General features: G+C 42.5%; 3 protein-coding genes across 6 annotated transcripts in view; all 3 read right to left on the bottom strand.

Moving 5' to 3' along the window:
* BPHL (biphenyl hydrolase like) overlaps positions 1 to 7,599 on the bottom strand; it is a 14,057-nt gene extending 6,458 nt beyond the window's left edge. Inside the window, exons 1-4 of one of the 2 annotated variants that reach the window (XM_048938514.1) lie at positions 7,416 to 7,599; positions 6,087 to 6,190; positions 5,172 to 5,338; positions 131 to 284 (exon numbers count right to left, since the gene is read on the bottom strand). In XM_048938514.1, the coding sequence (XP_048794471.1) occupies positions 131 to 284; positions 5,172 to 5,338; positions 6,087 to 6,190; positions 7,416 to 7,504 (514 nt within the window). In that variant the 5' untranslated portion in view covers positions 7,505 to 7,599. The remainder of the gene's footprint in view (positions 1 to 130; positions 285 to 5,171; positions 5,339 to 6,086; positions 6,191 to 7,415) is intronic. The other variant, XM_048938513.1, reaches the window with a different exon arrangement.
* Positions 7,600 to 16,554: 8,955 nt separating this feature from the next.
* On the bottom strand, positions 16,555 to 35,867 carry RIPK1 (receptor interacting serine/threonine kinase 1). 3 transcript variants are annotated; one of them, XM_048939722.1, is made up of 13 exons: positions 35,668 to 35,867; positions 34,693 to 34,787; positions 32,206 to 32,403; positions 30,879 to 31,032; positions 30,267 to 30,404; positions 27,757 to 27,985; positions 26,760 to 26,909; positions 25,591 to 25,667; positions 22,460 to 22,550; positions 20,236 to 20,781; positions 18,759 to 18,830; positions 18,004 to 18,156; positions 16,555 to 17,441 (listed from the first exon to the last, which is right to left on the bottom strand). In XM_048939722.1, the coding sequence occupies exons 3-13, from the start codon at positions 32,355 to 32,357 to the stop codon at positions 17,155 to 17,157; spliced, it is 2,049 nt and encodes a 682-aa protein (XP_048795679.1). In that variant the 5' UTR covers positions 32,358 to 32,403; positions 34,693 to 34,787; positions 35,668 to 35,867; the 3' UTR covers positions 16,555 to 17,154. The 3 variants fall into 3 exon arrangements, with proteins under 3 accessions (XP_048795679.1, XP_048795677.1, XP_048795678.1); XM_048939720.1 differs by lacking the exon at positions 35,668 to 35,867 and adding an exon at positions 35,483 to 35,637; XM_048939721.1 differs by lacking the exon at positions 35,668 to 35,867 and adding an exon at positions 35,293 to 35,441.
* A 14,443-nt stretch (positions 35,868 to 50,310) lies between these two features.
* On the bottom strand, positions 50,311 to 58,989 carry NQO2 (N-ribosyldihydronicotinamide:quinone reductase 2). Its single transcript, XM_048938970.1, has 6 exons — positions 58,561 to 58,989; positions 57,162 to 57,326; positions 55,659 to 55,789; positions 53,513 to 53,626; positions 51,692 to 51,793; positions 50,311 to 50,796 (listed from the first exon to the last, which is right to left on the bottom strand). The coding sequence occupies exons 1-6, from the start codon at positions 58,565 to 58,567 to the stop codon at positions 50,623 to 50,625; spliced, it is 693 nt and encodes a 230-aa protein (XP_048794927.1). The 5' UTR covers positions 58,568 to 58,989; the 3' UTR covers positions 50,311 to 50,622.
* Between the last annotated feature and the right edge of the window lie 11,867 nt (positions 58,990 to 70,856).

The raw sequence follows: 70,856 nt of genomic DNA, 5'->3' as shown, positions 1-70,856 counted from the left end.
TGTTGCTTTAAATTTGTTGTGTCCTCAGCTCTGTCTCTCCTTCGCTGTAATGTGACTAAGATCCTTGGATGAAGATGAGACTAATTATTCTAGAATATGCTATTTCTCTAGCCATTCAGTTTATACATACCATTATAAATTCTCACATCCTCTTGAGTAACGCTAGCGTTTGCTCCCCAGACAACCATCTTGTGGATAAGAGCTGGATACTTTGCAGCTGCAATGAGTGCTGTAATGCCACCATCACTCCATCCCAGCAAAGAGAACTTCTTAAATTTCAGTGCCTTTGTTGATACAAGAAAGTTATATAAAACTGATATTTTTAGTAAGCGGACATGAAGCGTTTATCAGAAAGCAGCAGTACAGATCTAGACACAACACTGCATGGTTGAATGAGATAGGGTAGCTTCCAGGTAGATTTTCCTGCTAAAGGAAAGCTCATATACTTAAAAAACAAAAACAACACAAAAAAAACTCTACTCACACTTCTAATTTTTCATGACTATTTAATGAAATAATCAGTGATTATTATATTATATTAGATTCTTACAGCATTTAAGAAGCTGTCTTGACATTAAGAAATGTTTATTTAGAATGGATAGCAAAGACCTAGAGAAGTATTAGAGATTCACTGCGTCCTATGACAGTGAAGTCTTAGAGACCGATGGTACACAGAATGCATGGATTCTCTTCACATAAAGTTGACAAAGAGTACTGCAGTGTGGGATGGCATGTAACCCAAGATGAACTTAAGAAAAGTTTAAGACTTGGAAAATGAAATTGGGTGAATTAATTTATTGATGTTAGCTGACCTATTTAAAAAAAAATCTATAATGATAAAAAAAAATGCTTAAAGAGTGCTTGCTATAGGATTGTATCAAATTTAGGTGCCTAATCCACACTTTGTGAAGCATACATGACATTTTAAATATCAGTACCTCATGAATTCCAATTTAAAACATTAATATTGCAATATCTTTTTCTCAAAAAGGAAGGCTCAGAACAAAAAATACGTCAACCGGGACATAAATTAGCTCTGACTTGTACATTGCTTTCCTCTTAGAATCTGAAGCTAGTTTTCTCATATTCCAAGGCCTGTGGTAGAGGGTAAGATCAGTGACTGGAGAGAGGATTTTGTGTGTATGATGTTCAGTGAGCAAAAGGTGAGGAAGATAAAGATGCTAGGAAGCAAAGGAATAGACCTCACTGCAGCCTTCCAGCATTTAAAAGGGGATTATAAACAGGAGGGGAATCAACTTTTTACAAGGGTAGATAGTGATAGGACAAGGGGGAATGGTTTTAAGCTCAAAGAGAGAATTAAATGATTGGATGTCAGGGGGAAGTTTTTTACTGTGAGAGTGGTGAGGTGCTGGAACAGGCTGCCCAGAGAGGTTGTGCATGCTCTGTCACTGGAGGTGTTCAAGGCAAGGTTGGATGGGGCCCTGGGCAGCCTGGTCTAGTACCAGATCTGGAGGTTGGTGGCCTTGCATGCAGTAAGGGGTTGGAACTTGATGATCCCTAGGGTCCCTTCCAACCCAAGCTATTCTATGAAATAAATGTGAAGTTTGTACTGGAACAATATTCAATAGCAGTTTTGTATATAGGAGCCTGAGTTTGTGAACTCTTTAGCAAAAAAGGCATAATTTAAAGTTTTGAAGGTTTTTTTTGTTTGTTTGTTTGTGTTCTTTTTTCTTTTTAAAAATTTTTAGATAGCTTTAAAGAAGATGTGGTACTTTTGAAGGGAAAAAAAGAAGTTAGTTGAATGTGTTGTTTTGGCACTCAGTGTTCTGCTGTTGGAATACAAGTCCTGCTTTCTTTGGAGAGAAGAAAGCAGAAACAGGAAATAAGAGAAACAAAAGAACTACAGAGAAAGAAAAAAGTAGTTATAATCTGGAAGCTTGCTCCTGCTGCTTGTAAACATGATGCTCAAGTGAGGCACAGCCTTATCAGTCAAACTGATACCTGTTTTTTTCCTATTGCTATTGTACTTATCTGGTTTTGGCAGCTTCCTTGATACTAAGCTCACTGTAGTCTTGCTCAATCCCAGATTTCATCTGTCTAAGCCCTAATTAGCAAACAGAAAAGAAATAAGATAGGGGATAGAGGACATGTAAGGTAAGATCTGACAGCAAGAAAAAGGAGCCTTGAATTTTAGCAGCCAGTTACATGTAGGCCCCAGTCTGCAGAAAAAATTAGTTACAAATGATCAATTTTCAGTATCATTCTGCCAAAGTGTCACTGGCAAGTTTTAGGAGCTGGCAGCAGTGCTCATAAAGCTTATGGTTTTGGTGTTGCTGCTGTTCTCCTCGTGCCAGTAGCAAATTATGCATCTCAAAGTTGCCTGATGATTAAAATTTTTATTCTCCATCCTAGGCAATTTGCCAGTGCTTTAACTGAGATCCATTTGCCCCCAGTTATGTACTTCTCTCACTAACTAGCCACTATTTCGTTGCATTTCTGGGGGTTTTCTCAGGATGCCTTTTCAGAAGGAAGAATTTATTTTATCCTCTGTGGCCCTCCAAAAAAAACCCCACAAAAACAACCCCCAAAACCAATGCAATGTAACAGATGTCTTGGAAATGGTGTGCATGTTTGTTTGCTTTAGTTTTGAATGACTTACCCTGCAGGCCTCTAACTTATACTGGCAGTTACCTGTAAGCTAGGTTCCAGCTCCTCAGTTCTGTGGGTGATTTTGTGCTGTTTTTACCCAACCAGTGAACAAAATGAACTCTGTACTCTATATTATTTCTTTGGACCACAGCAAGTATGCCACAAGGTCTACAGTTGATCTACAAAAACTGGGAGAAGCCCAAAGCCACCTTTTTACTTCAACAGTAGATTTCCAGACTAAGAACCTCTTAAATATCAACTGACTGTTTCCACAGTAATAATTTTTAATGCTTTGGGCCTTCATTGCGGTTTTTGTTAGAGATTGGGATGGAGTATAGCAGAATGGACATACATGCATTAGACTCCTTCAATTTTATCTCAATTCCTTTGCAGAACATGTTCACTGATGCATAGCACTGTCATCTGCATCAAGGTGCTAAACACTTCAGAATTTATACTTCTGTTACTTCACTGAAACCCTGCAGCAGTCACAGCTCCAGGAGAGGCACCACAATCTGAAAGAGCCCAGAATAAAGGCACTGAAGGCTCACCCATACCAATGGGTTTTGTTTGTCTGAAGGCTGTTTGCATGCAAACCACATATCATTAGACAGCCCTCTGCAGGAGCTATGACTTTGTTTTATGCTGGAAATCCTAGTTGGGGTGATTACGTGGGATTTGTGCTATCCTTCACGTTGTGCTAAAATAGAATCAATTTACTTGCCCTTGGGAAGGTTTTAACAAATAGTTGTTACATGCTTACATCAGTGAACATCTTCAAAAAAAACAGGATGCCACATCTCATTTGTCTTGGCAGCTTCAGAAATCTGTGGACTGCTGCCCTCTTTGACTGCCTGCATTACGATTACATGCTCTTTAAGGACAGCTCTAGCTCTGTTTTCTATTTTGCAGCTATTAGTTTTTCAACAGAGGCAGGGAAAGGGAGTTCCAACCATTTAAACAGAAAGTTTGTCACCTACCCATGATAGCAGTTTTCTTTTCTTTGTTTGTGTAGCAGAAGAAATTGGTGACTTACTGTGCAGAGAGATTGCTTATATGGTTAGAGGGCACAACTGTATTTTAATCCTGATTCTGCTGTCAGACTTATTTTGTTTCACCACACAGAATACTCGAGGAAGACTGCATTTCCAGCTTCATATGGTTCTTTCTGTAAGGTTACTGCTCGTTACAGTTAAATACAGTTGGATTCACTGACTGAATCTTCTCTCATATTTTTGGAATTTTCATGCTCTGCCAACTTTCTTAACATGGCCAACGAAACTGTATAGCTTAACATAACAAGGCCAAAATATTAGTTAGAACTAAACCAGAAAACAGTGTTAGCACTTAGAGGATGGAATAAAAGCACAGCTTAGGAACATAGATTTGAAATAAAACCAAAAAATCTGTAAGATGGAGAGATAATAACAACTTTGAATCGTAGTCTTCATAATAACAATAACAGCGCTAGCTAAGATCTGATATGATTACAGGAATCCTTGGATTTCCTACAAAAATTATTGCAGTAACAGGCTGTAAAATGCAAAGCGCCAAGTCAGTTTTCAGATCAGATGTCTCTTGAACTGGATTGCTCGAGGTAAAATGTCAAGCTTGTATTAGCTAGAAAAATTTCTAAGAACTTTTCACTATTGTAACCTCTTCTAGTTAAATCACCTGGCTTAGTCCTTGTTTTTCATATATAGTTTACCTAAACCTACTGGTTTTCATCTGTAAATCTCTTAGGGCAAGGTTTTGGAATAAGAACTTATTGCTTTGTAATTCCCAAAGCTGAACTTCTCTATACACTGCAGAAGAAAATATTTTCCAGAACAGTGCATATCTGCCCAGTTTTAAGCCTTCATCTGTATGTTTAGCTTAACTTGTTTTCTGTTGGAAATAATGTATTGTCATGGTTTTCACTGGGATAGATTTAATTTCTCACAGAGGCTTGTATGATGATGTAGTTTGGATTTTTAATGAAAATAACAGTGATAACACACCAATATCTTCAGTTATTGCAGAGCAGTGCTTAGACAGTCAAGGATTTCTCTGTTTCTCATACTGATCTGCAGTGAGGAAGCTGGGGGTGCAAGAGAAGCTTGGAGGGGACAAAGCCAGGTCAGCTGACCCCAACTGACCATAGGGATGTCCCATACATGAGAGCATGCTTGGCAATACAAGCTAAGGGAAAAGAAGAAGGAAGGTGGTGGATGTTGAGAATGAAGGTGTTTGCCTTCTCAGGTAACAGTTATGTGTGATGAGCTGTGCTTTCCTGTGGCTGAACATCTGCCTGCCAATATGAAGTACTGAATGGATTCCTTATTTTGCCTTGCTTGAATGCACAGCTTTTGCTTTACCTAGTGAACTGTCTATCTCAACTCATGATTGCCATCTTTCTGATTCTTTCTCCCATCCCATCAGGGGAGAGTAAGCGATCAGTTGTGTGCTGCTGAGCTGCCTGCTGGGCTTAAACCACAACACATACTTCGCAGCACTCTTTCACCTGCAAAACTTAAGAAAAATAGTTTTATATTTACAGTAAAATCTGAGAATGGATTTACCTGCATAAGATCCACAGCATCCTTTGCATCTCTCTCAAAGAAATCTGGAGGGAAGTCTCGAGAGGGAGGGATGGACTGTCCGTATCCTCGTGGATCCCAAGCGACAACTGTGAATAGCTGCTTATTCATGGACTTAAGCTGTGGTCCAAAATCGGTTTGACCACTCCCTGGAAAACCATCATTCTTCAATTAAAGTAACCACCATAACACATATACAGCATATATACTCTTGATGGAAACTGGGGAAACTTGTATCTTAATTCTAAAAAAGAGGCTTTATACTTTATCTCTGACTAAGGGTTGCAATTCTCAGCCATGAAGTGCATAATACAAATCTTTAGAAGTATATGCAGTATGATGAGAGCAAACTTTCTAGTAGGAAGGCAAGCTTATAAAAAATGATGCTCTGCATGGAGCGTCTTAAACTGAGTTTCCTGGAATTATTATCTGAGATAGGGACTTATTAATAAACTGCATTGTTTATTAATTCAACTGAAATGCACCTAGTTCCTAAGACGGATGCGACAATCAGCTGCGTAACAAATACAGCTAACCTGATTTTTTTTTCGTCACATTACTTTGCACCTTGTTGTAGCTATTTGATGGACACCCTATTCCTTTTCCCACAGTCCAACCCAGAAGGTATGAGTGACTATGAGAGTTAAGAAATTGAGAACCAAGATCATTTTGTATAAAAGTTGCCCGGAGATATATTTAAAATCTTTAAAAACAGTTAACTGGTTGCTATACCTCTACATTTTCCTATCTTTTATATGTGTAATAATTCACCTTTTAATGAAAATGCTCTATAATTGGGTGCTGGATATATTACAAAATAGTTTGTGCACTGTAGCAAAAGAGCAGATGGTTAAAGAGGTGGTTGCACTACAAAGAAAAAAAACAGAATCTCCAGACCTAGCATTCCAGGAAGCAGAAGAACTGCATGGCTCCCTTCTCCTGTTTGCTGATAATGCAGATTGACTCCATTCACTTGGATTTTGGCAGACGTTATTGAAGTACTAGGGATGCAGCAAGGAAAACAAAAACATTGAGACAGGTAATTCTCATTACTACAAGGACATTCAAGGAATACAGAATACTTACTTTGTCTAGATATGGAGGATAATACAGGAAAATCTAAACTGTTTACTTGTCCTTTCACAGACACACAGAAGACTTGACAGGGGTGCAGGTGGGTTCATTATGTGACCACTAGAGAGGTGACGGAGTCTCCTATGGGAAAACTCAAGATCTGTCTGGACACCTCCCTGTGGAACCTACTGTATGAAACCTGCTTCAGCAGGGGAGTTGGACTCGATCTCCTGAGGTCCTTTTCTGCCATTTGTACTCCTATTTCACAAATGCAATTAAATGATTCAAATAAAGGAGGAAAAAAGTCTTGACCATCCAAGAAGGGGAATATAATTACAGCTTTATGTAGCTACAGAAATGTGTTGGAAAAATATGTACTACAGAGGAGAAACCTCCTTCTGCCACATAATTTTGAAGTAGCTAGGGTCGACCTTACTGCTTCTAAACGCGATTTCTCTGTCTGTGAAACACATTACAATCTCTTGTTAAGATGTATATATTGTTCTGCAATAGTAGCACATAGAGAAGGTAACCAACACCTAGTTCTTGTAGGCGAGGGATGTACGTTATGATGTTCAGATTCAGACAGTGTTTGACTTTTTCCACAGCTCTACCTTTCTCCTGATCAATTATTAACGTTGGGGGCTCAGGAATGTTGCTGAACTTGTGACATACAACTCCTGGATCTTGGCTCAGTGTAAAGTCCAATGGAATTCCAGAGTTTCGCATACAGTGTTTTTTTAACGCTTTTTGGACTAAAAAATGTGTATATATATATATATATATATGTATATATTTAACATGCTGAGTAACTGCCCTGGAGCCGGGTATTGCTAAAATAGATGTGGTCTCCTCCACACGAAACTTCTGTGTCTGAACTCAGTTCAGTATTGCTGCTGCCACTGTGACTTCGTTTTTGCAAAGCGTCCGTTAAAACACCGCATTTTTCATTGCCTGGCATAATCATACCTGCAAAAACCCACTTAAAACAGCAAGCAAACAGACGAACAAACACCGACAGCCCCACAGCCAGCAATGTAAAGGAGCGAGCAGCGTTAAGGCTTACAGCCGTGCAGAGCACACGCCTGCAAACACCGGGCTGCTCCAACGCAGAGCACGCAGCGAGCCTCTCAAGACTGTGCTTTTCATTACCCGTAGGAGGCGGCCGGTCCCCGGCTTGTGAGCAGCGCAGCACGAGGTTGTATCATCAGCAGCGCCGAGGCCCCGCTTCGCCACGCCATGATGCCAGCCGCCCCGCCCCGCCTCCTCCCACTTCCCTGTGAGGGCGTTCCGCCCTCAGGCCGTCATTCGCGTGCCCTGTGAAGGCCGTACAGCGCCAGCACCGTGAAGCACCGCCGCCACACGGCACGCCAGCAGCTCCTCCGCGCGACTCTGCGCACGCGCGGAACGCAACCCCTCCACACACCGCTCGGCGGGAACGCGCCTCTGCTGCCGCGCTCTGATTGGCGGCCGCTGCTGTCAGTCAGGGGAGGGAGAGGCGGTGCTGGACGTTGGCGTGCTGCGTGAGGGGGTTAAAATGAAGGGGGTTGCGATTTCTAGTCGCGTATCTGCTGTTCTTGCTAGCTGTGCGAGGGGAGTTGGGGGAAAAAAGAAGCCGTGGTGGTTATTTGGAAGTGCAGCTCTGCCTTGACCATGGATAGTGAGGAAAGCCCCCGGCTGGGTCTGTGCTGAGGACTGCAGCTTCTCTGGGGCAAGGCCTTCTGTGTGCCGAATGCGAATCGTAGAATCCTCACCAAGAATCGTTAACTATGCCACATGTGGAGGAGAAAAGCCAGTCTGAGCCATAGCCTGCCCGGGCTGATGGTGAAGAGAGCTGTGCAGGTAGTGGAGGCAACACAGAAAGCCTAGGGCTGGTACCAAGCTTGGAGAAGACCCAGGAAGTGCAGTGTTCTGCCCTAGTCCTGGGCAGGAAGGATGTATCCAAGCCAAATCAGTTGTGCCAGGGTAAGTTTAGGTTAGATATCAGGAAAAACAGAAAGGGTTGTTAAGCACTGGGGTAGGCTCCTCAGGGAGGTGGTTGAGTCACCATCCCTGGATGTGTTTAAAAAGTGTTCGGATGTGATTTAATGGAGGGTTGTTAGAGTTAAGATAGTATGGTTAGGTTGTGGTTGGACTCAATGATCTTTAAGGTCTTTTCCAACCTGAGTTTTTTTGCATGTTTCCCCCAGCCCAATGGGAGCTCAGTGGCTATCCTGAGAGTGAGAAGTTGTCAGCCTTCTTGCTCCACTACAGTTTGTTTGTATAGGACCAACAGTGCTTAGAGGTGAATGACAGACACAGCAAATGCCAGTGCGTAAAGAGATTAACACAGCTGTGTGAGCATACTGGTTTGGTTTATCCCCCAAGCAGATCAAACCATTTAAGATTAAGGTCTTTAGTACAGTTAATTACAAGTAATCCACCATCGAGACAAGCTGCCTTTACTGCTGCCCAATGGCATACATGAGAGCCTGCAGTTTCCTTCCACTTTCAGAGGCTCATTTTTGCTGTGCGTGTCACTGTTCTCACTTCCTTCTGGTGAAAGATGGTGACAGCTGACTGTTGTGAGTTCACAAAAACAAACAAACCAAAAAGACATGGCTTGCTCTTTGGCTACACAAACTGGTTTATTTCTTTTTTCTGAACTTTGGAACTCTCAAAAGGGTTCCTATCTCATGTTTCACTGAGGGAGGTGTCTCAGACTTTTTGTATCTAGTTTAATTCCTGTAAAAATGCCTTTCAACATCTAATCTTACACATCCTTCTCCTACTATGGCTGAAGATGTAGTAACTTGTAAGAAGGTGTGGTGAAAAAACTGAGGGATTAGATAAAAAGCATTGAACACAATGTAGAAGGAGAAAAGAGGTAATTAGAAAGATAAAATCCAGACCTTCACCAGATAAGAGAAAAGGGAGATGAGTGGATTTATGTATCACTTAAGAGTTAAGGTTTGGGTGGTTCAGGATCAGTTATCCACACTGTCATTGTGATGAAAACCAGGTGGATGTGCTGCACCATGCATTGTTTCCAGGCCTTTAATCACAGATCTGGGCCAAATGAGGCACAAAATCAACCATTCCTTTCCTATGTGCTTGGACTGTGCAACTCATCTCAAGGTTTTCTGCCTTCTTTGGCCTGAAGAAAGGAAAGCAGAAACGGTTCTGGCAAAAACTTTTTTTGTCCTATGTGTGTGGAGAAAATGAACTCCACAAAATATACTGAACGAGTGAAATGCCTGAGGGGAGAGAGATACCAGCTGGGTCCACAGAACAATGGCCTCAGCTGTGGAAGAAAGACCCTGCCAAGGTTGGATGCGTATGGAAGATAATCTGGGCCCAAAATGCACGGGCAGTTGTAGGGTGGCACCCTTCCTTGCCCTGCAAACTGCATTATTCTATTATAGAACTGCTGAGTTCCTGGCTCCCTGTCACATAATATCATGGAATCATAGAATTGCTCAGGTTGGAAAAGACCTTGAAGATCACGAAATCCAACTACAACCTAACCATACTACCCTGAATCTAACAACCCTCCTCTAAATCCCTGAGCACCACATCCAAATGGATTTTAAATACAGCCACAAATGGTGACTCAACCATAGGGAGCAATTGGCTCTGCACTTGTTGTGCACAGATGTATTTAATCTGGAAATAATACAGCTCCACCCTTTTGTCTCCAGTTCCACTAAGCAATTGCTATAGAGTTTCTTCCTGCTGCCGACTAGGTTCTTGAGCGTGTGTAATGTTAATAGGTTGTTTTTCCTTCTTTCTCTTGAGCTGCTTTTTATGAAGTTGAATGTCCTGCTGTTTTTTTGTTTGCTCTGACACTTGGATTCCTCTTATTTTCAGATGTTAAGCATAAGTCAGTGTATTCACCGTGGGAGAAAACCTTGTTGCTGCAGCTCCACAAAAAGGTACGGTTTGGATAGAGGTGAATTGCCTAATTCAGAGCAAAGATCACAGAATCATAGAATGGCCTGGGTTGAAAAGGACCACAATGATCATTGAGTTCCAACCTCCCTGCTGTGTGCAGGGCCACCAACCAGCAGACCAGGCTGCCCAGAGCCACATCCAGCCTGGCATTGAATGCCTCCAGGAATGGGGCGTCCACAACCTCCTTGGGCAACCTGTTCCAGTGCTTCACCACCCTCTGAGTGAAAACATTCTTCCTAACATCTAATCTAAATCTCCCCTGTCTCAATTTAAAACCATTCCCCTTGTCTGTCCTCCCATGGACAGACAAGGAGGCTGTCCACCCTCGTAAACAGCCGTTCCCCCTCCTGTTTATAAGCTCCCTTCAAGTACTGGAAGGCCACAGTGAGGTCTCCCCAGAGCCTTTTCTTCTCCAAGCTAAACAAGCCCAGTTCCCTCAACCTTTCTTCATAAGATGTGGAATAGTGATGTTTCTATGATTCTGTTTTGACCTTTCAAACAAGAAAGATTGAGCAAATGTGGAATTAATTTTGGAAATCTGTAGGTGTGAAGCATGCATAGAAGCAGCAGCATCTTGTATCAGGAGACCTGTTTAGTTAGTGTAGTAGCCACGTTCAAAGTGACTTCTATTGAAAGAATACGTAAGTGAGTAAATAGTGCTTTGTGATCAGCAGAACAGCTAGTAGAAAAAGATCCCAGATATCTTGGCTCAAAGAGCATTGCAGGTTGAAGAAATTGAAACACAGATGGGTATGTAAGAATTGCTCTTTTGTTTCTATTTGTCTATGTATTTGTTACGCTAGTAAAGGATAGTTGTCTGTTAGCTTAAGCAGAGTCTGTGTGCCTATAATGCCCTTATAAAGAGCTGCAGGAGAAAGACAAAGTGCCCAAGCGTGTCCGTGTGAGGGGGTCTCTTAATTTCAAAGCTGAATGTGATCTGCATCCTATAGTCCTAATAAAAGACTTAGTGCAATTTTTGTTTAGATTCAAGACATTTCCTAAGATGATTGCAAATAAAAATAAAAGCACAAAAGCAACAGTGGTTTCCCCCTTGGAGGGGGCAAAAGTAACATTCAGAAGATGGCTTTTGATTTGTTTGTGGAAGAGGTTGTATGAATCTCTTCGCATTTATAAGAGCTGAACTTGGTGACCCAGATGTTTCTTCTAGAAATATCTCCATTTAGCTCTTGTGACATGAGATATGTGTGGGACGCACAGGAATTGCAACCCATGGTTCAAACCTAAGCAGTATTACTGACTCACTAAGGTGATTAGGGTGGATTTTTGTCTCAAACAACTCTCATCAAGAATCTCTGAGTTCTATAAGCTTTAGTGCTTCTTATCTGACTGCATCCTAGTTCTGGTACAAGTTAGCATCGGTACCAAAGAAATAAGGAAACTGCTATAGAGAAAGGAAGTGACCTACTTACAGTTAGAAAGGAGTTGAAGATAGGAGGGAAACCCGGCGTAAGTCAGGAGTTCTCTGACTATTTCATTTCATTTGTGGGACAGCTTCCTCCAGCACAAAGGCAGTCAATGGAATCTGTATGCTAGACCCTGTTCTGATCATAAACTACCTGTGGGTGTTCAAGCTTTTGACTTGCCTGGGCCACACCGAGTGAAGAGGATTTCTCTTGGGCCACATATAGAATATATAATATAGTTAATGTATATAAGTAACAAAACTTATCATATATGTTTATTTTTCATTAAAATAAAAAATCAGCAACAAAAACATAAAACAAGTGGGATATTTGACTTTGTTTTTGTGAAATTAATGCATCGTTGTCTGGTTCAGTGGAAGTGGTTGCAGTTCTTAGTGAGCTCTCCAGGTGTTCATCAGGGATTTCTGTTGAAATGTTGCTCTTGTACTTCATCCTTGAAATCACTTGTTTACAAATGTATGTGCTGCCAAAAGTGATGATGTGAATGAGGTGTGGCTGTAAGGTGCTAAGACTGTCTTATAAAAGCTTAGAGAGAGACATGATCAGAATTTTCTTTGTGTTGGATGTCTGATTGCAGCCTTATACATCCTGTTTGAAAACTTGCAGGTATTGTATTCATGTTGACTGAAAACGGAGCTGCAAATATACAAAACAGTTGATGATATCTTGTGGAAATCTTGAAACCTATTCTCAATTTTTTTTTATCAACATAAGAAGCAAGGCTGCATCTTTTCTGCTGTTCACAGGACCTTGTTTAGCCAACACGTCAAAACGTATGAAATTATTGGTCATAACTTGAGCTTGCCATAATTTAAGTTTCATTTCAAATGCTGTTATGATTTGAAACACAGCACAGATAAACTGATTTTCACCTTGAAGGTGCATATTCAACTCATTTAAATGAGCAGCCAAATCCACCCAAAACCCTAAATCTGTGAGCCATTTTTAATCTTTGAATTCTGGCACAAATTTTCCTTTTGATTCCTTCAAGGACGTGATTTCATTTAGCAAATCATAAAATCTTTCTAGTATTTTAACCCCAACTTAGCCACCTTCCTTCAGAAAAGTAAATGCTGTCCCCATAATTGGCATCCAGACTTTAAGGAGCTCCTGGAATTGTCCAATGGATTGAATGATTGCCTTCATGGAAGTTACAGCTTTAATGATTTGCACAACGTTATCCACAGTGAAAGCTTTCACCCTTCAGTTTTCTTGATGTGTGATGCAGTGATATTTCATCAGTTGTGAGTTGCTGCTGGTAATTACATTGTCTTCTATTAATATTGCAAGTCCCTCTTTTTTACCAACCATTGGCAGGGACCAGCAGTAGCTATACCAGATATGTTGACAAAAGTTAAAGAAAATCACTTTAATGTAGCTTTTACTGTTTCATAGAGAGCAAGAGATTTAGTTGTGTCTTTTAATGACACCAAAGAAGCAATTTCTTCAGTGACATTTTATTAGTCATCAGTACCTCTAATGAAAATGGCAAGTGGGGCCGTATCTGTAGCATCTGTACTTTATCACCAAAGCATAACATGTGAAATTAGCAGCTTCATTCTCCAAATTTCATCTGATAGATGCTCCACTTTCTTCAGTTCACCTGGCTACAGGCAGATGAGACAAACTGATCACAGAAATATCTTTTTTTTTTTTTTTTTTTTTTTTTTTTTTAAATCAGGATACGTTATATCTGTCTTGCTTTCCATACATAGCTTAATAAACTCACCATGAGTAAATGGCTGTTTTTTTGCAGTCAGAATTGCTGCTGTGTATCTAACTTTTATAAAAGAGTCAGTTTATTTTTTTCCTCAAAGATTTTGCAGCTATGTTGAAACATGAATATCAGTGATCACTGCGTTTTTCTCACCAGGTGGCACAAGCACATGGCACATAATACATGTGGGCTTGGATGTGGCTGAGTGTCTGTGGTGAGTGCAAGAGGAAGAGTCAGCACTGCACTGCACCCTCCCAGTTTTCCATAACAGTGCTGACTGCACACGGCTGGTTTGATTGTTGCTGAGCAATGGGTGCACAGCTGGGGCTGGGCCAAGCTGAGCTGCTTGGCAGAGGAACCGGTAGGGCAGGGCTTGAACTGGTGGTTGATTGAGCACCTGCTGATGGAGGGTTGTTGGCCACGTGACCAGAGGGGTGGAATGAAGGTGGAGCCACCCTGGACTCATATAAAGGCCAGACACTGATGGGAGAGCATCTCCTGGACCTAGGCTGCTTCCTATAGTGCTGTGTAGCCAGAGATCTTTTTCAGCAGGTGGGTGAGTTCAGTTCTTTCTGTACGTGACTACTGGCCTACCTGCCAATACTCTGGTATTGCCAAGAACCTGTCAGAAGCAATTTTGCTTCTTTGTGAGCAGAACATATGACTAGATGGTACTAGAGCTAAGGAAGAAAGCCCTCTGTAGTGCTAGAGAGTTGGTAGTTGGCTCTGCTTGTACTGGATGATCTTTCCTACTTTGTTTGTAGATCCCTCTAGCCATATACAAGGCTGGGCATATTTCAGAAACTTGAAGATTCTTACTCTATTTTTCACATGCCTTCAAGGCTGAATTAAGGTCTTTGATGTAGTATGATGATAAAAAATTAATGCAGATAAAAGCAGAGCTGATTTAAAGCCACTTGATCAGGGGCCAAGTTCACGAGTATTGCCTCTGGTTGGCAGTGGCTGCAGGAAGAGGGAGCCAAGTGTTGTCAGCCCACTTTAAGTCCACATATCAAACAACAGTGTCTTCTCTGAGTTTTTCATTCTGTACTATTAATTGGTATTATTTAGCAGATATTTTAGAAGCAGTAAAGATTGCTGGAGATGCTTAGCTGTTTGTGTGCTGGTAATGAACATATAGTAACTGACTAAATTGCTGTGAATACACTGATTGTAATCCTCGAGGCATTTTAGAATTTCGGTACATTGGCTTCTTTGTAACAATCACTGTAGCTACAGGACTGAGGCTGCACTTCAATGAACCCTGTGCTATTAAACAGTTCTTACTCTCTGCTAAAAAGGCTTCTGGACAGGCTGCCTAGAATGAAAGAGAAAGGAAATACAAATTATTGCAAGGAACATAATCCTAAATTGGTCCTTCTGCCATAGCTCAAAAATTCCTTGCATTTCAGTCTGAGGATGGTGCTGACTCGCTTCCTTGGGCCTTGGAAGTCCTTCTTACATTTCACCCATTTAACCTTGCTTTGAGACCTCTAGCATTATTTTTTACTATCTGTGTCTAAAGAAAGATGTCCGGTACTAGTTTAAAGGCATCATGAAGATTCACAAATTCCATAGTTAGTCTATTCTAGCAGTTAATTGTCCAGTTTATTAAATATGTATTGACTTGCATTTCAGCATGCCTGGCTGCGGCTTCCAGCCATTGGGTGCTATTTTGTGTTTTTTCACAATACCTAAGAGCTTATAACACCTTGGGCTTTGCCCAGGACTCTGTCATTGAGTTCTGTCGATGGTGTGCTGAAAGATTTTCTGTAGCTATCCTCCTTTTCTGTACCATCCACAATGTGACCTGAATGCTGAGCACTAGTGTAGAATTGGACTTGCCAGTATCAAAGCTTAAGTGAACTTCTATTTCCGACATCCCAGTTCAAAGGTCTTTGACTACTCTGTGCCTGTTGTACTGAGGTGTTTCTACGTCTTTTGTTGTCATTGTTACTTCAGAACGTAAGGTCTTGGCTTGCTTTCATTAATAAAGAAAAAAACTGAATGTGCTCACCATTTATTCTGTGCATCAAATAAGACAAGGTTCTTATAAGGGAAAAATAGAATACTGTATGAATAAAGACTACAGGTGTGTGAGACTTGAATCAAATGGGATATGGAATGGATGCACTGCAGTGAAATCAATGCTTTGAGTACATGGGTGTTTTTAGATCTGTTCTGAAATCTGTTTCGTGAAGTAACACAGTAGGTGGTGGTATTAACACTCTGTGGACTAATAGCAGAAAAAGAAGAATGGGTTTAAGCATATGTGAACAGAAGTTGTGCAAGTCCTCCAGGATCTGGGTGGATGTCAGTCTGTGTTATAATTTCTGCTGAAGTCCTCATTTTGGGGACCCGCTTTCACTATAACTTATGCTAAATGCTTCTAAAGCTGAGAAATATGTTGGGATTTGCTGTGACTCCAGTTTAATTTTACTAAAATAGTGGCTGCTGAATCCTATGCTTCTATTGAATTGCTAACTTTCTGGCATCAATTAGAAGCTAATCAACGCTTACTGCTTCTTCTACAGCAAAGAGACCTGGTCCAAAAAATCTGTTTGGTTTGTAATAAACAAAGCAGAGGTATCATTCTTCATAGGAAGAGTGTGGCGTGATTATTTTAGTGCATAAGAACTTGCAGCTCAGTAATTCTGCTTTCTCAGTATGAAAGATCTATGATTGTGTCAATACATGTAAATTAAAGAATGATGAGGAACATTCCCAGGCAGTAGGACACTAAAATCTACGCTACAGAGCTCTTCCAACGTTCCCCAGTACGACTTACAACTTGGTGAGACAACCCTTGCTTTAATATTTCAAGCTTAAATGAATTTGTTATGCTGTCAGCAAGCTACTCTTTGCCAGCTGGCCTCAGCATCATGGAATGTTCCCAAGTGCATTTTAATTAACTAGTACAAATGCAGCCTAGGAGTTTTAGTAACTAGTAATACTCGTAGTCACACAGTGAGCAGAATGGGTCTTCTATCCTCTAATAAAGAAGCACTTTCCCCTTCCCAAAGCTCTTGTGTTTCCCAGGTCTTTATCCAAATTGCATAATGATTGTTTTTCCCATGTAATAAAGCAGAGCAGAGATTACTCCCATAAAATCTTCTCTACCAAGCAGCACAAAATCTAATGCAATGTTAACCCATGAAAGAAGACTATTTTACCAATTACACACTTTTTCAACCAAAAAAAAAAATCATTTCTGCTTTTATTCACACTTCTATTCAGCAGAGTTCTAGATATATAATGAACATTATAAAAAGATATAAAAATAATAGCACATTAACTTAAAGCAGTCTGGGATAGTAGTAGCCTTGTAAGTATTGGCAAGATCTAAGGGTTGATTTTGCTTTCTGTCCACGTCTTTCAAACAGTGAGACAGTCTTTCATGTTTGTGTTGATCCATTAGCATTGCTGAAATGACATACTTTCTGTTCAGAACCAAAGAAGAGTTCATCATACTTAAAGATAGACTAGGGATTCTGTATAATTTAATTTCCTCAAATCAGTAGTATTAATGCCTCTGTCTAATGTTTGGAAATTTTTTTGTTTTTAATCTTCCCTCCCAGAAGGAAAATACCACATTTTAACATCTGGAAGACCTCATTATCTTGACACAAACTTTTAGAGTTGCTGGAGGTATTCATTGAAAACTGCTTGGCAGAAAAATCCATTCCAAAGAGGAAAAGTGTGCAAAAAGCTCCAGAAAGTCTGTTCAGAATTATTTGTTATTGGAAGTCTTCAGGTAAAAACATCCTGTGTGCCTCCCTCTCCAGCTTCAGTCAATTTATTCCTCATTCATTTGCATCAAGCAAGTAAGGAGATCCAGTCTTTGGCAGCCAAAGAGGGCTCTGGCAATTTTTCCAACTGTAGCACCTTTGGAGCCTTCCCTCATTTCCCACTTGCGCAGCATTTGGTAAACTTTTTCTTTTAGTCCATCCCGTTCATAGTCGTGATCAATTTCATCAATTTCAGAGTTGCTGAAGCCTAGTTTACGGGCACAGTGCTTCCACTGCTTAGCTAACTTTTCTCTCACTAGATTCAGCTGTTTCTCAGTCAGGACAGTATTATTGTCTGAAGAAGAAAAAAAAAAGTATAAGAAAATAGCATTATTTAACATTCCTTCTGCTCCCCACGCTACTTCAGTCGTCCTTTCCAAAGTATTTACAATATCTTGAGGTAGAACTTCGGTGACAGGATCAAAAGTGGAGGCAATACTAGCTAATTACCACAAAAGAAACTCCATGTGGGAACACACGTGTTCACAAGCAGTTGGTGGACTTGCTTTTTTTTCTGAATCTACCTTAGTTTATTATTTAAACACCTGTGAAATTCAGAGCTCTTTCCTAAAGTCCTTGTATAGCTGACTGATGTCTATATGTGATGTCTTTTACATTCTGGGACTCTTTACTTTGTTTACTTAGGAATAAAAGGGTAGCTTAATCCAATATTGACAAGACAAATAAGGTACACAGTATTCCAGAACAGTATTGGCACAGACCTGTAAATATTTCAAGTACTGTGCAAAAAAGGAGTCACAGACTAAGTTGTATTGTTCTCACATTGTCCAAACCTAATGATTCTCAGAGATAACTGCGTGAGGATCACACACCAAAGCTAGGGAGGTACATCTTACCAAATATACCCGTTGATTCATAGTATAAGAAAGATGCTTCTGTAGCAACAGGAGAAGTGCTGATGTGTTGATTCTGCTCTTCAATCTTCATGTGATTGTGGGATCCAATTTGAATTCCGGAGCTGTTAGTTATGTTGTACATGACTGAATCTTCTGCATAAGGAAATTAATACAGTTTTATAAACATCTGTATATAAATCAAAAATTCAAGTACTGCATGAAGGGTAAGGATGAAGATTTTGATAATCAAGGGAGTGATTAAATTCTTGTATTGTATTTAACATAGAAATTGTGGAATTGTTTGAGTTGGAAGGGACCCTTAAAAGTCATCTAGTCAAGCTCCTCTGCAAAGTACTGGCAATCATGAACACATTTTCATGTATTGTGACACAGCTGTGCTTTACTGAAAGCCAGTGTTACTGTATCCCACAACAAAATGCCCTAGACAAAGGACAGGACAGGTTTAAGGCAGCTGAACTCTGGAGACCTGTGCTCCAAGGAAGGCTGATCAGCACAATCCTTATGTTTTACATTAAAGATGACGATGTCCTTGATCAAGCAAATATAAATGTGCAGATATGGAATTGTAGAGACAGGAATATTACATGGTAACATTGCTAACTTCTGCTACATTTAAGGATATAAAGCAATCACGTGAATTATTTCAAGATGCTGAAGCTTTTTTCCTCACTGATTGTGATGCAATGCATATATTGTTGGCTACCAAGACAGATAAAGGCTACAGCTACATTTACCTCTGGTTATTGGAGGTGCAGGAGGATAATATGTGAAAGTTCCCCTTGTGAAAGAGGCAGAAACCTTGATACCTAAACAGAGGGGAAATGCTACAAGTATTATGCAAATTTAAAAAAGAAAAATCTATAAGTACTGCAGTTATTTGTACTTAAATACGAAAAGACAAGAAGCTTTTAATTAACAGGACTTTATCTCCTTGAATAACTCTAGAGCAGTTACCCTTATCGTGGTTTTGCTTGGGAACAAATAGCCTTCATGATCCTTGGATCCCAGTGAGGAGAGCAGGATTCCATGTGGGTGTTGAACACCTGGCTAGCAGACAGCAGTGCAGGATCACAGTGTAGTCACAGATATTACTGCCACCCATCACATATTCAAATTTGAAAATTCCAGACCAAGAAAGCTGCCAAGCACACTGCTACTATTTACTGCTGAGACTGGTCGTGGTTTGTTAGTGTGTTAGCTGTAGCAAAAGCGTGGGATGCCACTGCATCTTCTGTTGGTAGCAGCAATGTCCTGCAGAGATGGAACTTCCTGTTGGGCACAGTAATGGATCTGGATGTGCTCAGATGAGCTCTAACAGCTTGTGATGGGGCAGTGAGATACTGGGTTACAGTCTCCAAATAAAACAATGGAAGAACTGCAGTTCAGGTCTTCTGCAGCTGTCTGATACCTGCCATGACATTGTATGTTGCCCCCCTACTATAACTGCTTTTACTTTTTTGGTCTCTTTATAATAGTGATACTGACAGTTCTAATTCCTGCCTTCTGACATGACAGCTCTTAGACTCATTTCAGTCCATAAACTCAAACAGTTCCAGCTTCTGCATAAATAATTGAGCAGAATAACAACTTTGTGGCATTCTGCCTGTAAGCAGCTGTGTGTCCTCAATTTATTATTATTATTTTTTTTCTGAGAAGATCTAAAATAGAATGCCACACTAAAAATCTTATGTAGCTAGTAGGAGAAGACTGTTGTGTACAATACTTCCTTTAGTTCCTGGAAGTTGTATCTTAACTGCTGCTGGTTACTGACAGCTTATTTCTGCTTGCTACTGACACTCACTGTTCTCTTTGTTTTCTCCATACCTTTCTATCCCACAGTTCACTACAAACAGTAAGAGAACCTCTCTGTTAGCACTGATCTCTGGAGAAACCAGTTAAGAGCTTTAGCTCCTTGTTAGCTCCCTGAACTCATGAATTTCTTAACTTGCTGCAAATCAAGCTTAAATACCTATTTTCTGAAATGCTACACATCATGAGAGAAGTTCCATTTTTGCACGCACAACCTGTGGTGTGAATGTTACATTCTGTGAGTCAAAAATACTCCTTAGCTTTCCAGGCGTGGTTACTAACAGCTCTTAGTTTTGTTAACTGCTGCGGTATATCCATTGTCTGCTATTATTAAGGCTGCTTTGTTTTTAGAGGAAAAAGCATTCTCAGAAACACAAGAGTTGGGAGGAGGAGGAATCTCACCTGTATCCATGTCTGCGTTCTTTTGTTGCTGGTTTATGCTGCTTTGTGCCCCCAGGTTTGGGCGAGATTCCGGCACAGGAGTTTTGCTTAGGCTAAAGGCACTGGTTGAGCAGGGATCATAGAGATCTTCCGTGTTTCCTGTTAGGAGGCTGTTAACATTCGGCCCATAAAAATTATTGAAATTTCCCCATGTTGGCATTGCAGCTCGTTTTGGCAAAAACCAAGGGTTAGTGTTTGACCCCATATTTTCAGCTTTGTGATAATGTTCACTCTGCTGAGAAACAGAAGGCAGCTTTGCAAATGGATCGTTGGCAACTTTTTGTCTCCTTTCTCTCTCTCTCATTTCAGGGGTGTATGGTGGAACTACTGATTTATCCATCCGGCTGCCAAATGCATGGTAGTCGTATTCGCGTTCCAGTTTTCTTTCTAGATTGTCAGAGGATGTAAACGAAGTCTCACAGCTCTCAACAGGCTGGTTCTCAGGGCAGGCAGCAAACAAGGCTTCGTTAATCTGACCCTGAGAGCTGTGTAGAGAATTAGGTTGATCTGAAAGAGAAAAAAATGAAGTATTTGAAATATATTCTATTGCAACAACATAGCTAGTGGTGGCATTAGATTCTGTTCATTTATTTTTAATATTATGGTAACTTATAAAAGTGTAGCATCACTTCCAGCATAAGCTGTTTTATATAATACTTCCCTTTCTGGGAAGTATCACAGAACTATGTCTAGGAAAGTGGTGTCTGAGCTTGCTGTTATTCTGCTGATATCAACACCACGTTCCTAGTCACTGAAACAACAGGTTCCCAGCAGCATGTGTAGGGTCTGATTTACTACTGAGTCTTGACTGCATTAACTGCATTCAATCATTTAATAAGAGCAGAGTATGACAAGATGGAAAATAGAACTCACTATGATTGGTGTTATTTAATTCAACACTTTGTCATTAAAATTCAGTAAAATTCTGTGACTTTAATGACAAAGTAATATCTGCAAAAAATTATGCAGAAATCCTGTCTGGATATTTCAGGATTAATCCTTTCTATTTTGTCTGGTTTATTCTTCATTGTCTCAAATACCTTTTTACAAGTAACACTTACAGATAGAACAGTCTGTCATCTTTGAAACTAGTTCTCTCTATCAAAGGAAGTACCAAATTAGACTGAATTATAGTTTAGATCATGCTGCAACATTCTGGGGAAACTGAACCAACCAACCAACCTGACTTTGTCAGGATGTCAAGATTGTATCTTTCTGCAGCCTAGTTTGACAATAAAACCTTTTTATCCTTAAAAGCACAAAAGCATCTGTAATCTCTAGTCTTACGTTATTCTTTTTGCTAGGGAAATGTAACTATACTAATGTAAAAATACAGCAATAGGCCTGCCTTACTAAGTCCAATAGTTCCACTAAAGAACTGTTACGGCTAACGTAGCTTTGGTGAGGGTTTATCAGTTGCCTGTTATAGTTCCAAGTCACTTGTTTAATACAATCTTTATAATGGTGTGGGCATAGTCAGCGGGATTTGATTTCTACTGAATTTTAGATTGTTTGTAAATCAGTGTTGGAAATAGGATCTCATTTCCTTTGCTGTTAAGATACTTTGGTAAAACAATTCCAGCTGTGCTACTACAAGAATAACTACATTGTAACATACTGATGTGACAGCTCCATAAAACATGCAACTCATCCAGGGTTTAAAATATGAGAGAAAGGGGAGAAGACTCATGTATTACTGCTCTTCTGGTAGATTATGGACAGCAAGATCCCAAAATACTGTAATGTGTTGTTGTTTTCTTATTAATAATTTTGCGTCCTGGTTTGTAACAAAGGCTGGAGTGGGGAAAAAGGAAAGTTTGTGGAGTTGAAGTTGACAGGACAAGCATTAAGTTTGTTGGTGTGACCAAAAAGGTGGGAAGGAATATCAACTATGGAAAGCAGTTATCAAATTGACTACTGAAAAATCTAGTATAGAAAAAACTGTTGGCATGGAAGAGGAAAGCGCAAGGCTGAAATAAAATGGGTTTGAACTGTAGATGCTGGAAATATTTAGTGAGCTTGGGAGCAAATTTAGTTTTTTCAGTGATTAAAATTCTCTGTGAAGTACTGAATAATTGAGTCTCTCCATAGCAACTTAATGGTAACATTACTCACTTTGTACATGGGCAACCTTTATCTGTAGCAGAGTCAATGCTGTGCTAGGTAAGTGACTTGGAACACTTACCTATTTGGCCATTACTGGTATCTACCACTACAGCATCTATTTGAAGGGATTTCATCCTCTGCAGCAACTCTTCTGACTCGGGCCACATTTCCTACATGTAAGAAAAGAACATACGATCAAGTTATAGGTAAAAGCTTAACAAAAGGAAGCGCCTGTAGAATAGGAAACATCCTCACAGTGATGTCACCTGGGCGAACAGATCCCATGAATCTGTTGGAAGAAATCCTCTTACAGAGGGCAGAGCCTTGCAGAAAATATCCACTGCTTTGCTACAGATGGGCAAAATCTTGTCTTCAGTGAAAGAAGGAAGAACTGTAATGCAACCGTAGTATGAAATACCAGCTTGGCCAGAGAACCTTTAACTAAATGAGTATAAGCTTAATCTTTACATAGTGATAGATTTCATAATTAATGTCTCCCCTGTGGTCCTCACAAAGAAGCTGATAACTGTGAGCTAGATGAGCATACGGTGACTTGAAAACTAGTTGAATAACTGGACCCAGCGGGTAGTGACCGATACTTAGAATTTTAGTTGGAGGCTGGTAACTATCAGTGTACCCCAAGGGCCATCACTGAGTCCAATCCTGTTCAACATCTCCATTAATGATACAGAGGGACATCAACGGGATGGAGAGATGAGCTAACAGGAACCTCACAAAGGTCAATGAAGGGGGATGTTAAGTTCTGCACCAGAGGAGGAATAACTCCGTGCACTAATATATGCTGGGGGCTGACTGGCTGGAAAGCAGCTCTGCAGAAAAGGACCTGGGAGACCTGATGGATGCCAAATTGAATGCGAACTTGCAATACACCCTTGCAGTGAAGAAGGCTGATGGTGTCCTGGTGCTTTTGGAGGACTGTAGGTCAAGGGAGGTGATCCCTCCCCTCTACTCAAGATTGGTGAGGCCACACCTGAAGTGCTGTGTTCAGTTCTGAGCCCCTGCAGTACAAGAGCCAACAAAAAGGGTGCAGATAAGACAACTAAGGGAGTGGAGCATCTTTCTTGTGAGAGAGGCTGAAAGAGCTGAGACTGTTTAGACTGGAGGTGAGGAGGATCAGAGGAGATCATGTCAGCATGTATAAGCATCTGATAGCATGGTGTAAAGAAGACACTCTTTCCAGAGGTGCCCAGTGACAGGACAAGAGGTGGTGGGAACAAATGGAACCACAGGAGGTTCTGAGAGTGGCAGTATAGGGTTTTTTGCTTTTTTTTTTTTTTTTTAATTTTTAAATTTTTAAAAAATATTTTTAAACTGTTCAGGTGACCAAGCAGTGGCAGTTTGCTCAAATGGACAAAAGCTGCCTGAATGTGGATCTGGGCAGCCTGCTGTAGGTGTTCTTGGCAAAGAAGAGGGTTGGAGCAGATGATCTCCTCACCTCCCTTCCAATCTCAACCATTCTGTGATCCTGAAGCCCTTTTAGTTAGGGGGCTGTAAACTCTTGCATCCACAATTGCTAGTGCTGAGGCAACAAAGGCTTTGCCTGAATCCTCTAACTCATGTTCCTAATGAAGCTGTCCTAGCAGTTCACCATCCTGACTTGCCTGGATGCTGTATTCACACTCTGTGCCCCTCACCTGTGTGGCCTGATATGAAGGGATGCTTTTCTTCCTGAGGAAGGAACAGACATATCCCATTTTCTAAATAGTTCTTTAGTCCCTATGATTATTTGGGGCTGCTATCATAACATGGACCTTTGGAGTTCATATCAGAAGTTAGTTCAGTTCTCACTGATAGCTGTCACGACAAATGAATAAATTAATACTACAAAAAGATTCTGTCATCAGCCAATACTCCAGAAGTTTTCATTCTCGTATTATTTTTCAGTCCTGAGATCATTCTTTGTATCATAAGCTGTAAACCTAAACCTCAAGTCAGAAAAGGAAGAGAAACCAACTTACGCAGTAGGAAAAAATAACTGATTTCAGATAAAAATGGGAACTATTCTTGCTGCTGTTGTGTAGCTCCTGCTCTCAAACATGCTGAGAATTTATAGGCATTAAAGAAAAAAGCAATGTAGCATGAATTCAGAGTTTTTTATACTTACTTTAAATCATATTCTGACACTTCTGAATCTCTGGAATAATATTTTATTATGTGAGTGAGACATTCTGGACACGATAGAAGCTTTTCTGAAGTACTGTGTTATCACAGTCATTCATATCAGGGTCATTCAGGTTACAGTGGGCCTTGGGATGTGTCTTGTCCCACATCCGGCCCAGAACAGGATTGTCCTTGGGGCTGGACCAGGTACCCCAGGGCTTTGTCTGTCTGCATCCTGGAACCTCTAAGGTAGGTGACCAGACAGCTGCCGTGGGCAGCTTGCTCCACTGCTGTCTGTCCTTGTGGGGCTATTCTTGTTTTACCTTATGCTCACTGTCTCTCATCTTCCTTTTTCTGTGTGCTGCTGTGAAAGAGTTTGGCTCCAACTTCTCAATAAACCTTTCAAAGGTAGGAACAGGCTGCTGCTTTTACGTCTTTCCCAAACCATCTCCTGTTCAGGCTGAGTAAGCCCCAGTCTTTGCAGCAGTGCTGCTCCCCAGCCAGCACTGAGGCCACATGCTGTTTCTCCCCTCATGCAGCATACTGCACTTGGGTTTTTTTGGAGTTCTGTAAGGTTTCTGTCATCCCAATCTCCCAGCCTGCTATAGGCACCCTTGACCATAATGGTACTTATTCATCCCCATAGTTTGTCATCTGCATGTCTTATGAGATCATACTCCATCACTCCTTTGGTCACTGATCAAGGTGTAAATCAGGGCATGTCCCAGCATAGCAGATCCCTGCATTATTCTAATCCAGGTGAAGTAGGGCCCATTAACCACTACCCTCTAAGGCCATTCAATCTGTTCTTAACCCATCTGGCTGTCTACCCATCCAGATGGTAACTTCTGAACCTGGACACAGGAATATTTTGGGAGACAGCATTGAAAAGCTTCCTGAAGCTGAGGTAAATGACGTACACTGCTTTCCCCTCATTCACAAATCCATCCATTTTTACATTGTAGGAAATCAGGTTGGTTGGGCATGATCAGAGTTGGGCAGAATCTGGCAGTACCTGGGGACGTGGCACGGCATGGTTGGGAAGCTGACACGTTAATATTAGGAAATAATAGTTAAGAAATTACTCACTTCCATCTTCTTCAGATCGTCTTCAATATTTTTTTCTAGATTTTGGTAGTAAAAGGGCATGTACTTATTACTAACTTCTGCAAAAAAAAAAAAAAAGAATTAGATGAAGATGGTTTTCAGTAGAAAATCAGTAGTACATGCTGTTAACAACCTTGATGCACAAGAATTCAATCAAGATTTTATATCGAGTCAGAAATAGTAATGAAAAAAATTAAACACGCATTGGAGTCTATGTTCACATGACTTGTTTAGCCTTAGTGTAGTTAAAAACAAGGTTATTTCTATGGATTTTTTTGGTCATCTTATTGCTTGTTAGGAGAAAAGTGATCGGTGGCTGAAGTAACTTCCCTTGGCTGCCAAAATAAGTAAGATGCATTTAACTGCATTCAGGTATTGGATAAACAGCTACCCTACTTCTACTAAAGATGGAATTACTCAAAGAATCTACAAACATCACTGCAGGTTAAATATAGAAATAGCAGATTTGTTTCTCCCTGTCTATTTGCTTCTCATGAATATTGATTCTGCTGTATATGAAGCTCTAGGTGCTTCTGCATAACTCCCTGAGCATGTAGTTTTTCTTTTTTGGGACTGCTGTTGTGACAGAGAGAAAAGGCAAAGGGAAATGAGGAATATTGGCTTATGTATGTTGTATATTTGATGATTGCTCTTATTTCCCCTCCCCTCCCCACCTTCTATCAGACCACTCAGTCGACTTTTTGTAACTTCAGTTGCTTTGGATTCTGACCACATAAAAGGATGATCAGTAACAAACTGCTGCATTGCTAATGGAAGGCTGATCAGCTTTTGATGCAGGTTTTGATAGGATATTATGTCAGTTGTACCCAAGATGTATTATGTTCCTTCACACCAGCTTTTCTGAAGCCTTTGGAGAAGGAGGATCACACAACATTGAAGAAAAAATTACAGCATGTACAAAGTGTCTTGTCTCCATCCGGTCTATTCTACTCCATCTGCTGTTCTTTCTCAAAGCTGTAACTGTTGGACGGGATGCTATTTGTAGTCAGTGTACGGAGAACAGGTTTTACTGGGCATCTGAGTTGGTCACTTTATTTTCTAATTGAGAATTAATAAGAAGGAATTCACGTTTGCTGCACTGCAAACTATTGATGGACACAGAACAAAAATAATCCCATGTAATGCCTTACCTGCGAAGGTCGGCCGATCCTCTGCCTTCTGCTCCCAGCATTGTTTCATTAAGTCAATAATTTCCTTTGGACATTCCTCAATGATTTCTTCTACATCTGGTCTGTTTCCACGAATGATTCCAAAGTAAATATGGGCTTCATTTATACAATCTGAAAAATTAAAATTTCACATCAGGTTCTGATCCCAGGTTTTTCTCTCTCCCAAAGTCACATCTTCGTAGGCCAAAAGGAACAGCTGAAGCAACAGCCTGTGTATTTGTGCATATATAAATGAAGATTTCGAAGAAAGAAGTCTGAGTTATAGATACAAACTTGAGAGATTTCTGAAGCTGAATCCAGTTCCCTAACTTCTGTATATTAGAGACTTCAGATAAATGAATGTTTTTATGCATGTGTGCCATGTGAGGGTGACATATCTAGATTTGTAGAACCTGAATCTCAGTTACGCTCTGTGCTAGCTCAGAACACAAAGACAGTCACATAGGCAGTGTGCAGACAGTTAGCAGAACAAAACAAACATGCAAAATGATAAACGTTGCTCTGGAATTCCACGGTCTGCTCCTACTTTTCTACATGTATGCATGTTAAGAGATCAGCATTACACAGCTGAGGAACAGTAACTGGCTGCATGAACAGTCCTGTCAAAAGAGAAATGCTGGTACGTTTAGCCCATGTTAGGAATCAGCATACATGAGAGATTCCATCCTGGCCTGCCCAAGGCTTGTCTAATTTCTGCCACTGAGTGCAGGTTTACATGTGTTCTGTATGTCCAAACTTGGCTTTATGCCTGTATTTCAAGTGCCACTGAAAAGTGCACTGTGTTCCTGACATTTCAAAGGAATGATGCAGTCAATGCCAATAAGTGGCCATGAGATGTAAAAACAGGGGCTATACTTGGGCACAGGCAGCATAACCCACTATTCTTAACTTTGTAACTTGAAATGCTTAGCGTTTATAACTTAACCTTGTAACCTAATGTTTTTTCCAAACAACTTACTCTCATATGGCTCTTTGTTAGCAAAAATTGCCCAAATTACAATGCCAAAGCTGTAAATATCTGATTTCTCCACAGGTTTTACGTTAACATCATCTAAGTGCTCTGGGGCCATATAGAAAAGGGTCCCGGCGTTGTTCTGGGAAGCGCTCTTGATTTTCTTCTGCCTGCTGGTCTCTTCTGTGGTCAGCCGGCTCCAGTTCTTAAAGGAAGCAACACCAAGATCTGCAATCTATTAAAAAAAAACCAAGAGAATGTCAGAGCTAGTGCTGTGGTGAAAAGGAGATAAGGAAGTAATTCATGCAGTGCTCGATGTTGTAACATTAGCTGGTACAAACTGCAAAAATGTAACTAAAGGAAAGGGGGGAAAATGTTTGCTATTTCATCTTTTCTTCCCCCCCCCCCCAATAAAATATTACTGCCAACTGGAAACCTAATTATTAGCTTAAGAGCAGGTGGAGCAATGGTACAGTGCAAGGGGAAAAACATTCAGTTTTGCTCATAGTGACAATCTTGCTTGAGATATACTTTGCTGTACTCACAGCACAACAGAAGATCCACAAAAGCAGTAGCTAAGATTCAGGAATAATGTATGAGAAGCATGTACATCACCACCTCCTCCTTTCCATTTAGAATCCATCTAACTCAACCCCCCCCTTACTCCTTTCTACAAAAAAGGAGAGGAATTAGATCCAAAGTGATGCAATGCATTTGCTGTAAGAGACATGGAAAAAGGACAGCATGAAAAAAGTAAAAGCCAGAGTGTCTGGGTACTGTGCACTGGACAATGTGACATTACTGAAAGCCTAGGGTGCTGTTTTACAACAACTAGACTAATGGCTGATGGTGAACAAAGTAATTTTACCCTCCTTTTCTCACAGACTCCTCCTGTGTGCTCTCTTGGCTTATTCTGGTCCTGTACTGGCAGGGCACGTAGTGCTGGGCACTCAACTGGCTTGCTGAACTAAGTGCTCCCTGACAGAAGGGTGGCCAGAAAGGCAAAATGTAATCTGATTGGTTTGGCTTCCTGAGTTATACTGGGGACAGGGTGGCCAAAGTCCAGGAATTCAACAGGAGAGGAAAAATGAAAGAAAGTGGGACTACCTCATTTGGCCACAGGAAGCTGTGAACTCAGCTAGTTGCGTAACCCAATCACTTCAGATACAACTGGAGTGACACACTGCTTCACTTCTAACTCTTCTCCTGCTGCCTCTACCTAGCTTACTGTTCCTCTTTAGTTTCTAAAGCTTTCAGTTAAATTTAGAGGAGATATATTCAAGGAGGAAGAAATTCTAAGTTAAGACCTGCTGAGGACTTAGGTCCAAGTTCATGTCTAAAAGTGAGAGGAGGCCTAATGTGGCGGAGGAAAACCTGATAAAAAATTCTCCTGCATTATTTTATTTTAACAGCTATTATTTATGATGTGCTTTTTCCCTTTACAAATATTGGCAATGTTAAACGCATCTGAACAGACAGATCATTCAACAGCTGCCTTACATGAGACTTTTGGTCAAACTGCTAAGTCTGATCTGATTCTGAATTTCACCCTGAGCTCCAGTTTGCCATACAGTGTGATAACAATCTGATTTGTGCCTGGCTGTATAAGCAGTCTGAAACCCCCCAAATCATCCAATTAACCTGTAAAGTGGATGATGAGGTGGTGGGTTTGTTGTGGGTTTTTTGTTTTGGTAAAAAAAAAACAAAACAATACAAGCTTATCTCTCTTTTCTGCAAGGTGCTCATACTGCACTATGACTTGCTACTATCTTAATCTTGTCAAATTATTTCTCATTAATTTATGTGTGAGAAGTATCAAGTGCCAGAGTTTTCTTCACAACATTCTATCACTGGTTTCCTATTGTAATGAGTTGATTATCTCAGTAACTCACCTTGACCACAACAACTGATGAGGACTGCTGCAAATTCTACTCGGGTTTATTGAGCAGTGGGCTCTATCTGCATACGTCTCGATCCAAAAGCCCTCTGAAGTTAATAGAAGGACTTTGGAACAGGTTTATAAATCATTCTCTGAAGTAGTCTCCTGCTGCTTTTTCTTTTTTGTAGCTGCTGGCTGTCATTTAAAAATGATGACTAAGGGGAAAAAAAGAGGGAGACAACAGAGAAGATAAAAAGGAGAAGAAGAAAAAAGAGTTAGAGGCAGGATGAGAAATTCCAGCAACAAAGGACAAAAGACATGATCCTTCAGATACTTTCTGATTCAGATTATGTGTGCTGAAGTTTGTTCTTTTTTCTTTCAAGCTGTTTCATTATTCACTAATTCTCACTACTATTGCTCAGTAGTAGCTGTAGGGATATTTTTTTTCACAGATGGGGGCAGATTACGCAAATCTCAGGTGCAGAGCTTGTGCAGGTCACTGCTAATATCGTCCTAGCGATAGCTCAGTGAAACACAGAAGAGTTCATCTACCCATCAGGAATACCATCTGAACACAGACACACTGTGGTCTGTGATGCAAATTATCAGCATTCTCCATTCTCACTTTAACACACACCTTAATGTGGAAGTCTTTATCCACAAGGATGTTTTCTGGTTTTAGGTCTTTGTGCACTAAGCCTTGCCCGTGTAAATAAAGCATTCCTTCTATGATCTCCAGGATGAAACGCCCTTTCACTGACAGAGGTACTGGGAGCTGAAATGAATGAAAGCCGTATGTTAAAGAATGCTATTACAACCATCAATAAGAAACAGTATTTAACTAAGTTTGTTTCCTAGTCCTATGAATGCCTCTGCTCAAGATAAGGTATGAAATGAACTAAAGGTCCTTCCTGAATCTAAATTATTCTGTTATGGTAGTTTGAGAGTCACTCCATATTTACAAAAGCACCTTTTTAAAGAAAATTCTTCAGATATTTTTACAAACATACTCCATTAACTCTGAACCTACAACTGTGGTCTGTACCTCTGCAATTCACAGGGAAGCCAAAGCTATATTCTGCTTTTACAACCTGCCATCTCTAGAGCAGGCAGGGTGCTGCTGGCCCTTTAACACAGAAAAGAATCAGAAACTAAAAGGACTGCATCCTCTGCAGATGGCAGTAACATCTTGTCCCTCTCAATCATCATCCAAAAAGAGCAGCAAGGGATGAAGCAATTCACTGCTCACTTTTTGGAGCACTTTCATCATGTTGCCCCGGTGCACATACTCCATCACAAGTGAGTAGTTTCCATCTTCCAAAATTACACCTAGTAGTTTTACCACACGGTCGTGCTGCAGATTGCGCATAATCCTGCCTTCTTCAAGGAGGGAAGCATTACATCTGCAAAAAAAGCAATTACTCTGAATGTGGGCTAGGAAAAAACACAGGAATGAAAACACTGATAGCCAAACATCAACCTCCCCAGAGCTGCTGGAAGATGAACCATTTCTTCTCTTTGTTTTGAACTGGTACAGTGGATTTACTATAGAGTCTACCCACATACTGGATGCTGATAACATTTACTATGGATGATGGGTTTAGAGTGAACTCGAAGTCTGGTCACCTGGGCCATAGTACAACTCACCAGTAGTCACGGGTGTGCAGACGGGAGCTCACGATTAGAGAAGGAAGGTATCCATGCATTTAGATATAAGTAGGGATGGTATTTTACTATTACCCCCGTTAAGTCACAGGCAAATGGAAGCAAGAACAGCTTGAGACTGTATTGCTCGCTAATGCTTTCCTAGCCTGTGACTAAAAGGGAAACTGCTTTCTCCCTCTGTCTTTCTCTCCAGTACTAGAGAAGGTAGTTGTTTTGTTTGCTTTAAGCTCACTTAGCTTAAGACTTTTGATTCAAGACTTTTAAGGAATAAAAAACTTAAACAGCCTGGACAATGAGACTGAAAAGAAACAAAACCAGAAACAAAGCTGGCAAGCTTGTCGTTTTTAACTGTTTGTCCCAGCCATCAGTGCAATCTGCAAACTACCAGAATCTCTTAATTCACTTTACACTGGCAAAATAAAATCAAATTTAATTAAATCAGTGAATTAAATCAGTGGGTTTAGCTCACAGTTCTTCTCAGAAGAGAGAGCTACATTCTTGGTATCATAACTGTAGGGCTGGAGTACTGCTGACAGACAGTGTCTGTTTAGTTCCTAGTGGAAATCTATATTGAAAACTGATCGGCAAGCTTGAAAATAACGTGTCCTCTGAGTTCCTACATCTGCTTAGGTGTGCAAGACTTAACAGTTCACAGCAGCACACACCTTGCAAAAAAAACCGAACCAGAACAACAAACCTGGGAACTTCCCTGTACTGAGTGAGAACTGCAGAAAGGGTGGCTAATGAGGGAAAAGTGAAAATTTGAAGGAAAGCTGCTGGTGCTCGTTTTAAGAGTGTTCTCCCCCAGCATCTCCAGAATCCAAAGATCTTAAATTATTAACTTTTCTTTAGATTTATCTCCATTGAGTTTGAAGGACTCGTTAAACTGAAAGAATACATCTTCAACTTACTCAGTGCGCTGGGGTCCTGTATACACTGTTTTTAATACTACGTATCCATATGTCCTGTGAAGGCATAATGAAATTTTTCCATATCCTCCAGCATCTAATTGTTGTTTGTCTATCAAATCCTCTGTGCTCATGTGGATGTCATCCAGTGACATGTTTGCAAGCTTTGTGGCTTAGCAATAAAAAGGAAATGAAGTCTTCCTATAGGAAAGAGAAAAAGAAAGTGTCATTATTCAGCATTTAGCTGTTCCACTAAGTAAGCTTCTATGTAAGGAGAGGGACACTGGCATATATACTCTTATAACTCCTCTGAACTAGCTGCATTTCAAAGGGCCTCAGTGTGAAACTGAAGATACTGCTGTTCTCTTGTAGGATGAGACCTTAAGATCACAAGTGATGTATTCTATCAATCCATTGCAGTTATATTAAAGTGATGTTAAACTGTTTCCTTGCCTGATTGCTGCAAATCACTGTTAATAATAATAATATGTGTTCCTACCCATACAATATGTAGTGGATTGGTACTGTCCTTGTACCTCATGCTTCGCTTGCAAAAACTGAGAACCCAAAAAACCAAGGACCACAGTTCCAAGGGCAGGTTGTGCATAGCAATTCTGAGAGGCAATTTATTTTCTATATTGCTTGAATGTAGGTCTACCAGGTGCCTATATACTTATATAACTCTAAGATACATCTTAAGCATCTTTGCAAATTCAGCTTTCAAGAGTTTGCTTGAAGTTTAAAACAAAGGGAAGTTTTCTCTGGATGATGAGAGAACCCAGCTTCTGTAGAAAACTCCTTTTCACAGCTGCCTCAATTTAAGGAGACAAACACTGGCAAGGACTGTGGTGGTGGGGATATAAGGCAATGCTCTCTTGTCCCCATCCCTTGGCTTGCAGTAACTCCTGAGTAAAACAACAACAAAAAAGACTGAGAACTTGGGAGAGCCTTGCAATGGGTAGGCGAGTCACCCCAGCGAATACCCAAACCATTTTAAGCTTTTGATAAAGCTGCAGTACTCTCTTGCCTGACGTGTCTCTCAGGAGGTAATCATGTTATGTCATGTAAAGGAAAAGCTTTCTAATAAAAGGCAAAGTCCAAGAGACCAGAAGGGTTGCACAGTTGTGGTTTCTTCCGGGTGGCTGTGACAGCTATAACACAGGCACTGTCAGCAATAGATTAGTTTATTCAGGACCTGAAGAAAGAGAGATGATCACAGAATCACAGAATCACACAGAATCACAGAATCACCCGGGTTGGAAGGGACCCCAAGGATCATGTAGTTCCAACCCCCCTGCCTAGCAGGGCCACCAACATACATATTCAGATCAGGTTGCCCAGGACCCCGTCCAACCTGGCCTTAAACACATCCAAGGACGGGGCATCCACAACCTCCCTGGGCAGCCCGTTCCAGGGCCTAACCACTCTCCTAGTAAAGAACTTCCCCCTAACATCTAACCTAAATCTTCCCTCCTTCAACTTAAAACCATTTCCCCTAGTCCTGCTGTCGTCAGCCCTTTTGAAGAGTTTACTCCCCTCCTGGGTGTAGGTTCCCTTCAGGTATTGATAGGCTGCAATGAGGTCACCCCGCAGCCTTCTCTTCTCCAGGCTGAACAAGCCCAACTCCCTCAGCCTGTCCTCATAGGGGAGGTGCTCCAGCCCCCTGATCATCTTAGTCGCCCTCCTCTGGACCCTTTCCAAAATCTCAATGTCTTTCTTGTACTGAGGGCTCCACACCTGGACACAGTACTCCAGATGGGGCCTCAATGATGATGTGCAGATCCGGAAACCGGCTGATCGTTTCTATACTAACAAGCCAAAATAGGGAAGATTAAAGAATAATAACTTTCTGTATTCTGTAAAATACAGAAAGCAACAGTTCCTTCCCTGTACATGTATATGCTATACATACATACAGACAACAGGAAATCCTTCTTACAGTTGAAGCAGTTTGCTCTTCTCAGAGTTTTTTTCTTTGGCTTTCCTAGACTTGAAAGAATGCTGATTGTGTTTTGTTGGAGTGCTAGCCTGCCTAGAAAGCACAGGCACCTTGTGCTGCTGGAAATCCCCGCTGCTGCTCTTGTCTCCTTGGAAGTTCCCAGTTATGGTCTTATGGCTTCCTTGGTGTAGTTGGTGAGATGCTGCTGGTGGGTATAGGTGTCCAGAGTACAAAGGCCTGAATTCAGTCATGAGACTTTAACATCAGGCTGGATGTGGCTCTGGGCAGCCTGGTCTGGTGGTTGGCAACCCTGCACATAGCAGGGGGGTTGAAACTCGATGATCACTGTGGTCCTTTTCAACCCAGGCCATTCTGTGATTCTGTGATCCATAGTGAGGTATGCATGCTAACAGTAATATCACATCTAAGTAGGAAGTGCTCACACAAGAACTGCACGTACTGCTCTTCTGAACACCAATTACATACATAGGTGTGTATTATTTAAAGACTACTTATTTCAGTATGCTACTTAATGAGTTACTGGCTGTTACCTGGGAGTGTCAGATAATGCAGAAATCAAGGAGGAAGGCTCAGGTCCATTCAAAGCTTTTTGAGATACATGGCGATTCAGACGTGTCCTTAGCACCTGTGATACAGCAATACATACATTAAGTGTCTGTGATTGAGAGAAAAGACGTTTTGTGGTTCAGCTCAACCTAGCCTTACAGAGGCCGACTCTACTTCTTGCAGGCAGTTTGTATCCTATAAAGTCACTCTCACCAGTACAGTTGGTCGATTACAAAACACATTATTCCCAACATACTTCTCTGAGCGTCTGTATTGAGGAAGGAAAGAAGCAGACAGTAAGGATACGCAGAGTGCTCTGGTAAAAGAGCAGAGGGACACGGGGAAGGGCGGAGCAGAGAGGGTCTGCGGGACGCTTTGCAGCAGTACAACGGTATCACGTCGCTTTATAAGCGCTCACAAAGACGCGCATCCCTCCGCAGGACACAGCACGGGCAGCCCGGCTGTCAGGACCCGGGCTTTGGTTCCGGCCTACTTTTCGCCGGCCGGCAGCGCGTCCTCCTTGGGCTCCTGCTGGCGGCTTCCTGCCCGCCGGCCCCGCTCGTGCCGCCTCCCCGCTCTCTCACCGTTCCCGCGTGCGGCACACCGCGCCGCGCCTCGCCTCTCTGGGGCCGTCAGTCCGGCGGGCACCGAAGCCGGCCCGGGAGCCGCGAGCCGACGGCGGCGTCGCCGCAAGATGGGGGCGGCGCAGGGCTTTCGGTTTCGGTGGGGCGGCCGGCTTCCCGGCCCACTCTGCCCCGCTCCGTCCAGCCTTACCGTGGCTGCGAGCTCCGTCCTGTGGCCTCGCCGGCCCCTGCCGAGCCCCGCGGCCCGGCGGCGGAGGTCTCGCCGCGCCCCGCCGCTGCGCCTGCTCGGAAGTGGAGGAGGCGGCTCGGGCTGCGGCTGTCGCTCCTCCGTCGGCTCTTGCGTAGGGTAACCGGGACTGCGCGAAAGTCACACACCCTGCGACGGGAAGCGGCGGCGCGGCGCTTCGGGCGCGGGCCTGGAGGAGCAGGGATGCGGCTGATAACGCAGACGTTGCAGAAACGCGTTTCTTTGCTGCGGCGGGCAGCAAAGGGCAGCGTGGTGTGGAGGAAGCGTGGCTCAGCTGCAGAAATACATAACCTAGAAGGACCGGCAAAAAGCATCCAGTCCATTCAGCTCGGTAAAGGTCACGTGTCTGTCCCCCCCACCCCGCCCGCTTCTGTCAAACTTGCTTGTCATACTAACAGCAAGGAAGACTGCACAACTTCTTAACGCATTCTATTATTTTCATCAGGAAGGCTGTTCTAAAATACAACAGGCTAATGTAGCATCTTTACATAAGACCAATCCCCAAATCACAGTTTGTTCAGTGAATAACTGCCTTTTCCATTCTAGGGAATTCTTGCACTCTTCACAGTGCTGAGTGGGTGCCGCAGAGTTCAGGGCTCGGCACCAACAGAACAGCAGCAGCAGGTCCACATCGGAGGTAACAGCAGCCCATAGTTTATGTTTAAGGGTGGGGGTCTTTCTGCAGCTGGAGTTCAAGCTCTAGAAATGTGATGAAGTGTCCCAGTAAGGGATCCAGTAGCCTGTTTCCATTTCCTGGTGGAAGCTGAGGGCCGAGGCTATTGTAGATCCAAAAGAAACACAGTGGCCAGGGTAGAATTGTTTAATTCTGTGCTAAACCCCACAGTGAGTTTCCTTGAGAAGTTTCCTTTGCTGCAAAGGACTTCTGAGGCTATGTTTGTGTCAGTCCCATGCTTCTCTTGCAAACAAAATAATCATACTTTCTTTAGTATTGTAAAACCTTTGAGGTTTTACAATGGTGTGTAATGCTGGCATATCCTGGAACTCTGCAAATACAGAAATCAACCTTTATTCCCCTCTGGTTGTCATCAAGGAATCTGATTTTTTTAAACCACCGGTGCATCCTTATTTGCCCTTTCAGAGAAAGAGGCAGTCTGACTTGTGCCTTCTGTTTCTCCTTAAATATCTTTATGGATGATCTGACACCAAGCTGGGAGGGAGTGTTGATCTGCCTGAGGGTAGGAAGGCCCTACAGAGGGATCTGGGTAGGCTGGATTGATGGGCTGAGGCCAATTGTTCAGCAGGACCAAGCGCTGTGTCTTGCACTTTAATTGTAACAACCCCATACATTGGTGCAGAGTGACTGGAAGGCTGCGCATCAGAAGCAGACCTGGAGGAGTTCAAGAAATGTGCAGAAGTGACACTGAGAGACATGGTTAGTGGGCATGCTTGTGATGGATCGGCAGTTGGACGTGATGATCTTAGAGGTCTTTCCAACCTTATGATCTACGATTCTGCTCTATAATTCTGCTGGTCAGCATGTTCCTCCACAAGAGACAGGAGGCTCATACCTGGCTGCTTTCTGTAAAGTGTCTCTTTGGAAAGAGAGGTGGGAAATGGTGCGTGGAGAGGCAGAACAACCTTGGTGGTAACATGGTCGCTTCAAGGCTGAAGTTTCCTCCTTGGGCCTGAAGACAGTTTTCTACATTTTGTTAGACAAACAGCTTCTTTTCAGTAAGTCTCCACAAAATGCTGAGTCCAACTGTTACTGCTCTAAATAATAATAAATAATAATTATAATCAATAATGATGATGATGGCTTGTGAATCGCTGTTACCAGCTGATTCTGGATTGACTAGAATGGAAACAGTCATGGGTGTTTAATGCTCTGGCAGCTCTGAACGGAAGGGCTGTTAACACCTGTAGTAATTCAGAGGCCTAGAGCAGTCATGGTGAGATGGCAAATTAAGTTTAATGTAATTTGAGGACAGGTGTTTCTTGGTTATCCGTATTATGAAGTGTTGTAAAGAAGGCTGTACTGAAACCTACAGTCCAGAGATTCTGAGATGGTGTAGCAATTAGTTCAGTCATATCTCAGAAGTGTGGGGAAGTCATTCACTTTTGGCTTTCTGTTGCAATGCCAGGCATTATGAAAATCATTTGACAGCGTTTTGTTGTTGGGCTTCTTTGATGCTCAGGTTTCTGTGATACTCAGGTGGGATGTGGGTCTGATGGCGCCGTGGCTGCAGGCTCCATGGGGAGCAGCAGGGAGGAGCGATCCCTCACACTGAATGTTCCCAGCTCTGGAGTCAATGCTGAGAGGTTAATTCTGGGCTCAGCACCCTGCCCGGATGCTGTACAGAGGGATGATCGGTGGACAATACCCTAAGGGTATTTATCTGTAATCTTTCTGTAATCTACCTTATAATCTAAAGCTAAAGCATTATCTGGTCTAATTGATCCTACTGCTGTCCAACAGCTGTCAAGATATTCTGTTGTACAGTTGATTTTACAGGGAGAGACTGTGATGTTTAGATACCTTTGGCCCACCAGTTCTACAAGAACTATTGAATTTCTCTGATGCCATAGAGGGTAGAGGAGGAAGAAGCTGCAGCACTGTGCAACAGTCAGCATTGAAGGCTGTATCCCCTAAGGGAGCACAAAAGTAGAATGTGATGCCCCGTGAGATGTGGGACTGCTGTTGTGACTGAATGCAGCCACAATTTCCTATTGTAATTAAGTTAGAACTTCCACAATCCTCCTTGGATGCTGAGGTGTGGCCCAGCAGCAGCTGTAAGTGTAGAGAATAGTAAGAGGATTTACTTTCCCTGGGGCTTTATATTGAGTTCCAGTAAAGGCATTACCTTTGCTTTCCACATCCCACTGCAGTAAATTGTACTTGCAGATGTGGCAGTCAGCTTTTTGAAAAAAGGTGGTTAGTCCTTGTTTTTTTTCCCATGTCAGATATTAGCAAAAAAAACGTTCTCATTTCATCAAGGGCAATTGAGAATTCAGTAACAGCTGTGAAGTGCTTTGGCTGCACAATCCTAGAGAAGAAACAGGCTTTCTTCTGTAGTCATGGCACCCACTTGGCAGAAAGCTGTATCCCCTGTCTCCCCTGCATCCCCTCCAGTTGCAGCCACCCAAACTGAGCTCTCAGGGGAACATGTGACCAGCCAGGGTGTGCTCAAGCTTCCTGTGAGTCAGGTGGCAGCAGCATTTTCTTTCAGCCTTCTGGTAGCAGGGAGCAATACTGACAGGAACAACAGACCCAGCTGATCCACATGTGGCTCCAAGGCTGGTATCACTGACACAATTTTGTGTTTCTAGATCATAGGATGGTCTACACGACACCAGGCCTGCTGGCATCTAATGGGATGCACATTTCTCATGGCATTTTTGTACAAGAGTTACTGGGGCTGATCAGTAGAACTTTAATGCAGATTCCAGGGGAAAAGGAATAAAACCAGACAAGCAAATAATGGAGATGTTGTGGTAGGAGTCTGCTATGTGCCACCCAGTCAGGACAATGATAGCAGTGAATTATTCTTTAAGAATCATAGAATCATAGAATGGTTTGGGTTGGAAGGGACCTTTAAGATCATCTACTTCCAATTCCCTGCTATAGGCAGGGACACCTCTCACTAGACCAGGTTGCTTAAAGCCTCATCCAGCCTGGCCTAGAAAGCCTCAGGGCGGGGGCATTCAATGCCTCGCTGGGCAACCTGTTCCAGTGTCTCACCACCCTCACAGTAAAGAATTTCTTCCTGATATCTAGTCTAAATCTACTCTCTTCCAGTTTAAAGGCATTTCCCCTTTCCTGTCTCTACATGCCCTTATAAAAAGTCCCTCCCAGCTTTCCTGTATGCCCCTTCAGGTACTGGAATGCTGCTATGTGGTCTCCTTGGAGCCTTCTCTTCTGCAGACTGAACAGCCCCAGCTCTCTCAGCCTGATTACTAAGAGCTTATTACTAAGAACTAAAGAGATACCTCTGGATCAGCTACTCTTGTCCTTATGGGTGACTTCAACTTGCTGCTGCAAGCCAGTACAGGACATTCATCCTTTACTTTGATAACTTCTTGGTACAAAAAGAGCTCACTAAGGAATGTGCTCCTCTTTTAAATAGAGGGTTTATATGGATGAAGTTGCCATCTAGATCATAGTGACTGGGAAGTAGTTGAGTTTAAAATCTTTGCTAGGAGGCAAACTACCCCCAAAACTTCAACCCTGAATGCAGGGAGAGCAGATTTCAGGCTGCTCAGGAAACTAATGAACAAGGTCTCCTGGGAAACTGCTTTTGAAGGAACTGGCAAGTGTTGCTCTTCCCCAATATTTGTAGGCAAAGATTCTTTTAGACTTTTTTTACTTTCTGATTTTTGTAACTAAGGCTGGAATAGTTCTCAGTTATCTGTGTAGTGACTCACCTAATTTAAAAGGAAACATCATAATCTTGTAGCTTCATTTTTAAGTATGTAAATCCCCTCAGAATGATGAGACTGTCTGGCACAGAAACTTCAGATTACCACGAGCTTCAATTATTTTCTTTTGTTTTGTGTATGTAAGGTCTTGAGGCTTTAGAATATGTATTAATATATTAAGATTTTTCTTTAAAAAATGAAATTGTGTATGAATTATGCTTGGTATTTATTATTGGCTGCTCCTTTCCAGCAGAATCTCTTTGCAACTTGTATATTGGAGCAGGCAACCAACCTCTAGTGAGATTGTTCCAGGAATGAAACATTTAAAGCAAAGAGGGAACTACTGAAAACTGTGAGGTTTTTGAAACCTGGCTTAAAAGCACCTTAAGGGCATTTTGATTTTTCTAGGCTACGAGCCTTCCTGGTAATATAAATCAGATGGGGATCTATTTATTTGTCCGTGTCTTTCTGACATTGCAAATGTCTTCACCTGCTGTAATAGAATATAAAATAAAGGAAAATTGTTATGATTTTTTGGAAAAAATTGTCAGAGAACAAGTCCAGTGCTGCCTAAACATGTGTGGGATAGGAGGATCAGCTACGAGAACATGAAGATCTAGACTAAATGAGCAGGAAAGCACATTGCCCTTATACCCTTCTCCCCAGTCTGAGACAGAGCTGAAGTTACCTAGCTCTAGCTGGCTCTGACAAAGTCAGTGTAGTTTTGATAGGACTGTATTTAGCCTCTAGTGATACAGCAAAGCAACATATTTTTAGAGTTAAATCGCTGTAACATTTCCAGTGCTTCTAAGAAATTGATACTGTCCTTTTTTTTTCTTCTTTTCTTTCCTTATTAACTGCAGACCACTGTCTAAAAATTCTCCCTTGAGTTTTTGAAAGGCACGTGCCACGACACACATGTACCATGCACAGTGCGTGCCACATGGGAGGCACTGAAAGTGTCTCAGCACTCACTATTGCGCAGTTGGCTGGCTTCGAAAGCACTGCAAGAGCAGCCTTCTGCAAACATGATCTAATTTGGTATGCGTCCACACCCTTAGACACAGTTCAGAGTTCTGATTACCTCTTCCCAGAATAGGTATAGCAAAGGTAGACATGAAATAAAGGATTGACAAGAATTATGTGCCACGTGGAGCAGTTTCTGTGTGGGAAAAGACTACGCAGGAATCAACTGAGATGACTGTGAAGAGTTGCAGTTGGATAGTTGTTCTTGGTTTATTTACAGACCCCATCATCTCTTTGTGTAATGGCTTTCAAATTGCAATGATGTTTTACATATGAGCAGTTAAAGCACATGCAGAGTGATGATCTGACTGATACAGTCTATTTACATTTCCAGGAGGCTTTTGACCATATTTCCTATGAGAATTTTTGATGGAAAGGTAAGGTTAAGAAAGGTTACAGCATGGACACATATCTAAAAGACAGGACAAAGAAGGCCATTGTAAATGGTCAGTTCTCTGTTCATGGGTTGTTACAAGTCAGCTTCTGCAGGGATCTGTACTGCTGAAAATAAATGATGTGGAAAAGGATGTGAGTACTGAGGTTAAGAAAGTTTGCTGAAAGTTTCTTCCAATGTGGTCTGGGTTTATTTAAGGCTTTGCTTTTATTTTATCTTCATATACTTTGGAAAAAAATAATCAAGTTCCAAACATTCATAGACTAGCTTGTATTTATGAAGGAACTTTCCATAATTTCATTATTCAAGCAAGTAAACTGTGATTAATAGTCCAGCTCATTGATGAGTACTTGGAAAAAACCAAATAAGTACCAAAACAAATACTCCATGCACAACAGGTACGAAATACTGAAACAAATCATGTTCAACAAAAAGTAAGTATAAGCAGACAGAAGCCTAGATTCGTTGTCCTCGTGGTGACAGCTGCAGGAGGAGCAAAGATTTCTGAGGTTAGGTTTGGACCGCGTGTAACTAGCTGTTCTTTCAATTCTAGTCACAATTGTAGGCTGCCTTGTGTCACAGAGAGTGTGTGTGGCAGGGGTGCCTGGGTTTTTTGTTTGATCCATTGTTTTAATGAATTTGTAAAGTTCAATGATGCCGAAAGCTTACTGTGATGTGCAAACCTGATGATAGGTGGGTCAGTAGTTGTGAGGCATGAGGGGATGTCATACCTGCGTGGCGGACTGGCTCCTCTCTGAGGCTGGCAACAAGCCCTGCTCCTCACTGCAAGGACCGCTGCCCTCCAAACTCAGCACTGAGCCGAGCAAGCCCTGGGCGGTTGGGACAGTTAGCACATCCCAGGGCTGAGGACGTGCAAGGTGATCAAGGGCAGCTCTCCCCTGCGCTGGGGAGCCTATGGTTGGGCCCAGCGCTCCAGCTGCGGCCTCCTTAGAGCTGAGCAGAGGGGCAGGATCAGCGCCCTTTGCACGCTGGCAGCACGCTGGCACCTCGTGCAGCCCAGCTCAGCACTCACCTTTGCGGGCAGCGCTCCTTGCCGGTTCAGCCGAGAGTCCGGCAGGACTCCTGGGTCCTGTCCAGCTGGGTGGCCCCAGCTGCAGTGTGGCCCGAAGGTGTTCCACCCCAGGGGCAGAAATTTGCCCTTCCCCCCGCTCGTTTAAATGGCGGGATCATTGCAGTAACTTGTGCTCCATCTCCGACTTGTTGAAGCCCTCACGTGGTTTGTTAGCGCTGCCATGAGTGCCGATTCCTGGTGGTGGAAATAAGGTTGTGTTTCTACACCCTCCCCAAGGAGCAGAATATGGAGGAAGCATCGTGGGTAGGGACAGCAACGCCAACGGCCTGGTCAATAACACAGAGACTTTTTCTTCTTTGTTGTAATAGATGTTCATTTTATTTATTTTGTCTGCAAGCAGCAGGCCGAGAGGTAGATGTCGTCCTCCCGGCCCGCCGGAGCCGTGCTGTGACGGCAGTGCGGTGCCGGCCTAGCGCCGCCGCCGCCGGGGCCGCCTCTTGCGGGGTGGGGACGAGTCCTGGCGGCTGCTGCTGGCCTTCCTCTTTGGGGGGCGCCGGGGCCCCCCACGTGAGCGGTCCCTGCCCTGGGTGGAGGGGCCCGCTGCCGCCGCCTGCCCTGGCTCCTCCTGGGGCTCCTCCGCTGAGGGCGCGGTGGCGGTGCTGGGGTGCCTGGGTCCCCCAGGAGAGCTGCCGGGCAGCTCCTCGGCGCTGGGCCCTGCGGGGCTGGTGGAGCGGCCTGGGCCCGAGGCGGGAGGCTCCAGATGGGAGGTGCTGCTGATGGCGCTGGCTGCAGGTCCGTCCTCCCGTCCTCCAGCAGCATGGCTGTCCTGGTGGTCCAGCTCGTGGCGGATTGTGGGGCCGTACAGGGCTGCTGCGGTGCTGATGAGCCTTCTCACGAAGGGCACCACATCGCCGTCGGTGATTGGCTGCAGCGCCTGCAGCAAGGCCTCCTCGTCCAGTCCATGCTCACAGAGGAAGTTCATGGTGGTCCACTGTCCCGCATGGACTTCCCACCAGTCATCGCTGGACTGCTGCTGGATCTCCTCCTGCAGCCATTGGAGCAGGGGTTCGAGGTCTCCCTGATGTTCCCTGAAAAATGCAGCCCAGACCTCGGCTGGAAAGTTGTGCTCAGGTGGGATGAGCACCGGCTCTGCAGGCCCCTGCTCCTCCTGCAGGCCTTGATCTTGGTCTGAGTGCGCTGTGGGCTGCGGGACAGCACACTCGAGGAAGTCATCATCCGACCTCACCGAGTATCGGATGGTTCTTATTTCGTGCCCGCATACGGCACAACTCGGCTTCTTGTAGGCCCACCAGATGGCACAGCCGTAGCACAGCTGGTGTTGGCAGGGGGTCACGTAGGTGACATCATCCCGGATTTGCCCGCAGATGGGGCAGACCCAGTCGGATGCCACGTCCATGGCCCCGGGCTGTGCGGTGGGCTGGGGAGAGCTGAGGTCGGGAAGCTGCTCCCCTCACTGGTGCTGCAGCAAGCAGAAGGTGTTACGAACTGCAAAAGAGAGAGAGAGCCTGCGGTCACTCTCTGCCCCGGTCCCTCAGCAGCAAACCCTCCTGGTCCCTGTTCCCCACCAGCTGCTTCAGGGTCCGTGATGTCCTGCACCACTCACCTCTGCCGCTACAAGCGCACCCTGTGCGGCCCCAGCTGCCCGAAGCAGGCAGGGCTGGGGGAAACTCTGCTGATACTGTGGGACGGGCACCAAGAACTGGTGCCAGCAGCCCCACAGCTCAACGCAACCAACTCGCTCAGTGCTCCAAGTCTCACAGCTATGCTCAACTGGAGTCCAGGCACGAGTGCACACTGGCCTCTGCCAGAGCCCAGATCTATACAGGAAGGGCTTGCAAGCTCACAGCCATCTCCATTGCTGACATCACAACCCCTTGGTTGGTGACCTCACCATCCATCGCTGCATCTATTGGGGCCCCAGCTTGGACCTACATCACCCTCCATCATTCCATGATTTTGTTTTGTAATTGTGATAGACTTGGGGAAGTAAAGGTTTTACGTATTTCTACTGCGTGTGTAACTTGTAACCAATTTGTCGTTAGATGGTGCCATAAGATAGCATGGCAAAGCTTGATAGGTCCAATACGGTGCAATGGATGCCGCTTTGGCTGTCCTGAGGACCAGCTCCTCACAGTTGCTGTCTGCCCGCACTGCATGGATGATGGACCGCATGCCCTGTTTGCAGTGTGGGCCCTGGGGCCTGCTGCTATTGGACGGCTGGGTGCAGTGGAAACAAAAATGGTGGCAGTGTGCCATGGTGCAACCATGCTGTCCCCCTTCTCCAGGTCTGTGGGGCTGTAGATATCTAATGTCACCTCCATGCTTCCACCAGCAGGAGATGCTGTGACAGCAGGTGTCACGCTGGAAGAGGACAGGAGACCCCACGGGCATGGGCCAGCCTGGGGATGGTCCCTCAAGAATCCCCCTCCAGCTGCCGGCGTGAGGCATTGCCACGCTGCCTACCTGCGCTGCTGCACGCGCCTCTCCGCGATGTCCCGGCTGCCTGCTGCCAGCAGGGTCGGGGTACAGCAAAGTGGCTCTGAGACGGCGTCTGAGAGCTGCGCTAGCAGCACCCAGAGCACGTTTCAGCTCCAAAGCTCGCCCTGTCCACACTCCAGTCCTCGCACAGTCGCTCGGTCGGAGGCCAGGCACGAACTGCCGGGCCGGGCTGCCGCGCCCGCGTTCAAGCAGCGTGGGCCAAGCAGTCACAATGCGTCGCACGGAGACGTCACAAAGCACGGCTCGGCCGTGTCGCCAGTGCTCACCTTCACTGGGTGACATCACCACCCGTCCCACAGTGATGTCGCCGTCCATTGCTTGCTCATCACCGTGCACCGGCCTCACCTGCTGCACGCGTGCCAGCAGCACTGCAGCCCCAGCACACGTTCCTGGACTTTCCGCAGCGCCGCTGCCCGCTCCATTCCCCCCCACATCTCGTGTGCTCAGTGTCAGTGTTTCCCACCAGTCAGTGGCACCTGGGCCGTGTCTTCCCACAGGCCCAGTGGGTGGCTCTGGCCATGACACACAGACCCAGGCTCATACACCATGAAGGTTTATCATTCAATAAAAGTTCACGCTTCCCTCTGTCTCTCGGACTGGATTATCTTAGAGGCCTTTTCCCTTGCTAATGATTCTATGATTCTATGCTACCCACATGCATGATCTCTGCTTAGTGAAGCTTTCCCTGACGTTGGCAGCATTCCTTCATTGATGCATTTAATATTTTCTATTTGATCTTAAGTGTGCGCTGGTCTGGTCTGTTGCAAAGCCAGCTACTGCAGAAGCAGCATAGGGCTGCTATTTAGTTTGAGCAGGGTAGCAAAAGGGGACCAGTTTTGACCAGAATGGAGAACTAGAGTTACTAATAGATTTTAATTACTGAGATACTGTGTAGCCACTGGGGCAACTTGTCAAAGTGCCGTGGAATTAACTGACCACCAGGGAATAGGATGTGAGTGTGCCTTGCCTGATTATGGCCTGCTATGCAGGAACGCAGGGCAGTCGCAGGTGATGATGTGGTTCCAAGTCTGTAAGCAAACTTTATTTTTCTTTAATTTGGAGTCTCAGTTGAAGCTCCTACGTTTCACAATACTTGGCTGGATCTTGGCCTCGATGAAAGCATTTCAATGCACAACCTAAGGCTTTTTTGCTCACTGTTCATGTTCATGTTCTTTTTATAACTGTCTTTTCTGAGACAAAGGTTCCTTCTGTTGGAAACTTTATTGCATGGCTCCCAGTCTGATAGTAGTCATATTAAGCTGTTCTCCATTTTGAAAATTCATGGAATCATGGAGGGATCAAGATATAACTTCAGCGTTTCAAAAATTTAGGAGATCACTAACGGCTATATGCTGTTACTGGGTTTGAGTTTGATTCTTTGCACTTCTGTGTGTTCTCCTTCCTCTGATAAGTTCCTGCATTTGTCACAGTGGGATGGGTTGGGACAGGATCTACTTTTGTGCGTTTTGTCTGTGCACTTTGTAGACATGTAGAAAGAGGTGAGCAGAAACAAAATCACAGTTTATATTCATATAAAATATGTTTGTCAGAAGTACTCGTGCTATCAACCAATTAGAATTCTATTCCAAAGAAGCAGAAAATTGATGTAAATATTTTTCTCAGCACACAATGTGTATGGGAACTGCTGAGTCACGGCCTGAACCTCTGATTGATCACCTGAGGCGAGCCATGAGTCAGCCAGAGGAGCACAGGTGAAGGCAATTCACCTGTGCTGCCGGAAGGGGTGGAGCCAGGCTGCACCTCTCCTAGACCTATTTAAGAGCTGAGTACCAGTGGGGAAGGATTTTTTCTGGCAATGTGCTCTGATGGAGTTTCACCAGTAAGCCTGGGATATGGGTGAGCATCCTTTTCTTTGTGCTTTGGTGTAATAATTATGTTGCTGAGTGCTCTGGTATACCTCATAGCTGTAACTTCTGTGCGTTCGTTGATTGTACACCATGGCTGCAGACCGCAGCTTGCAAAACAAGTTCAATGGCTTGGTAGAATCTGCCTTTTTTTGGTTGGTTAGCTTTATTTTTCTGTGCTTTTGTTTATTTATCTATTGTCTTGAAGGTGTTGGAGAGGTCAGCGTGCTTCTCTTTGCAGTAGGCTGTTCAAAGTATTTGGTTAATGCAGGCTGAGGTATTTTTCCATGAATGAAAGGAATGAGGGAATCTCAGTATGTTTTCTTTCTGTGTATATTCTGGAATAGGTTGATGTTTTTCAAGGTGGACCTGATGAAAATCCTCCACCTTCCAAGGACGTGGTGGAATCCAGCTGGTAGTCTGTATCTATCCAAAACATCTGTAGCCAGCAGCTCCTCTGATTTGCTTGTGGGCTGTTGCAGGACTGGAAGTGGTGAACCACTGTCCTTTGTTTTCAGTGCTGCTGTGATGGTTCTATCTCTGTTCTTCAGGGCAAATGGAGGGGAAGGAAACTGTCAATGCTGAGCGTGTGGCTGAAATGAGGAAAATAATCTGCTGCTGCGTGGAGAGAATGCAAGTGATGCACTTAAAAGGGCTGTAGGTGAAACTGGTTAAAAGTGACTGCCAATGCTGGCAGGAATTGGTTTGGGAATTTCCATTAATGCTGTAGTAAACTTGTTCTTTTTTAGCATGTGTAGTCATCATTCCTCTGAGTAGTTTAAGGTTCCATCTGGAAAGTGCTGGACAATGGAAGATGTGTGCTGCCTCTGTGAGAGTCTGCAGTGTGCTCAGCACCCACACTTATATCCAAAAATGCTTAAGAAACAAGCTTTGAAGACGTTTGCTATATGTGAATGTCCTGGTCTTTTCTCTGCCCCTAGCTGGTGAGTGGGCTGAGAGCGTGCCGCTGGAGATTGTTGTTCCTTCTGTGCAGGGGCTGCAGAGCTCTCTGCTCCTATTAGAAGGGAGCAAGGCCAAGTCATGCAGCAGGTAGCAGCTTCAGGAAAGTCTGTACAGGCTGAAGCCTCCTCTCTTGTAAGAGACTGGGAATGCCAGCCATGCAAAAGGGTCTCCAGCATAAAGCATGAGTTAAGCATGGGGTTCACTGAGGTATATGCTCTCCATCTTGCATGAGGATGGCTGATTTCAATTTAAGTACATCAACAGTTGCTGCTCCGATTTGGAGCTACAAATAATAAAGCCTCCTAATAGACATTTAAGGGTGTGCTCCTTAAATGCAGTTTAGCTCTGGTGTGGCAATCCTCCTAGTTTACCAGCTTTCTAGGCTTAATGGAGCTGAGTAACATCCCAAATGACACAATCAAAACATCTTCCACTATTCAGATGGTTCTCTTTATAAGCCTATGAATTTTATAAGAAGCAATATTAATTGAATTGTATTTGATTACTTCAAATAAATGAAATGATAGAATTAGCATAATTAGTGTGAATTCAGGAGACATCTGTGATTGAGCTATTCCTGTGTCTCATTTTGACTGTACAGATGTTGCTTTTAAAAGAGCCTTATGGGAGGTACAGGTAGAGCTTCCTTCAAAATGTAACAGGATGCGAATAGAGCTCCTCTATACATCTAAAACAAAAACAAGAAGTGTTATGCATTGTCTATTAAACCCTCGGCCTCCTCCTTTTCAGCCAGGCCCCTGGTGTGTGGCGATATAAAGTAGCATTTTACTTACCTGCTGGTAGGAACTCTGGCGGGAGCTCTGTTAGCACCAGCCCAAACTTTTTTTTAGCCCCTGCCTCACAAGGCTGGAATGGCTGCTTAAACCAAAGTTCGAAGCCTTTGGCCTCCAAGTGCTTGAATTTAGTATTTTTGCTTCTCTAACCTCTGTTTTTACTGCTTAAGCCATCTAAGGTTTCCTTGTTTTGCAGGGGACTAAGCAGCAGCTTCTTAGATTAAAGATAATCAAAATGAAGGCTTAGGTATTTTTTAAATGACATTTAAACTTTGGTTTTGAATGGATGGAATTGATCATTTGAATGGGAGTAAACAAATGAAGCTCTCAGAACCAGGTGCTTCTCCCCTCCTAGGTTTCCCCAGCTCCAATGTGATGTGCAAGGAAAAAGTTGACCAGATGAACATTGCCAAAGAGCACTGACTGCTTAAAACTGACATGAATCCATGAGAGGACTGAACAAAAAAGAGAGGAGAGATCTATTGGAGCTGATAAATACGGAGGAAACAAATATAGCCCAGGAAATCCCCCAACTAAATGTAGTCAGAGGTTGGGACAGTATTCAGGGGAAGTGCTTGTTCCTCCTTGTTTATAACCACTGTGTAGAAAAGATTTGGTGTTAGAGAATCCTTGTTTTGACCTGCTGCTCTTGTGTGCTTGCTTTATGCATAACTGGGCTGTTACAGGCACTTATTATCACAGACGTAAATGAGCTGATACTTGCTGCAAGTAGTATCCAGAAGTGTATCCTAATCATATTTGAGTAATTATCATATATTGAATAATAAATGTATATAATATGTATGGAATAATATGTACATTAATCATATTCTTCACCTAATGATTAAACCTACTAAGCACTGCAGTTGGTTCAGAAAAGTAACATTTTGTTTGACAGTTGCAGCTTTTGCTTTCATATCTGCTTCCTTCTTTCTTGAATTCTCTGGGAACTGAACGTAGTAAAGATAAGGATAATTTCTCTCCTGTACAACTTCAATATTTGCATTTACAATCACATAGACTGGAAAACATGTTCAAGATGGCCATGTCCAACTGTCAACCTGGCTATGTCCCTTAGCAGCCTTATCCATGATGATCTCAGTTTTGAGTTGATTTTCTCAGAAATGTTTGTTTTCCTTCATGGGTTTCATGATGGAAGGACTTAGGAAGCTGCAAACTTTCACATTTGAAATTAGGCTTGATCATTAAAATACTAATTTTAAAAGCTATTATATTCTGTCTTGATTGCTTTGATGGAGACACCTCCTATTGTGCCATGTAACACCTCAATTCCATCTTTGCCCGTGTCTCTGGTGCGAACTCCACTGCAGGAAATAATGCATACAGGATGTGCTGGGGAATTCTGATATAGTTTCATTAGTTGTCTTTAGGGAATAATAATTCCTGCAGAAAGGGTTTTACTTGTTCTTCAATCCCTCTTTAGGTAACTTGAAGTTATTTTCCTTGTGTCTTTTGGACAAAAATGTACTTTTCCCACAATGTCTGCATATAACATTTTCCATTTTATTCCCACTCACTTTCATGCACAAGAGATATTGGACAAAGGCAAAATCGTCTATTGCTGAGTCACTGTGCAACTGTACATCCTTTTATTTATCTGCAGTCAAGCTTCATAGCTGAAAGGCACAAGCATAGATCTGTCCTTTTTTTAAAAAACAAACAAACAAACAAAAAAAAACCCAAAAAAACAACAGGTTTGGCCACAATGAGATTGAGTATAGGCAGTGATTTCCTGGCCAATAAAAACAAAGAGGCAGTTGGAATGAAGAGTGTTGAAATAAAATTGATGACGTACTTTACTGTTTCATAAGCAGTAATGGTATAATTTGCAACTCTTGTGTTACTAACCACATGCAGGCAGAAAGTCACTGTTTATATGGCAAGGATAGTTCTTCACAAAGAGCTGTGCATCCATCATTGAAGAGAATTCTTCAGAAATCAATAAAGGCAAATACTTTATTGACAGCTAAGCTGCCAACTGTAGTATTCAAGATAACTATAATGAATGTGAATTCTGAAGCTAACATTCTGATATTGAGATAAAGTACCAAAAAGAATAGAAAAAATATCTGTAGTCTTGTGCTTGAATATTAACTAAAATACCACTCAGGAGTGCAGTTGATGGGTTCTTCCTTCCAAAGTGTCTTCAGTCGCTGTGCCCAGGCACTAAGCATCTCCTTCCTTTTCTCCTCAGAGACGTATTCTGGAGCAAAGCAGATGTGAGGCTCGAGGACTTTGACACCACAGAAGTGCATGATGCCATGCTGAACCCGGAAGAAAGAAAGAAATGCCTTAGCAGATAGTTAGCTTTTCACTTTCAATTCTAGCATGTGGAATATTCAAGTCTAAAACTGGTTCTATGACCCTATGTAAGACAGGTTTTCTAAACCAGAGCCTTTATCAGGAGAAGGGAAATTAATTGCGGGCATTTAATATTGATCTTGGCAGTTGCTTAGTGTTGAAGGGCAGGCATTAAGCAGAATGGCATACAGTGCACTGGATATGGTCAGCTTCATTGATCCTGGTCTGTGCAATTTGTCAGCTCAACTTGCCATTTCTGTGTATGTCTGAATTCACAGCTGCATTTAACATTCTTTATTAAGTTGATTTGTGAGATATGCAGCTGGGTAGCCTCATAAGGGCACACAGCCAGTATTCCAAATGGTTAGACCAAAGAATATCTAGAGAAATTAATACGTACTGATTGTGTTATTTCAAGAAGTAGCTGGCTCAATTTGCCTTACCACTTAAATTACTCAAAGCACTTTTTCTACCTCTGACAAAAGATCAGCAATAAGAAAAGACATGCCAGGATAATGTGAGAGCCCCTCCTGTCCCCCATCCTACATGACTCAGGTAGGTATGGGGAAAAGAAACTGTGCTAGAGCTAAAGGAAATCCTATTATGCCAGAGAAGCTAAAAGGCAAACATCATAAGCTTTCTTTAGAGAAGGTACAAAACAACTTTAAAACTCTCTGGACTTTCAAAGCAGTTGCAAGATTACAGGGCCTAGCTTGTAGATGGTTGGAATTAGCAATCTAGTTATTTCTTTTTCTAACACACAATAAATAAATCTTATGTAAAACTAACATCAATACAATTGAATAGTAAAAATTCAGGCAAGTAAGTAACAACAACAGTAGATTTGATTAATTATACCTGCATGGGCCACAGGATATAGCGGATGTCACCACTCATGCTTCCTTTTACATACATCTCCTCAGTTCCTCCAGTAGTGAAAGAAAACATAGCTAACTTGTTCTAGAATTAACAAAACACAGTGCTTAAGTTAGGCATGTTTAAAGAAGAGTTGCTGAACAGTTTAAGAGAGATTCAGGAAAACCTGGACATCATCAATTTCTAGGGGTCTCCTGTTTCCTAGAGCTCAGATGTAGCAGCAGCCCTGAGTCACAGACTGAACATATGCAGCTAGATGACGGACTGTGCATCAGGGTTTTAGGCAGAGACACATCATAAAGAAAAGGAATTGCATATACTGACACCGTTTTATGAAACAGGGCTGACCCTTGCTTTCTCTGATTAAATGTTTGGAAAATTGTGGCTGGAAAGCACTCTGTTCCTGAGGATATCTTTATTCCCTTCTCTCATGAATGCAAAAAGTGAACGCTACAGACTTCATTCAGACTTGGGATTGCTTGTCTCTTTCCAAGCTATAAATGATTTTCAAATTATTTCTTGGGTGTTCTAAAACCCACGTTTCTTCCAATTCAATGACTGTGGTATTGGCCACAGGCTTGTACCCAGCATGTGTTCTCTCTCTTAGTAATTAAAACTACATTTTTCCTGGCATGACTCAGTGCAGTATCTCAGTATCTCTTCCTTGTTGTGATCAGCTTGCAGCTATGATGATTGCAGTTTGCTCCTATTCATCTCAGTGGGGCAGCTATTTCTCAAATGTAGACCACCTGAAATATTTGGAATAGTGAAAATCAGAAATGACAAAGATTACAGCGCACAGAAGGGCTGCTTGGAAGAATGAAGATACTGACCTTCTCTAGCCCCACTAGTCTGAACTGGTATGAATATCTCTAAGTAACAACAAAAAAAAAAACAACTGCTACAGCTGGAATTTGGAAGCATGGCACTTACATCTTTCCCCCTTGACTTCAAAATGATTCATTTTATTATTTTTTTTTTTTACCTTTTGCAATGTACTGCAGAGCATTGATGTCTGGATTACATTTTGCAGGAAGATGAGGGAATGAGGCCCAGTGATGGATTAGAATATAGTTTTTGTAACTCCTTGTATTTAGCAAGAAACTACTGAGTGCTGCTCAAGATCCCTTTGGACGGACAAGTACCTCAGTGTCAAAGACCTGAACTGATGTATTAAGGTTGCTCCAAAAGTAATGCCTTCTATTTATTTTCAAGGAAACTACAACAGATACAAAAAGCATATAGTATTACTATCTCAGTGTTGCCACTGCTGCAATGTACTACTCACCACCTCACTGTGCTCACAGCCCCTGTTTGGTCTCCAGAAATGTCCAGCAAGCATTGATGAATGTCAATGAATGGCATGTTTTCTGCATGGATGAATTAAGTTCCACGCCTTTGTTTCATACACACTTCCATTTCAGATGTCAGTTGGTCAGACCACTCCTCTGCTTCCATCTGTCACACAGCAACAACATGTAACAGAATACTGGAGGGAAGATTCAACCTCTACTGCCATACCACCATCTGACATCGTGGGCCAACATAATAAATTTGGAGGCATTACTTTTGGAGTGGCCCTTATAACTGCAGTGCTGAAGGCCTGAATAAAGCCAGATGCTTCCAGAAATGAGTTATTCCTCCACAGAATGGAGGACAGCTGAATGTGAGAGCTATATACAAATATTGTGGAACAGGTCATTTCCAAGCCATGCTATGGTTCTATGATTCTATGAAAAGAAAGACCATTACCTAAAGTGCACTGCAAAAATTTTGAACTTAATAAAAGTCTCAGAAACATACCTTGAGCAAACCAGAGTCATAGCAGTTTGGAAAATCGTGAGCAAATCCTTGGACCAAGACTCTGTCCATCCAGCCTTTCATGATTGCTGGCATGCTGAACCAGTATAAGGGAAACTAGGCAAAAAATGAATGACCTTGTTAGTGCAGAGAGCCTAGGGCGTCCTTAGGCCTGATGTGTAAGCAATCTCTTGTTTTCCTAATCTGTTCAGATCTTGTATATATCTTCGAGGAAGAGAGGCAGTAACTATGCTCGGCAAAAATAACTGAAGTGCTCTGTTTGTAGTAATCTCAGGTACACAGCTGAGCAGCTGGAGTGCGTTAATACCACGGTGAATGTCAGAGCTTCCACGTGAATGGAAGTTGGAAAACGGTAGAGCTGGAAAACGTTGTTTTTCAAACTCAAGACCATACAAAATGCAAAAGGAATGTATAAGCTAATGGTTATTGTTGCCAAAATGGCCACAGGGAGACCTATTACCAGGACATCTGGTGAGCAGTTCTGATCTGACGTTTCTTAACGCCATGATGTTCTAAGACACTGTCTTGCAGCCCACTGACATGATGATCTTGAACCACCATTTTGATTAGAAAACTTCCTCTCCTAACAGGAGGTCTCCTTTTTTTTTTTCCCCTTCTTTCCTTATTATTATATTAATTATATTTTTTCTGCACCAGAATGTGCTCGACTCCTCCTGGTACTTTACAGACAGAAAGTAGAAAGCAACTTCTTCCATCGGGGATGTTTTGTGATACTTATATGAGACACAATATTTTGAAAATGATGAAAACGTGCATTGAGATACTTGCTCAGGATGCAGTCACATCCTAAATTTCACCAGGAACAGAACAGCTGAATACATGCAAGCTGTGCCTAGGCCAACAGTTTGATTACGAATTTGGTCACAGTATTTTCCTGAATATCAGCACTCTGGAGGCCAGTACATTGTGTACTTTATCCTTGCTATTGCCTGCATTTGCACAAGTCTGTGACATGCTTCACTCTCTACACTGCTGACGCTGCTGTTTCATTTAGGACCTGCTCTGCACCCAGGCATCTATCTCCCATAGGGAACACTGTTTCCACATTGTGGGGCTACTGTTGCTTCCTGTGATATTTTGGGCACGCCAAAGACAGGACTACTGCAGAAGAGAGCAGAGATGAGTTGTAAAACTCAGCTAGCAAGTCCAGATGTTGCTTGTCCAACTCAGCAATGAAAGAGGGCAGTATGGTTGGGGAAGTCAGAACTCCCCAAGCTTGCTGGCTGCCCCAAACTCCTTGCTCATAAAAGAAGCCATGCCCAGCTTCTTGCTGCCTGATAATCATGGTCAGGTACATCATTGTGAACACAGACGTTACATTTGGCCTTGTTGCAGCAAGTTTCTGGATTTGCTGTTATAACTACTCCAATAATTGTACTCCTGATCTGTGCTTGTTCCTGTGCTATTATTTAGAAGCCTTTGTTCATATAACTGATGGTTTGGCGTTTGCTACAGTTTCCCAAACTTGAAACTGCTTACTCGCATTTAAACCCTTACATTCGTGTGCATAAATCTGTGTTTGCTTTGCTTGTGCTCCAAGATGTGAGTATAGGGTTGGGCTGCATGATAATAAGGCACTGTTTTCATACAGAGAAACTGTATGAACTATAGCATTTGCACTCAGTACTTTATAGTCTAGTGGACCCATGCAATTGTTTTAGAGTGCAGTGGCATAAGATGCAGTCTTCACAAAAGCATTCTAATTGCACTGTTTTTGAATGTTAGTTTCTAAGTGAAGTGCAGGCATGAATTTTACTTGGCTGTTTTCAAGATCTGATTTCAGATGCCTTCATATTTGCTAAAAATGTCAGTGTAGAGCCATTATTTGTGTGAAAAATTCATACTGTACTAGCATAAATAATACACTCGATCTGGTATTTTTGATGTTTTCTGAAATACACACCATATCAGAAAAAACCTGACACCTTGAAATTGCTATGCTGGGTACAAACTGTTTATGTTGATTGCTGAACTGCTGCCTGTTTTCATTCTGGCTAGAATCAATGTACCTAATGAAATCTGTAATCTTCTCACTTACTATTCCTTTTAGGCTGTTCAGCCCTGTACATTACAACAGAAGTATTTGAATGCAATTTAAAATAATGACCTGAAAAATCAGTAAGTCTGCTTCCTGCACTTTCTTTTGCTCTTCGATCAAATCATTGGACAAACATCCTTTCTTGTAAGCTTCTGTCGTCTCCACTGCATAACTGAACTCGTTTGAGTTGTGCAAGCAACCTGTGGAGAGAAGGGCACAGTCATTGCTTACTCCATCCACAGCACTGTAGCCAAGTAAGAATCAAATACATGTTGTGATCTGCAGTTCTAAAATGAGTTACTGCTTGCCTTTTTTTCCCCACTTACATTTCTTTTCATGGCTATTCAGTATCATCACAGCTGATAGATGATGACCTGACTGTAAACTGGGGAGGAATGTATGACCTCCGAGTACTGAAACTTTCACCTTTCTGAAATAACATGTGATGTGCAAAAAGAAGACCTAATCTGGTGATACAGGTGGATGATTTAAGAAGATGTATGAGAATTTTGCTAATTGTTCTGTCTCTGCATTAGAGATTACTGAAACCGCAGTCACAACACTATCTAGCTGCTCTTCAGTTTCTGTGGCAACTCAGCAGAGGCTGGGTGGTTCCCCAGCCCCAGTATCCATTGGCTGTGCTGGCTCCATCATGATTCAGGTATGTCCAAATCAAACTACACATCCGCTCCTGCTGATTGAATTAGCAGTTCATCAGTCTTTAGCAAAAGGACGGGTTAAAAGTATGGGAAGGTGGAAGTATTAACCTCATAAACTGAACTAAGTAAGTTGTACAATGATATCTGAAGGCATTTCTCGCCCAAGAGAAATAGACTTCAGATGAGAGGTTGATTCTGAACAAGTGCTAATGCATTTCTGTCTCTCAGTAATCTCACTGTGAGCCAAGGGTCATGCCCAGGAATGGACTTTTAGAAATGCTTAAGTCTTGCATTCTCACTGTTGATAAGCATCTTCTTCTCTCTTTGCCAGTATTCACCTTAGACCTGCGATATTTCTTTTTGATTCTTGCTCTAAAGAAAGACTGTCAGTTCTCATAGATGGTGTTAAAGTTTTGTTTTTCTTGACTAGAAAAATTACTATGGCTAAATGTTATTAAATAGTTGTGAGATGCCAAAATGACTCACAAGCCCATGCACTTAAATGCCTGGAGCTAATCTGCAGAAAGAATTTGTAATATTGTTCATTAAAGAGAGGTTGTTCTTCGAGTGTCTCTTCAGTTGATTGCAAATACCAGGAAAACAATGGCATCCCTGATTCCCTTCTATAGACAGAACACTGTTTTACAGGTCTGTACTATACAGATGATTCGTCTTTCTAACTGAGGGGGCACTTCTAAGGTTTATTAAAAAATAGGTGATACTTACACTGACATTTCTTGATCAATGCTTGCAGAAAATAAAAATCAGAGTCTTGTTAGTTGAGTTATATTTGTACAGAATTACAGCAACTGCTTTTCAGAGCGCACCTAACAGCATGGGCTCTAGATTGTTAGTGCAGCAGGATGAACAAGATGCAAGTTTGTCTCATTGCTACTGTTGAAAAATTTCTCACCAACAATGTCATTTCTTGTTGCCCGTGGCTCAAATTGCATTGCATATAAGTCAGACACTGTGACACTGCAGCCCTGTTTGCTCAGTTCTTCCACAGCGACCGTCTTCAAAGATCCATTAAAAGAGTTGGGCTCTTGATGTGCATAGACTATCAGGACTTTTCTCCCTGGAGGCAGAAAGAAGAGCAGAGGACACCTTTGAGATAGGCAAATACAAAACAGTTTCTGTGCTGTGTTTTCCAAGCAGCACCAAACTAGTGAAAATCACAGCAACAGCATTTGATTCCTGCTTGCCAGAAGTGACTCACGAGGAAGTAATCAGTAAGTGCCCCTGCAACAATTCTGTGCTATGCTGGGTTTTCCTAGGTGGAACTCAGTGGACAGTGGGTGTATTTCGTTAGCAGGCCACGCTGCCCTACATCAGCTCAACTAAGGGCGTTCCAATTTCTCCTCTGACAAGGTCCTCTTGAATCAGCTTTTGTGTTTGGCTGATTCCGCTACCACCCCACAAAACACCCTGCAACAGGAAACAAAAATAGCCTTCTGTTGGCTTAGCTCCCTTAGCTGGCTAGACAGGCCACAGCAATTGTGCAAACAGGGTAGGATCAAAGCAGCACCAACTTACACGTCCTCCAAACTGCTGTAGAAACGATTTCTGGGAGCTTAGAGCACCTTCCTGTGGGTTCTCTCTACGTCTTCTGTTTTAGTGCTGTGTGAGTGACAACATCAGATGTTTAGATGCCACTATCACACTTCAGTGTCTTCATGGGGACACCAGCAAAAAGTGACATGATTTTTCTTAGTGTGCCAGTGAGCTTTCTGGTTTATGTCAAACTGCCAACAGAGTGTATTTAAGCTAAACTGAACGGCAAGGCAGATATGGTGGGATGTGGCTTCAGAAAGAGCAGCGAGGCAGTGGCACAGGCTGCCCAGGGAGGTGGTGGAGTCACTGTCCCTGGAGTGTTCAGGAAACATGTGGATGTGGCACTGAGGGCCATGGTTAGTGGGCATGGTTGATGGTTGAACTAGGTGATCTTAGCAGTCTTTTCTAACCTTAATGACTCTATGATTCTATTCTCTGAAATTTCCAGGTACTATAGAAAAAGACTGAATATGCAAAACGAGCAGCTCTCAGTTCCCAGCTGGCAATATGTAATTCAGCATCTCATGATTTCATTTTCTCCAGTAGTTTGTTGCCCTTGAAGTGCAGCTGTGGGCACTGTGACACCATGTTTGGGGAGACTGGAGTTTTCAAACGCATCCTTCGCTGAGAGAATTGAGGTGACTTGACAAAATAACGGCTTAGCATCACAAGTCAACACTACAGGCATTCCATACATTCCATACCCCAGCCTGCCGAGGTTCTAAGTGAATCGCGTTTGTATCAGTAGTTATTCTTACCTGCCATTCTCCAGTAGCGCTTGGAAGGCTCTGTCCTGTGACTCCGATACGGCCTGTACGTTCAAACCACGCGTTCGTTTACGTGAGGAACACCAGCAGGAGGTAGACGAAGATCTCTGCCCCGTGAGGTCTCTGTCTGCAGGAGCAGGGCGGGGGGCCCGCAAGCAGATCTTGCGTGAGCTCTGCCGAGCAGACAGAGCGCTGTGCGAGGACGGCCTTCTTAAATCTCTCCTCGCCCCACGGCTGGCAGAGAATCGTGCTTGCGTTTCGGCCTTTCTTCCTGCTGCTTTTCCAAACCCCGTTTCAGACCCACTCGCCGCTCCCCACCGTCGCTGCAGCGCAGACCCCGAGGCGGCTCCGCACCGCTCCCCGCCGTGCTTTGCCCGCAGCGAGTCCTCCCCGCCCTCCCGGCGGCTTCCGGAGGGCCGGCCCCTATGCGGGGCGGGCCATGGTCCGGGACTGTGGATGCTGCCGGCGCTGGAGGCGTTGGTTATGCTGCACGTTGTCATTCCCGTTGTGTTTACATGTATAGGTGTATGTATGTGATGATCACGTGCTCGTGTTCTGCTGTAAAGGGCGATGCTCGTCGCTGGCAACAGCAGCTCGGTGATAGGTACACCCACACCTGCACCAACCCTGTGTGTAGAGGGGTCAGAATGACTCTTCGGGGTTTCTAAATGGAGAATCTGAGGGGAAAACCAAGCGTTTGACTGATCAATAAGCGCCAGAGCTACCTGCGTCCTCCTGCAGTGAGAAAATCTCTGTGCAAAGCTCGTACCACTGGCATTTTTCACCTGCTGCCCAGATTATGGGAGACACAAAGTCAGTTTGTTTTTTCTGTTTGCCTTTGGACAAGCCCCCTTGTAAGGATTTCAGCAACCTGGTTCAGGCATTTCTTAGAAATTGAATGAGTACATTTTTCGGAGCTTTAAGAGAAAGTTCAGAGGTTTTAAGAATCTATTTACTTTTGCCGTTTGGGCAACTGTGTGAGATGGAATGGAGTTTCTTACGGTCTCTCTTCCACTTCTTTTGCATCCCCCTCATTTTTAATGTTATTTAGTTCCCAGTAAAGTGTTAAGAGTGGCTCAGACATCCTCAAAGGGCAGCGTACACCTGCAATGAGAATTTCATTTTGCAGGTTGGAAATCTCTCTCTCTGTTTCTCTTCTCCCCCCCCCCCCCCCCCCCCCCCCCATTGCATTTGATATCTCTCTTCAGTCTTTTCTTGTAGCAAAAAAAGAATGTTTTTTTGCTTTTTCCTATAAATGTATTTCTCACTCTAAGGAATTCATTGCTAATTATCAATGAAAAAAGTAGCAGTGATTAAAATAGAATAAAATTCTCCTGTCCCTGTTAGTTATCCCTGAGCATTGACTGAGTTGGACCTCATAAGAAATATATATATTTGTAGCTTATCTTGCTTTTGATTGGGACAGGCTGTTCTCCTCTCTAATATACAACATAGATCCTAAGAAAATAACAATGGCAGTAGGGATTCAGACCAAGGGCCTGTTTAACTTCATATCCTGTCTTCAGCTCTGCTCACAAGTAGCTTCCTTCAAAAGAGTAAGGGCAGGGTAAACATGTAGGATATTTGCCCCACTGCTTAGCCTGCAGATATCTTCACCTTGGACCTGAACGTACAGCAGTTTGTTTGGTAAACTTCAGTTTACCTCTCTGTTAAGTACTTTGCCTGATCTCCTTATGAATCCATGCCAATTCCTTAAATGTGCAATGTTCTTAGCAAAAACTTTCACAGACTTGCCTTCTGTGTGAAGAACGATCCCTTTTGATGCTGTTCTGCATCTGGTTCCTAACAGCTTCAGTTGATGCCCCTTCGTTCTTGCACAGGTCATGACAGTGAACGACAGGCCATCACTGCTAGTGCCCTATGAGCAAAGGTGATTTGCTGGACTAGGGTGCAAGGTACAGTCATCTTCCTTGGAAAGTAAATAAAATAGATTATAGCTACACAGGAATGATTTTAGTTTCCTTATAATTTTCTGAGGAGTAATGGCAAGTTTGTTGTGCACATGGTTATTTCTCTTCAATAGTGTGTTAAAATTTTAAAATATGTGTCCAAAGGACATCTGTTGTGCCCTCTAGTGCTTAGTGCAAGGCTTTGCACTTTTATCAGGGTGGTTAAAGTGAAATGAAGCCTTCATCGAGGGCAAGTTTTTTATCTTTAATGCAGGTTCTCTTCCAGAGGAAATGTTGAAGAACCTTTGCCACAGTGAGAATAAGCAGTAAGGAAAAATGGTACATATCACTGCATAGGAGAAACTCTCTACAAAATTAGTTTTCACTGAACATTCCAGAGACAGTAGTTCTAAAGCTGCGAATGCTGAAATTCTGCACTGTGCCATCATATGTGTCTCAATAACACTGTTGTTACTCCTGTGGTTATTTTGTGAGGCAATGAAAAGGAGACAGTCAACCTCATATGGGTCTCTCTCTTCAAAGCAGTAGATTTGACAGGCTTCAATAACAGGAAGGAAGGAAGCAGGAAGACTACGTAACTAACAGCCTCTTACTGTGACCTGTTTTTCTTCTCAGCCTCTGTCTGGGAGTGAGTAACAGAAATTGAAAACGGTAACCTCTTGTGTTAAGAATTATACGGTATCTCTAAGTGAAAAACAAAGCATCAACGAGGACAGTGTCCTGGGAAGCAATTCCGATTACTCATTCAGCTTGTTTTTAAAACTCGTGATGTTAAATATTTAATAATGCTCAAATGTTTTAGAATGCTTTCAAATATATATTTAAGGCTTTATCAGTTTGAAACTTAACTGCAACTTCTCCTAGCAAGTCTTCGCCAAGGTATTAGGGGAGCAGTTAGGCAAGTACCAATCTATGCAATGCATAAATTTAATAAAATGAAAGAATCTCCTGATTTAGAAGGGGCCCACTGTGGTCATTGAGTCCAACTCTGTCCTCTGCATTTACATTACACAATCATTACCTAAAATTGTCCTGGGAAAATTCTAGGTCAGAAAGTTTGGACCAGATGGATTTAAACATTACACATTAGACAAGAGAACAGTTTATAGGGCAGAAACTTTGAGCATAGGCAGATGGGAGGTAGCTACAAACTCTGCTGAATCGCTCCCTCTGTCTTAAGGTATCAGTTTGCCTATGCATAGAATATAAACTATTATTATTATATTATTTTTGGTTTGTACCAACTACTATGACAGCAGTGTTTGTTCTGAGTAAACTATAGCTACAGGTGAAATTCAGGTTATATAGATGTTTGTCTGATAGAAAAAAAAAGCTGCCCAAGAAGGGTTGGTTGTGGTAATGTAATAGCAAAATGAAGCAATGAAAATGAGTCCTGAAATACATTTGGAAGATGGCATTCATAGGGTGAACACACACGTACATATTGTATCTGCCAAACACAAGGAGGGCTTTGACTAACTCCCTTTTTGTTTTGCTGCTTCAGTGAGAAAGAAGACAAGACATTGGTACACGGATCTATTGCTCACTGTATTTTAGCAATTTAATTTGGAAGTATATTCTCAGCACTGTCTTGCTCACTGTTTCCAATACCAGGTTGTTAATGTTGATGTTAGGTAGGAGACTGCACACTAAAACTTTTTTTTTTTTAGAATTACAGCATTTGCTGAATTGGAAGGGACCCATAAGGATCTTCAAGTCCAATTCCTGGCTCCACAGAGAACCACCTGAAATCCAAACTCCACGTCTGACAGTGTTGTCTAAATACTCCTTGAACTCCAGCGCTTGGGGCCGTGCCCACTGCCCTGGGCAGCCCATTCCATGCCCACACCCCCTGGTGCAGAACCTTTCCCTAACCCACACCTGACCCTCCCATGATGCAGCCTCATGATGTTCCCTCGGCTCCTGTTGCTGTTTTATGTCCTTCTCATATGATGGCACTTAAACCTGCACCTAGTGCTGGAGGTGCACAGCACAGCACAGTGGGCAGCCCCTTCCTTGGTTTGGGCCTGATGCACACAGTGTATGTTTGGACCTTTGGTCTGACAGGGCACTGCTGTCTGAGATTCAGTTTGTCATCAGCCAGAACCCCCAGATCCTTTCCATGGGGCTGCTCTGCAGCTTCTTGTCCCCCAGTCTGTACAGATATCCAAAGCTGCCTCGCACCAGGTGCAGAAACTGGCACCTGCTCTTGTTAATCTTCATGTGGCTGGTGGTTTCCCAGTCTGCTAATTTGTCAATGTCTCTATTCAAAGCACCTTTTGTATCTGCTGATACCAAAGTGCAATTTAGCAGTTCTGTGTAATTATGTGTTCATCCTCTGCTATAACAGGCTTCATCCAACAACTAGTCTCAATTTTGGCCTCATTTTTGTAATTTAGAAAAGCATTAACTTGAATATGCAAACAGAGTGTTAGCTTGATGTATGGCCTTTTCTCCATAATAAAAAAATATAAGCCTCACATCTGAGGTAGGAAATAAATTTGAAGTGCAGTATCTACAAAAACAAGCCTTCCAAGTTCATTTGTTTGATTGCTTGTTTTTTCATCTAAAGGAAGAATTATTACTCTGAAAAATTTACTCCTTTGTCTCATTCTCCTCCGATGAAAACAAATCATTAAAACTCTGTGTGGAGTTAGTATTCAAAATGAAACAGGTGGAAATATAGGGTATCTGCAGACTTAAAGGTACCTTCTCAGAAAACCGTGCTCACATGTATTCATGTTTTTAGTATCACAGCTAATGCATTGCTGCTTCTAGTTCAAGTCATTTGCACCAGTGCCTTTCCCTGAAATGTAAACTCCTTAGATACTCTTTAATGTTCATCCTAATCTGCATTTCCATGAGCAACTGCAAGAAATTGAGAGACAGTGCGTTCACACCGTTGCCTTTCAATCACAAGTGAGGCAAAGACATACTGCCTCTGCCTTGGCAAATATTCTCATTATTCAGATACAAAGGCAAATCCTAGATCTGCTGTCTTCTGTACACGAAGATTGAAGTGGTCAGATTTGACATTTCAGTCTGTGTTCAAATGAGTATTTCAGGCCAGACTTCTGAATCAAAAAGTGCAGGACAGATTACTTATTTGTAAGTAGCAAAACTGTCCTTCTGTGACAAGGTTGAGCTCAAGGATTATTGAAAAACAAATGAAAACACAACGTAGTTGCTGGTCACAGCCAATACAAGCTCATGTGGGGAAAGTCCTGTTTAATTAACTTAATCTCTGTTTATGGCAAGGTTACCCACCTGGTTGACCAAAGGAAGCCAATTGAAGTAATCTTTTTGGATTTCAGCAGTGCTTTCAATACTGTTCCTTACAATACCCTTATGGACAAAATATCCAGCATAAAGCTGGACAATAACATAATATGAAGGTTAAATTATTGACTGACAGGTTGGGATCAAAGGGTTCTAATAAATGGGCTTACATCAGGCTGGCAGCCGGTCACTAATGAGTGGGCTCCTTTTTAGGGTGAGTTCTCTTTAATGTCTTCATCTTGTCTTGGATGTGTCTTGGATAAAGGATGTGAAGGTGTAAGTAAATTTGCAAATGACTCTAGACTGGGAGCAGCTTTTGACTCCCTTGAGGGTAGAGGGACCTCACAAAGAGATTTTGACAAATAAGAGGTCTGGGAAATCACCAAACACATGAAGTTCATCAAGAGCAGGTGCCAGATTCAGCACCTGGGTAGGGGCAACCCTGGATGTCTGTACAGATTAGGGGAAGAGAGGCTGGAGAGCAGCCCCATGAAAAGGGAACTGGATGTTCTGGTTGACAAGTTGAATCTGAGTCAGATTATTATACAGAAGACATAATTCTGGGGGTAGGCTCCTATGAATTTATGCACACAAATAATCTCTAAAGCTTCAACAGGAGTAAAGAAACAATTCATAATCTTTAGCGTTCCAACATTATTTTGGCCTGTGGTGAACATTAGAAAAGGGAGTATAGTGCTTACCTAGCCAAAGCCCAGAAGAGGGTGCTGGAGAGCTGAGAACACACTTCTGAAAGCATTAAGTCACTGAAATATAGTGAACAGTAGATCCATGTACCAACCTTCTTTCTCGACAGATCAGTAAAATAGTGAGTCAAAGTCTTTCTTGCATCTGTAGATACAAAATGCATGTGTATGCTGATGCCAAGTGTGGCATCTTTCAAATGTATGTCAGGACCCATTTTCATTGCTTCATTTCTGTGCAATTCTGTTGAGCAGCTATTTTGTTACCACAACCAACCCTTCTTGGGCTATTTTTATACCAGAAAAATATCTATATAATGTGAGCTTCGCCTAACATACAGCACTTTATGCATTGAGCAGATATTATTGCTATAGTATTGGTAACAAACAAGAACAATGTAGTAATAATTATATACATTAATGATAGCATATGTTCTCTTTATAGGAAAACTGGTACTTAGAGACTGAGGGAGTGATTCAGCAGAACGTATAGCCATCTCCCATCTGCCTATGCTCAAGATTTCTGCCCTGTAAACTGTTCTCCTGTCTAATGTGTAATGTTTAAATACATCTGGTCCAAACTTTCTGACTTAGAATTTTCCCAGGACAATTTTAGGTAATGATTGTGTAATGTAAATGCAGAAGATGATGCCTGGAGAGATAGCAGTGGTCCAGATTTCTCCTCATTGCAGTAACAGACATAAACCATCAGGCTACAGTCTTGCTGCTTGTGAGCTGCCAGTTTCTCAACTCTATTCTGCACATTGAAATCACTTCAGCCTGGGGAGATGCCTTACCTTCCCCCCATTCTTAATTTCCTGCTCAGCTGTAGTACCATGCATTTTGAGGGCCAAGGTGCACTGAAGTGTGAAACTTGTGACAAAATGCTGGGTTGCACAGCTTGAAGTTCAGTGTAATCATGGGGCTGTAACACAGAGGAAAATTAAGAAGTGGTACCCATGCATTCTGGAAAAGATAGATGCCTGCTTCTGGGCATGGGGAGGCCGTGGCTATTTGTTCCCTGAGGGTGTACCAGAATGTTAGAGGAAGGAGATAGCTGAAGACCTATTCCTGGTATTAGCTACTGTTGTTTTCATTATTGCCTAAATGCAGGAACATTGCCTTTATGTCGCCCTCTGCCTCAAGGCATCTTTGCCTGGATATTTGTTTCAGCTGTTCTCTTTGAGCTGTCCTGATTCTAGCTGCAGCTGGGCAAGACCATCCCCAGGGACAGCTGGTTTTTGGTGAGAGAAGAACAGCAGCTTGGATCTCAACCTCTCAGTCCCCACAGGTCAGCTCCTAAGCGCACCTGGGCTGTAGTGCTTTCAATTTTGATTCAGATAAATCTAAAAGCTTTTAAAACACCGAGTATACAACGTAAGCCTTTTCAGGGCTGGGGTTTTACAGTATCTGACGGGCACTCCCTGCCTACTCAGGATGGCACTCACCAGAGGTGTGAAAGGGTAGTTTTAACAAATGTAACCACTGCCTGTACGTGCCTCCTCCACACGCATGGGAAGGAGAAGGAGCTTGCCACAGAAGGAGATATTCCTGCAGTATCAGTGCAGAACATGACTTGGTAAGCCGCCTTGTAAGGTGGAGTATGATAGTCTTGGGAACCAAGGAATTCAGTAGATTTTGGCAAATGACGGTCTGTCATGAATTAAGGTGATATGAAATTACGTATTCCTGTAAGTTGTTAATTAAATGATTTACATGTGCTTAGTGTTTAGCATGTGCTTTCAGAGTTCTGGTTTGAGCAATGCATCGTTAAAGTGATTAGGTCTGTTGCAATAATGTGGACTAAAATCACCTCAGTGTGCCCCATTACTTTAGATTGCATTTCCACTTGCTCTGTATGACAGTTGTATAAACTTAGTATATGGTTCAGAGAGATCCCCAGTACTAACTGGAATTAGTCATATAGATACATGTGTGATTTGACCCTTTTTTTTTTCAGCATTGATTCGGGGTATCCCCACTTGTGCCCAGACCTCCTACATGAAAGACTCAAGCACAAAATATACTTGCTGAAGCACTGTAACCAGCAGTGCAGATCCACCACTGCTGCAACAGCACTGCCACATTTTAGAATTACTTCCTCACCATACATCTGCACAGCCTTTCTCCCATCCCCTCCCCCATTTTTTTCTTTGCTACTTGCAGCATTGCAAACTCTGAGGGCAATGAGCAGAACTGAGAAATCCCCCAAACTCAGTTGTCCGTGCAGCTACTCAGCATAGCTCTCACAGTACTCAACACGTGCACTGCTTGCCCCCATTGGGTTTTTTGACCTTTTCTGTGGCCTATCATCATTTAGCATCCTGCGTCACACTACCTTACGAGCTCAAATAATGTGTTCTGGTATTAATTGTTGTGGTTCAGGGGCTCGACCCCAAGTGCAGGATAGTGTCTGCTGTACAAATAGCTAACAGTGAAACCCAAGGTGGAAAACTGAAAGAGAGTTCCTCCTCTCCTCTCCTTCTTCACCCTTTCTCACCATCTTCCTTCTTTCCCTGCAAACTCAAACACTGAAAAAAAAAATCTTAGTAGATTTTTGGATAGAAGGATCATGGTTGTCTTTTCTTCTGTCAGGTTGTAGTAATCGAAACTTCCAGAAGTCCTAACTGCAGTTATACTGTATGGCAAAATATCCTAGCAATGTATGTTGATTGCTCTTTTTTTGTTGTTGTTGGTGGGTTGTTTTTTTTTTTTTTCTTTTCCTTTCTTTTTCTGTCTTTACCTCCCGAAATACTGCTATGGAAGTTTTACTTTGAAATGTGTGCATTACTGTTGTTGGATGCAATATAAAAAGTATTTTTAGTTTAGCTGCAGAATAGTCAAGGAAACAAGCAGAGGACTGGGAAACAAGAAAACTTCATCTCTGCCACTGGCAATCTGTTCTGAAAGGGGGAAGTTGCACAGACCCTTAGTTTGAGTGTTCATTCACTTAACTTGAATTAATGTACCTCGTTTTTGGGTACCTATGTTGAGAAGGGGGATTGCTACAGAATCACACAGTCTCTGTTACGGTGAGTTTCTTAGAGACCCATTGACGTTGATGTTACTGCCAAACAAAATGCTCAACTTTTAACCAGAGATGTTTTATTTTTTATTTTTTATTTTTTAAACTGTAGGAAAGGATCTAAAAAATAAAGATGATTGATGATTGGAAAGATGAGAGAAATGGGAACAGGAACATGCACGACATGTTCCTGACCTATGTAAATGCATCATAGAGTTGAGTTAAAAATAATAAAGTAGCAGAAACCTCTGTGGATTACTGGTCATCTGCTCAAGTAGTTGTATGGCAGGGGTTGAGCTGGAAAATTTAGCCTGGGTTTAACAGAAACCAATTTCTTCCTTTTATTTTTGTTTGCATACCAAAACCCTTGACCAAAATGCATCAACACTGCTCTCCTTCAAGCATCTATATTGCACAACAGGACTTACTACTATATTTTCAGTAGTACAGGCAGGCAGAACTGCATAATATTCAGTACCTAACACAGTGGGAGTCACACTTGGAATCCCTTAGGCACTGTGCTAACAGAAATCATAGGACAAATAGTGAACTGTTTGCATAACACTATGGGTGACAGTAGTTACACTGCACAGACATTTAGTCAAGCCAATCTCACCTATATTTTCTGAAGTAAAAGCATTTTCATGCACGCTGGAAAGAGGCCAGCTTTTTTACTGACTTCGTGTGTGCTGGAGTGTGACTTTTGAAGGCTGTGTGAGTATAATGAGCAGTGTTTGGTAATTCTTACGGTTTCGTCCCTTGTGATGTAGTGACTCATTTCTTTGTGTGTGTGCTCGTGGCAAGTGGCACTTGTAAAGCTGTTCTTATGGTTTCTGGTGCAGGTTGATGTTTGACATGTGAATACCTGAGTCCTCTCTTTATGACTTTGCTTTTGGAGAATATCATTTTTTGAAAAAACATTTCAATTTCATTTTGATTACCATATCCAACTTCTTCTCTTGACTTGTAATCCTAGAGCAGTATGAAACCTGAAGTCATTCTTTCACTATATCGGAAGGTGTCTAGAGAGGAACCACCTCTTCGTAGTTCTGGTATCCCATAGCACCGATTATTTCCTTTCTCACTTCCACAATGTAGCTGTATATTGGAAAGCTGCCCTCTTATATTTACATCCTAGGGTTCATATAAAACCTTAAGAAAATAACAATTATACTGTTTGAAACAGGAATGGGAATACATGTTTGTCTGTGTCTTCCAAGATCTGTCTGGTTATCCACCTTTTTGACTAATTTATTGATGGTGTCATCATCATCAGTCTGTGTCACCCACTGCTCACCTTCCTCTGAACTCTGCTGAGAACTCTTCTTGAGGTGGGGATGTGATGAGAAGGAAATGGTAGTGGTCTCATCAAAAGTCAAATGTGCTTCACTTTTTCCTTGCCAACAGCAGAGCTCTTGAGCAACCATCGTGCAAGAACACAGTTCAGCTTGAAGCTCTATTGCACAGTACATGTAACCCCACTGTGTGAGGGAGAAGATAGGCATGTTGCATACAGAGGGAGGTGGCTCAGAGTCAGAAGCAAAGCATCTAGTAGAAACTGTGACTGTTGCAGTGATGCTGAATGAGTGTGAGATACGTTACTGAGAGAGATTTCCTCTGGCTTCCCCATGAGCTTGAAAGACTTGTGGGGAGCCAAAGGTAGAGATGTGAAATTTGTGTCTGGGCTTGCAAGACTAATTTTGTTTGTCCCCAGGTCCCAGGATTGTACAGTTTCATATGCCAAATTTTATTAACAATTTTGGTTCTTGAACAAAGAATGTGGGTGTATGGAAAGAGATGATTGTATGTAGGTGATATAATGCAAATGTGAAAGAATAAAGTGAAACTTCATTCCCCTGTGTACTTGATTTTTCCAACTAGAGACCTCCTGTACCTTCTGAGGTAGTACAGAACTAGGAGAAGCACAGCTGGAGGTATGAAAACCGAGACAAGGTCTTCAGTAAGACAAAGAATGAAAACCAAGTAAATTGAATGAAACCAAGACTGTAAGTGTTGGATGTAAAATCTTAACCGTTGATAGTAAATCACTGTTCTGTCAACAGAAGGACTAGCCCTCACTTGGACATGAATCTACTTACTCTTGACATCAGTCAGGTATAAGGTTCAAGCATGCAAGCGAGTTATCTAATGAAACTTCAGCTTTTCAGAGTTAACAGCCTGTGTTTATGAAATCAATATACATAGTTCAGATGTTGTTTCTGTTGCAAACATTGCCTTCATTTTTTTTGTGGCAGTTTATTCTATGTTGGAAAGGACACTCCACTTAAAGAGATTCTAGATTAGCATTAATTAAAATAGCTGTGCAATGATGTACACAGTTACAAAAGTATAGCTGCAGTCATAGATATTTCCTCTATAAAAGAGGAGCCAAAAGCTTTTATTCCAGTTTTTAATGAGGGTATATTTAATTAAGTTATGTGTTTTAGTGTTTGTGTTCCAAAACTCTTTCTTGGAAATGAAGACCTGTTCAGAAAAGTTCTCACATCTGTATTCTCATCTTTCTAATTTGAAAGGTGGAGGGATGAGCTGATCTTTTGGGGGGTTTAAACCTCCAATATTGGTAAATCTATTATTAATGTAGCAACAGAACCTCAGATGAGGTACTTGGCCAATCTCTGATGCAGTAGAGTTTGATCCATGGGCCATCCCAATTTAATATTCCTGATAAATATTCTTAAGTCTCTTGGTAGTAGTGTGCATTATAACGCGCACTAAACCAAACCAATTCACAACCTGTCAGTCACTGCATTCATGAAGGATCTTCTGCTGAGGGGTTGAGCTCAGCTCTGTTGTATAATATCTTTTCCATGTAAACACTAAAACAAACAAACAAAACAGGTTATAAGCCCTCAGCAACAAGCTTTCCAAGGTACCCAAATTAACACTGAATCCATGAGTTTGAAAAGGGTCTGTTGTGAATGGATCGTGTGAGACTGCTGCCTGATGCAGCTGCACACTTGACAGTGCTGACCTGTGAAAGCCCTCATGGGAAGATCTTGTGAAAAAGGAGAAGTTGTTTAAAAGTCCTGTGCTTCCTTCCTTCTTCTGATGGGCTGCTCTAGCAGTATCTATGTTCTGTTACATCATTTGATTTTCTTTAAACTCACCAGGCTGGGGGTTATGCTGAAGGAGCTGAAAGAGAAGACACCTTGAGCTCACTTACGAAGTGCACAACAAAAGTGGAGTCTGCATGGAGAGATTTAGAGGGATACTGAGGAGTCTGATAGGTATGTAGAGGCTATTCCCAGTAACGTGTATCTTTGCATGTGTATTACACAAGCTTTTGAAAAGGAAGTTATGAGAGAAAGCAAAGGAACCACATACATAATG

The sequence above is a fragment of the Lagopus muta genome, chromosome 3 (genome assembly GCF_023343835.1).
Source record: "Lagopus muta isolate bLagMut1 chromosome 3, bLagMut1 primary, whole genome shotgun sequence".
NCBI lineage: Eukaryota > Metazoa > Chordata > Aves > Galliformes > Phasianidae > Lagopus > Lagopus muta.
The sequence above is the reverse complement of the archived record's forward strand: the minus strand, read 5'-3'. Positions and strand labels throughout refer to the sequence as shown.

What these genes read in the sequence shown, in the direction of transcription:
- RIPK1 (XM_048939722.1), bottom strand. Translation starts at nt 32,357, where the DNA reads ATGTCACTGGATGACATCCACATGAGCACAGAGGATTTGATAGACAAA. An exon ending in ACGATCTGAAGAAGATGGAA is followed by an intron (nt 22,551 to 25,590) that starts GTGAGTAATTTC and finishes TCTTACATGTAG; the next exon opens with GAAATGTGGCCCGAGTCAGA. An exon ending in TGCACCTCCAATAACCAGAG is followed by an intron (nt 18,157 to 18,758) that starts GTAAATGTAGCT and finishes TTCCTTATGCAG; the next exon opens with AAGATTCAGTCATGTACAAC.
- NQO2 (XM_048938970.1), bottom strand. An exon ending in AACAAGAAATGACATTGTTG is followed by an intron (nt 55,790 to 57,161) that starts GTGAGAAATTTT and finishes TTCTCTCCACAG; the next exon opens with GTTGCTTGCACAACTCAAAC. An exon ending in ATGACTCTGGTTTGCTCAAG is followed by an intron (nt 51,794 to 53,512) that starts GTATGTTTCTGA and finishes TGTTAATTCTAG; the next exon opens with AACAAGTTAGCTATGTTTTC.